At 34.6% G+C, this 72,089-nt stretch overlaps 2 protein-coding genes across 3 annotated transcripts in view; one reads left to right on the top strand and one right to left on the bottom strand.

Annotated features, from left to right (window-relative positions):
- The first annotated feature begins 40,457 nt into the window (after positions 1 to 40,457).
- Positions 40,458 to 47,556, top strand: LOC104103732 (ABC transporter B family member 1). The gene is made up of 10 exons (XM_009611664.4): positions 40,458 to 40,971; positions 41,075 to 41,129; positions 41,270 to 41,445; positions 41,535 to 41,735; positions 42,089 to 42,348; positions 42,443 to 42,759; positions 43,154 to 43,377; positions 44,769 to 45,142; positions 45,225 to 45,939; positions 46,115 to 47,556. Exons 1-10 carry the CDS (start codon positions 40,543 to 40,545, stop codon positions 47,390 to 47,392), a joined length of 4,029 nt encoding a protein of 1,342 aa, XP_009609959.1. The 5' UTR covers positions 40,458 to 40,542; the 3' UTR covers positions 47,393 to 47,556.
- A 22,491-nt stretch (positions 47,557 to 70,047) lies between these two features.
- The window catches only part of LOC104093606 (uncharacterized), a 13,050-nt gene continuing 11,008 nt past the window's right edge, over positions 70,048 to 72,089 (bottom strand). Inside the window, exon 5 of one of the 2 annotated variants that reach the window (XM_033655454.2) lies at positions 70,048 to 70,479. In XM_033655454.2, coding sequence (XP_033511345.1) covers positions 70,374 to 70,479 — 106 coding nt within the window. In that variant the 3' untranslated portion in view covers positions 70,048 to 70,373. Of the gene's footprint in view, positions 70,480 to 71,195; positions 71,679 to 72,089 lie in introns of those variants that run through there. The other variant, XM_033655455.2, reaches the window with a different exon arrangement.

Below are 72,089 nucleotides of genomic sequence, written 5' to 3'. Positions count from 1 at the left end.
GACTCCGGAGGGGCCAATCCAGCCCAAGCAGTATAATAATCCAAATCTTGGCATGAATCAATAAAACCTGCTACGGCATGCAGCCCGATCCTATAAATATCACTCACAATAGGCCCTCGGCCTCACTCAATCACCAATCTCTCCAGTCTCTCACGCTCACAACACTCCTGCTAAACAACCCTAATCAATGATACGAGATGTGACAAGATACGATAACAGAGACTTGGATATGATATGAAATGATAAATGCAACTAAGCACATAACTGCAATTAAGCAAATAGCTCAACAACAAAGAACGACCATTATGGGTCCTAATAGTACCAACATATAGCCTAAACATGATTTCTAGCATGAATTAGAGCTCAAGTGCTCTAACACATAGAGTACAGTAAAAACGTTCAGATAAAATAGCTACACAGTTCCATGGAATCGACTAAATCACAATTTATACGGTGCACGCCTACATGCCCATCACATAGCATGCAGGTCACCTCAACATCAATCATATAACACTTAATTCGGGGTTTCATACCCTCAGCAATAAGTTTAGAAGTGCTATTTACCTCGAACAAGACAAATCCAATACCGAGCAAGCCAAGCGATGCTCCAAAAATGTCATCACGCTCGTACCGACCTCCGAATGGCCCGAAACTAGCCAAAAGCAACTCAAGTACATCAATTAATGCCAAAGGAAACAAACCCAGTCGATAAAGGTCGAATCTTTAATCAAAAGTCCAAAATCAACCCAAAAGTCCAATTCGGGCCCGCGCCTCGGTACTCGACGAAACTTATAAAATCCGATAAATCATCTAATTACAAGTCCAACCATACTAGTTTCACCTAATTATGACTCCAAAACGATGTTCAAAACTCAAAAACTCACTCTATGAAGCTTTAGGCTAAAACCCACCAATTTCTCTTTAAAATTCATAATCCAAATGCCAAAAATGAGAATAGATTCATGAAATATAATCAAAAATGAGTAGAGAATACTTACCCCAATCCACATAGTGAAAATTACTTTAAGAATAGCCTCAATCTGAGTTCCATAGCTCTAAATATGAATAAAATAGTCAAACCCTCGATATATAGCTTCTGCCCAAGCATCTTCGCTTTTGCGAACAAACTAGCTGCTTCTGCGGCATCGCTTCTGCGAAAGAACCTCCGCTTCTACGGAACCAGTTGAGAACTCGAACCTCGCACCTGCGGACAAAATATCCGCTTCTGCGATATCGCAGGTGAGAGCCATCATCCGCACCTGCGCAAGACCTCGCTCCTACGCTCCATCTCTTCGCACCTGCACATCCGCACATGCGTCCCAAATCTCCGCTTCTGCGATCTTCCTCACCCAGCTCACACCTCGCTTCTGCGACTCCTTTGTCGCTTCTGCGACCATCGCACCTATGCAATACCAGCCGCAGGTGCGATCACACCAGATCTTGCCACCAGCAGCCTTAGCCAAAAAAGATCCAAACGATCTGAACCTCGTCTGAAACTCTTCCGAGCCACTCAGGACCCTGTCTGAATATACCAACTAGTTCAATAACATAACGCAAACCTATTAGAGACCTCAAATCACGCATAACAATATCGAAACGACGAATCACACCTCAAATCAAAAGTAATAAACTTAGAACTTTTAACCTCCAAAACTCGCGCCGAAACATATCAAATCAACTCGGAATGAACTCAAATTTTGCACACAAGTCCCAGATGACATAACAAAACTGCTTCAATTTTCGGAACCACAATCCGAGTTCAATATCCACAAAGTCAACTCTCGGTCAAACTTATAAACTTTTCAATCCTTCAAATTTCTAATTTTCGCCAATTAGTGTTGATTCCTTCTAGAAATATCTAAATAAAAATTTGGGCAAATGCCCGAGTCCAAAATCACCATCTGGACCTAACGGAACCATAAACACTCCGTTATGGGGTCAAATTCACAAAAGTCAAACTTAATCACCTCTTCCAACTTAAAACTTCAATCATGAAATTTATTCTTCCAAATAGATTCCGAGTAACCTGAAAACTAAAACCGACGATTCACACAAGTCGTAATACATCATACGGAGCTACTCATGCCCTCAAACTTCCAAGCAAAGTGCAAATGCTCAAAACGACCGGTCGGGTCATTACAACTGGCTATCAAATCAATAATTTTAAAAAATATGGTACAGGATAAAAAGTGGCACAAATATAGGGTACGGCTGTAAATTTTTCTTTCTGCATGGTATCTTAGCATAGAGTTGCTTACGAACGGGGCGAAGCTATATGTAGCCAAAGGTAGTCAACTGAACACCCTTCGCCGAAAATTTATGTTGTATATAGGGTAAGAATATTATTTACTATTGATAAAAAAAATAGACATTGAACACCCTTCATAACCCACTAACAAAGGGTGTTCAAAAGTACTGAATTTTCTGAATCGCCCGGCACCCGCACCCCGCCGTTACCATCCCTAATTGTTTGGCATCCGAAGTTACGGGTAGCTCTTATTTCCTTTATGAAATTCAAGAGAACCACTAGATTTTGACCATATGAATTAGGAGTTGATGGATCATAAACTATACAACAAGATATAGGCAATTATATAACCCACTATTACAAGTCTTTGATCAGTGCTGGCCCAAGGGCCAAGCAAATAAAGCAGTGGCTTTAGGCCCCAAATTTTTAAGGCCCCATTTTAAAATTAATAATATATTAATTATGTTGTAATTTTCTCTAAAACAAAATTAAACATTTATGATAAAAAAGTATAAGATCTTCATAGAATTTTTTTGTTTTTGATTATTTTGCCAATGGTAATCTATGGTGTGTGATCTATGGTGACTAATAGTTAATTTACATTCTAATATTAATATTCCTTTTTTCTCATAATATTTTTTGTATTTTATATTCTCTTTTCTTTCTCTAATTACTAAGTTGTCTATTCTCCAAAAAATCCAAGGGAGGAAAGATATTGAATAAATTAAAATTATTATTTTTTCATTCTTACTCATGTTCTTAAGCATTACAACAACTAAAGTAAGACAATAGAATTCTATTCTGATGTCAAGTTATAAACTTCTAAAATCAAGTTATATTGTTATAACTTTCTATATTTTTTCTTTAGATTTGAAATTTCTTATTTTCTTATATTTTTACCTCGTAGTAGTGCATTACAGAAAAAAAAATAATTATTAATTAGAATACACATATGTCAACTATAAAGCATGAAATATATTAATATAAAAAAAAATTAAAGTTTAATGTCTCCTAATAAAGTTTGGCTTTAGGCCTCTAAGGTTCTTGAGTCGCCCCTGTCCTTGATTTCCATATTTGATATTCAACTAAAATTTAGAATGGGTTGTTTCCATCACTTGACCAACAATACTTTCATGTGACGATTCACTGCAATGCAATGCTAATTAATAATAAGTTAAATGCTCTATCATATCAAACTCCACACTTCAAAATCTCAATCTCAAACATCTTTCTGAGCCTCATTTTTCTTAAGCAAAAAGTTCAATATATCAACAAGTGGCTCTCATTTTTAGTTGGAGAATGTCAATCAATCAACTAAGCTTCGTTCACAACTTGATTAAAAAAAAAAAACTATACCACAGTAATTACAACAATACAGTCTCCTATATCTCTTCTATTCTAAAAAAAAAAAAAAACAGAATATTCCACTCAAGCATACTTTTATGGTAGAAAAAGAAACTAACATAACTTATTTAATTAATGAGTTTAAGTTCTCTATGCATTGATGGTATAAAAGATATCTAATTATTTTTAACTTTGACCATAAATTAGATATAGATATTTTTAAGTTTTTAAAAATAAATTTTTAAAATTAAAAATAAATTTTTATAGTAAAAAACTACATAAAAATACTATAAGTCATAATAATAATTTATATTTTAAAATAATTATAACATATATATGAAAAATATAGTCAAAGACTACAACTAGTTGACTCTCAAAATAGTAACCATGACTAACAAATTGAGACGGAGGGAGTACTGTCTTTTAAGGTTTTGAGAAAGAAAAGTAGGTAATTATTCGATTAGGAGAAAATGCGGTCAAATAATTATAATAGAACTTGTCCATAAGGAGACGGCTAAAGGGCTGAGGCATAAAAGTAACCATTTGGAGATTTCGGCTTTGAAATTTATGTACAGATTTTAGTGTGAGCATATTTGCTTAATCGTTGACGAACACCATACCTTATACTTTTGCCTAAGTTGACAGAAAAATAATAATAAAATGGGAAAAAGTAAAACATAAAAAAGTCAAATAGACAAAAAAAAGTGAATAAACAAAGAAATAAGGAAAAGAAAGGGAAAATGGGATGTCCTCAAGTGGAGCTTGGGCATAGAAAGGGGGCATATAGGTAATAAAATCCTCAAAAGGAGCATATTGTGTAATTTTTCAAAAAAAAAAGAGCACTTTTGGTCATAAACTTTTTAAACTTAGTGTGTTCTTCCCTATTGTTAAGGCCAAGTAACCTCTCCGGTAAAAAGACAAAATTGAGAACTGCCTTGCATCAAAACCTTGAAGGTATAATCTATTTGATTAAAATTAAGTTTTTGAATTAACACTTCTATTTTATCAAATAGAAGTGAATTAATTCAAAAACTTAATTTTAATTTATCAAAGTTTTAGGAATAGATCATAACTTCAAGGTTTTAATTCAAAGCAGTTCTCAATTTTGTGTCTTTGAATGGAGGTGTCACTTCCCCTTAACAATAGGGGGGAAAAAGACAGAGAGATATTTTTGTTTGTCATATTTTTTGTTTACAATTATTCTTACACGACATTAAACTTTAAATTCACGTCAAACAACAACAACAGCAACAACCAAGTAAAATTTTACAAGTGGGGTTTGGAAAGAGTAGTGTGTACGCAAACCTTACCCCTACCCCGGAGGAATAGAGAGGCTATTTCCGATAAATAACTATAGTGTGTGGGAACTAGGGATCAAACTTGATCCCATAAAGAAAGTTTTAACCTCATTGACCACTGAGCTAAGCTTTAGGCTTGTAAAACATATGATAATATTATTATTATTTATATTTGGTAACGATTAATTTAATTTAATTAGATGTTAGCTATGTGTTTGCAATATATTACCTTGGATCTTGTTGTAAAAAAGTTTATTTACTAATATGAAAATTTGATTAGTTTAATTTAAAGTTTCAAAATATTTCTACTGTTAATAAGTAGGCAGTCTTTCTTCCTTTTTCATAAATATTTTGCACTTTTCTTTTATATAGACTTCAATATTGTATATGCCAAAATGTCATTTGCCTTCATTCATCAAGAAAGTTACTCAAGCTCAATTACCACAAAAAAAAAAAAAAAATTACTCAGGCTCTATGATTGATAAGTTTCTAAAGTTGGATCCTTCAGTGATCATGGTTTCAAGCCAGAGAAAGACCCCTAAAAATTCATTGAAGGAATCGAGCGCAAGATCTTTGATTAAAGATGGATTAATCTTATTACTAACATTTTTTTATGAGTTTCTCTATTGATTAAAACACAATAATCTCTTTTTGTTTTTTCTTTATTGTTTTAAATCATGATGATTCAGTAATCTAGATTCAAAGATTATATGCTCATTTACACACTTCTCTCAAATTGTAAGATCTTAAATTGAATGCAAAAAGGTGTTTAGAGTGAATAAATGCTCAATGGGTTGTCAAAGTTTTGGATCTTTAAATTTATTCTAGTTGGGCCCAATTGTTAATTGTTTGAAAGGCCCAAGATAAGAGTGGACAGAATTGACATGGCCCATGGACATAGACTTCATTTCATAATTTGGTTTGGACTGTCTTTTTTTTTGGACAACCTTTACTGAAAAGATCCCTTTCAAGTTTCATGTTTTTAAATTAAACAGTGACGTTATTATTCTTATTCTTTAGGGGAATATAACCAAAGGAATTTCACTTTATTCCTTTTCCAGAAAAAAAAAAAGTAAAAGAGGAAAAGGTTTTTATTTCCACATGAAAGTTCGGAGAACGTCTCTATCTGCCAAACCACAAAGAAAAAAGAAGAAAAAGCCCAAGCTAGAAAACCAACATGCCATGTTTTTTGATACTTTAAAATGCCTCACTTTTCAATTTTGCTGATTGAAAATATAAACCACTATTATTGATATTATTAAGGGTCAAATTTGCACATAAATATGTGCAACTTAAATTCCATTTTTTTTTAAAACAATCTTTTGGTTTGCTCTCAATAGCTAATAAGTTTCGAGAATATAATGAATATGTCACGAGCCTATCTTTTCAACTATCACAACTTAGGCCCCATGATTCTTTTTTCTTCTGATTTTACATCTTAACCAACTTAGCTTTCTTTTTCTTTTTATTTTTCAGTGCAATAATTGAAGTACATTTTGTGATGTAAAAAGTGGAAATACAAAAATTTCCTTCTTGTATTTTTATCTATAAATATTACTATAAGTTAGTGAACTAAACCAAAAGAGATCTATGAAAATGAAAAAACCAATGAAGAACATGAGATGAATTCCTTTTTTTTTTACTTGTCCTTTTCAAGCTGGAGAAAATTCGCGGGAAATGCCAATATATATCCTGAATGGAGTTAAATACTAGGCTCCAAGTTGTACTTCAAAAAGTTAGCAAATTGCTTTCTTGAGAGGAAGCTACTTCCTATATATTGATCCCAACTTATCACAACATTCAAGCAACATGTCAATGAAGCACATTTGTTTTTTACTTCTAAAAGGAGAAAGATTGTGAAAGTATAGTTTTTTCCGGATTCGGTATCTGAAATTTACTCATCATACTAAGTGTAAAATGGTTGAGGGAGTCTTGGAAATGATAAAGTTGTTTATGTGTGATCTATAAGTCATGGGTTTGAGCCGTGAAACTAACCAATAATGATTACATTAGCGAGGGGCGGTCAAAGAGTGAAGCCACTAAAGCGGTTGCTTTAAGCCCCAGAATTTTGGGGGCCCCAATTTTTATTTTTCAATTCTTATTTGATGTCCGATATTTAATTTGAGGCATTGATTAATTCGAATCCGTACTGTGTAAAGTCCATTAAAGTAGGAACTGTTCCTTAGAAGAGATTATTTTCATTCCAAATAATGAAACCGAATACTTCCGGTTAAAGAAGAAAAGATACTATCCATCCCACCATAACTCTTCTCGTGAGACCCCAAATCTTTTTAAGAAAATATTAAGTATTTCAAAGTAGAAAAGTAAAATATTATATATATATATATATATATATATATATATAAAAGGATTACATTAATCATTAGAAAATATGTAATACACTTTTAAACTCCATTTTTTTCCTTAGGTCTTCATCATTGCAACAAGTATATTGAAACATCAAAAAGTTATTTTAATATAAAAGTTATCAATTTCTTGAATCAGGTTCTATTACATAAGATCAATACTGTAACATGAGAGATTAAATGGCTTATGTGAATAAAATTAAGTAATTTTATTCTCAAAAAGCTAGAAAAATCTACTTCAACTAAAAATATATAGAATTATTTTTAAAAGGGCCTTACATTAAAGTTTGGCTTTAGGCAACCAAATTTATTGAGTCGCCCCTAACATTAGGGTAGGTTGTTTGCCTTACACCCCTTAGGGTGCGACCCTTTCCCAAACTCTGCATGAACGCGAGATGCTTTGTGCACCGAACTACTTTTTACTAAGTGAAAAAAGTTCTTCATTCTCGTGGCTCAAACTCGATAGTCAACTTATCCCTAATACACATTACTTGATCACGCCCAACTCTAGTCCTATAAAGGATAAGCGGTCGCTGCAAATATAATCTGGTCTAAGAGTCCGGAGTCGAATCCCACAGAGAACTAAGGTTTCGCTATAATTGTTCAATGTCACTAAGAAGACAAGCTCGATCAATTCCTAAGTTATAAATATTAGGATTCTTATATCTAACTAATTAACTAACAAACTAAAGCAGTAAATTAACAACTAAAGATACTAAGGGTTGGAGACTAAATAAAGGAGGTCTAGAATTAAGATTTTTTCAATTGTCGGAATCCTTCCTGCTATGTCTTCTATAATTTCGCCTAATTATACTATACTGATCATGAGCACTCAACTTATCGTAATTCTCTCTCGAGCAACTACAATAATTTGCTAGTCATATTCTCTCGACTTACGCTAGCTCGCACTTTTTCACCACTCACTATGATCACATCAAAATTTCGTTATCTCTAATACCGCCTTTAAACCCGCAGTATTGATCTCTCATATACCTTAGGAGTGACGTTGTTCAACAACCACCTAAATATGTATCCTTTCTCAAGCAACACATAATAAATAGGCACAATCAATCGATGGCCATTCAATCAACTGAAATAAGCATGTAGTTGAACAAGTAGATAAATTCAAAGGTTAAATTATATTAAAACATAACAAGAATTCATCCTCCAAAAGGTTCCAACAAAACTCTAGATAATAAATTAATTACTCATAATAGTATGTAAAACTACAATACTAAAAGTCATAACCAACAATGAAAAATAGGAAGAGGAAAGGAAAAACTTGTGGTTCAATCTTCCTCCTTGCTCCTCGCGTATTCTTGCCTCCTTGGGTGTTTTCTTACCCTAAAGTAGTGTCTCCCCCTTCAAAAGGACGTTTTATGATATATTTATATCAATTAGGGTTGATGTGGGGCGTCATTGATCTCTCCTAATTCGAAAAGGACACGCTGAGTCACGTGCTAGAGTTGGTGCAACGCGCGACTTCTAGCATGCTCCCAGTTATTTCTTTTTTTCTTCTTTGTTCTTTCGTGTGCCAGGTCCAGTGCCAACCTTCATATTGCACTGTTTTATGTTCATCTCCTAGGCCATTTTGTGCATACTTTCATGCAATGCACCAATTGTGGCACGCTCCCAGGTCTTGCATCTCTACTCTCTCTTTTTTTTCTTTTTCTTTTTTTTTTGCATCAAACCATCATATTTTCGCCAACTTCCATCCAAACTCATTCCTACACACAATAAACAGGTAATGAGCATATTTTATGTTTATAAACATGTAATACTCCACAACTCACATACAAAATGATATGAAGCTATATCCAAAATCATGCATTTTTCATTATTTATCATTACTCAACCTTAAAATGGGAAGAGAAATTAAATATAAAAAATAAAAAATAAAAAACAAATCAAAATATGATATAGCAGAAAGTTTGTTTTCACTCACCATCACATTATCTATAGTATTAATTAATGAGGATTTACTGTAAAAACCATCTTATTCTCGTATCAAACTCGTGTGACCGTTAACCAGTCGTGCTCATTGAAATGTATGGTTGTTTCCCATAGTCAATGAACCTTTATCTTGTCGGGCCATTTTCTTACTTTCGTACATAACCTTTTTTTCAAGGAGAAAAGTATAAGTTGGAATTAATTTCCTGTCACAGAATTTAATCAGAGAATAACTTGGTTGTTTGAATCAGACCTTCTGATTAAGATATTACACATCCATTTGCCAATCTAGAGTTTATAACAACATAACATATTCAGTATAATATTACAAATGGGATTTAGGAAGGACGGTGAATATGTAGCATTACTCCTACCTTGTGCAGGTAGAGACGTTATTTTCAATAATAACTCTCGACTCAAAGTAAGCAATGCAGAATCACAACAGTATAAAAAAAGAAATGCATTAGCAAAAAAAACCAAAGAAGCAGTAACAACAACAAAATAATAAAAAATTAAAACAAAAGCAACGCCAGATAATAATAAGAATCTAAGAATATGGAAATACGAAAATAACGCTACTGCTACTGGAATAAAAGAAAAGACAATTAACTAGCTACTAATCTACTACCTTAATTCTTAACCTTGACATCCTTCTATCAAAGGGTCACACCTCATCTCTTTTTTTTTTAAAAGAGAAAAGATTAAATAGAAACAAAGTTTAAAGTTATAAATTTTTCTTCCTTTATTTATGTAGCTATCAAGACATCACTTTCATGACAAAGATGTATTTTCACATTTTTGAACCTTCTTTATTCGTGGTACAACTTCACCCAATATTGGTGAAGAGTCGAGTCAGAAGTCACTAATAACGTCTATATCACATGCCAAGGGCCATGTCTTGTACCCTAATGGTAGCAATTTCTTCATCTTTGATTCAGGGGCGGATTTAGAATAGCGATGGCGGACTTTGAATCCAGTACTTTCGACATGAAATATAAATTTTTGTATAAAAATTTACTAAGATTATAACAAATGGTAGGTCTGAACTCATTAGTTTAAGAACACATTAGATTCAATATAAAAAAAATTAAAAAGTTGAACTCATAGAATTTAAATCTTGAATCCGCTTCTGCTTAGATTTACTCCTCTCTTTTTCCATTGTTAGTGAATTGTGATGTAACAAGTGCCTAGAAATCTTGAAATACTTTGGAGACGAAAGGATAGAAGATATTTTTTGAAAAAATGAGAAGAAGATATTCAAATTTTGCCTCGATATAGGGTGTGTTTGGTATGAAAATATTTTTTAATTTTCACATTTTGATTGGCTTAAATGTTTTGAAAAATATTTTCCTCATGAACTCATTTTGCTCCAATTGGAGAAAAATATTTTCCCTATCAAAAGAAAAGACGACATTTTTTAAAACTCTTTTTCAACCTTCCCGCCCTATTCCCCATCCCTCCAACCCCTACCAACCCACCCCACCCCACCCCACCGTCGACCCAAAAATGGAAAGAGTATGGGGAACAGCAGCTCATATAATAGGATATCCACTACAAAGTATTGAAAAGTATTTAAAAACATTTATAGTTAAGTACTTAAAATTTTAGAAAGGTTTCCATTGATTAATTTAATTAACTGACAGATATTATACTAAGAGCACGTTAATTTATCTGCTGCTTTGATACATACATCGAGATCGACTATGAAATTTTTGTACAATTTTAAATTTAAAATAAGAAGTTATAAATTCGAATTCTGAGGACTTTGCTATTATCGTTCGGCTGATGATGTAAATATATAAAAGGAATGCACTTATATATTTATTTTTAGAAAGAGGGCATTTATTAATCTTCCATTTTATTTTAGATGGCATGATTCTTTTACTAACCGGTCCCATTAACAAATTCTACCTTTCTAAATTTGAAATTTATTTCACATAAATTTTATCTTTTATCATTACTGATAATGTGTTAAAATATAATGATACGACTAAGACTACAAGTTCAAATAAAAGAGTAATATATAAAAAGTTTACCTCATTTCAACACTGGATATGGTGCCATATTCCAAATTATACAAGCCATGTAAATTTGGTCCACTTTCTACAACTCTTTGTAGAATGTCATAAATTTTCTATGTCTATTTTATAAACGGTATGTAACCTTTTTGTAATGACCAAACTTGTTGTTTTGAGAATTAGCATCTCGTTCAGCGGCTTAAGACCTCGAGCAGTTTCGTAATGCATATTATGACTTGCTTGTGTGGTCGAGTTTGGTTTTCGGACGTTTCGGGATCAAATTGGAAGAACAATTCTTATTTAAGAAATTTAAAAGAAAAGAGTTGACCGGAGAGTTGACTTTTGAGCAAACGACTCCGGAATAAAATTTTGATGGTTCCAATAGTTTCGTATGGTGATTTTGAACTAAGGAGTGTGTCCGGATATTTATTTAGAAGTCCGTAATTGATTATAGCTTGAAATGGCGAAAGTTAGAAATGGAAGATTTGGAAGTTTGACCGGAAGTTGACTTTGGTAATATCGGGGTCGGAATACGATTCCGAGAGTTGGATTAGCTCTGTTATGTCATTTGAAACTTGCATGCAAAATTTGACGTCATTCCGGATTAATTTGGTATGTTTTGGCACGAGTTATGGAAGTTGAAAGATTTGAAAATTCATGAGTTCGATTTGTGGTGTGATTCATAGTTTCGACGTTGTTTGATGTGATTTTAAGGCCTCGAGCAGGTCCGCGTTATGTTTGAGGACTTGTCGGTATGTTTGGTTGAGGTCCCGAGGGCCTCAGGTGTGTTTCGGGGTGAGTTTTGAACGAGTTTGGGCATTTTGGCACTCTAATGATGTTTTGGGAACAGTAGGAGTGCGGGGGCATATTTTGGAGTGCTGAAAGCCTCATGTGCGGACCACAGAATTCCTCTTGCGGTCGCAAAAAGGGGATTCTGCAGATTCGATGGCCTAACTTCGAAAACCTATATCTTTTAATCTACAAGGAATTTGGAGATGATCCAAAAACGAAAGTTGTAGCCTTTGAATCTAGTTTTCAGAAAGGCAAACCAATCATCATTTGGACATTTGTAGCGAAAGTTATGATCAATTTACTGAATTCTAGTAGTGCAGTGATTACTGAAGTGCGACCGCACAATTTGGATTGCGGCCGGGGAACTTGGAATGTGCAGACCGCACAAAAAAATATGCGGTCAGCACATTGGGAGATCAGATTGGTACCATATAAACGAGGGTTTCATCTCATTTTTTATTTTTGGACTTTGGGAGCTCGGTTTGTGGCGATATTTCGTGGAATTTTTAAGAAATTCATCGGGATAAGTGATTCTAACTCGGATTTGGTTAATATACATGAATATATCATTGTTTGCATCATTTAATTAGTATTTTGAAATGGAAATTTGGGAAAAATTGTAGAAATTTCACAAAATGAATTTTTGGGATTTGAAAGGCGATCCGATGTCGGAATTCGATAATTTTTATATGGTTGAACTCGTATCAGAACGGGTATTCGGATTCCGTAAATTTTTATTCGATTCCGAAAAGTGAGCCCCGCATTGACTTTCAGTTGACTTAATATTATTATCCGAAATTATTTTCTATGAATTGTAATTAATTTATAAAAATATTTTGATTAGATTGGAGCCATCCGAACGTCGTTTCGCGCAAGAAGGCTATTTTGGGATATCGGCCTAACTCCGTTAAGGTAAGTGTCTTGTCTAACTTTGTGTGGGAGAAATCACCCCTTAGGATTTGAAATGATTGTGTCATTCGTGTTATGTGAAGGTCGTGTACGCGAGGTGACGAGTGGGTACACGACCTATATGTGGTATTTGACCGATTTGGAGTGTTAGGATCCTTTCATATAACTAATTGTAACTATCGTTTCATGACTACATCTTTTGTATTAGAATTGTTTGTACGTGCTTTACTTGAAATTGTTAGCACATGGTCCATCTTTGTTGTCAAGATCACCTTATATGCCAATTATTGATTGTAATCACTCGTTTAATTCATGCTTTTATCTACTACATGCCTTAATTGTCAAATGATGCTCATTAATTGTGCCTTGGCTTATGGATTGTCACTTCCTTGCTATTTGATTTCGTGAGCTATCGTGTACCTTTTTCATTAGTTGCGACTTCTTTGTGTAGCCTCGTTATTCCTTTTGATTTTGTGGTATACCGTAGTTGGTTGTAAATTGGTTGCTTAATTTGTGTTGCTTGAGGATCGGGTTGCACGCCGCAATAGATATAATTTATTATTGTGAGGGATCGGGTTGCATGCCGCAACAGATATGATTTATTATTGTGAGGGATCGGGTTGCACCCCGCAAAAGATATGATTTATTATTGTGATGACCTAAAATATCATCTATAAATTTAATAAGTAATTCTGTGTTCTAAGACCTCGAAAAGTACCATTTATCATTCTTCGACTTGCGTATGCAGTCCGTACAATTTTTCGGAAAGTTTTTATGTGAAAAATGGATTAAAATGTGAAATAGAGCTTTAAAAACTCAACTGAGTTGACTTTAGTCAACATGTTGAGCAAACGGACCCGGATCAGTATTTTGACAATTTTGGTAGGTCCGTATCATGATTTGGGACTTGGGTGTATGCCCGAAATCGAATTCTGAGGTCCCTAGCTCGAGATATGGAATTTTGAAGAAAAATTAAATGCTTGAAAGCTTAATAATTTTTAAGAAATTACTGATATTGAATTTATTGACCTCGGGTCCGTTGTTTGGTTTTGGAGCCCGGTATAGGTCCACTATAATATTTATGACTTGTCTGCCAAATTTGGTGAGAATCAGAGTTGATTTGACGTGATTCGGATGTCCGATGTAAAAATATAAGTTTTAAAGTTTTCTTGAAAACTTCCTTTGATTAGGTGTCCGATTCATAGTTCTAGGTGTTATTTTGGTGATTTGATCGTGCGAGTAAGTTCGTATGATATTTTAGAACTTGTGTGCATGTTTGGTTTGGAGCCCCGAGGGCTCGGGTGAGTTTCTGATAGGCTACGGGATGATTTCGGACTTAGGAAATCTGGTTTTCTGCAGACTTTGGGCTTGTGGTATTTCCTTCATCGCGTTCACGAATGTACTCTCGCGAACGCGAAGAGCAAACTGAGCTGGCTGAATTTTCCTTCTTCGCGAACGTGAACACGAAGCTATGGGGACTTTACCCTTCGTGAACGCAACCAGCTCAATGTGAACGCGAAGCTTTAGAGGCCTGGGGGAGGGGTCAGTTGTCCTTATACGCGAACGCGAGCACTGGCACGTGAACGCAAAGGCCAAGTGGGAAAAAGCCTTTGCGAATGCGAAGGAGGACTCGCGAACGCGAAAGCCACGGGATGCTACTCATCGCGAACGCGACAGGCCCTTCACGAATGCGAAGAAGGCCTGACCCCTGTGACTTAAAACAGAACCAAAACGGGATTTTTCCCATATTTTTCACAAACCCTCAATTATAACTCGGCTTAGGGGCGATTTCAAAGGAGTTTTTCACGATTTCGAACTGGGTAAGTGTTCTTTAACCAAAAATGATTATATTTTACAAATCCATGTCTATATTCATCATTTATTTCGGATTTAGATGGAAGAAAATCAGATTTTTATAAAATCTTTCAAAAACGAAAAGCTAAGATTTGAAGGTCCATTTGATATCGGAATTGAACAATTTTTATATGGTTGAACTCGTATCGGAACGTGTATTCAGATTTTGTGATTTTTTCGGGATTTGAGATGTGGGTCCCACTACCGAATATTTTAATAAATTTCGGATTTTTATCCGAAAATTTTGTAAATTCATATGGAATTAATTCCTATTATTCATATTGAATATATCGAATTGTTTGTGAATAGATTTGAAGCTTTTGGAGATAAATATAAAAGGAAAAGTTGTGGTTGAGTAATTGATTGAAATTTGCAAAGCGAGGTAAGTGTCGTGGTTAACCTTGACTTGAGGGAATAGAATCCTTAAATTATTTGTTATGTGAATTTCATATGAACGACGTATAGGCGAGGTGACGAGTGTCTATACGCCGTCAAATTAATTGTTTGTCTGCTTACTTGAAAAGTCATAAATTATTTTAAATCATAAATTAATTATTATAATAATTATTTCTCTCCTATTCTTTGTCAAATATTAATTCTTGAATTCATGCATTAATTGTTATATGCTATTTGAATTATGTGTTTTAATTTTCATTTGACATTTAGCATATTAAATATTAAACTGCCTATTTTCTCCCTGATTTCCATAAAAAATTTGCTATTTGTCATTGTTTGTTTCATGATTAAATCATAATAATTGTATGCTTGTTGTCTTATAATTTTATATTAATTGTTACATTTATTGGAAAAATTTCTTCTATAAGAATTGGTAAATGAATATGTTGGAGGAGCGGGTTGCACGCCGCAACATGATTGATTATAATGAATATATTGGAAGATCGGGTTGCACGCCGCAACAGAATTAATTATAACGAATATATTGGAGGATCAGGTTGCACACCGCAACAGACTTATTAAAAGTCCATATTGGAGGAACTTATTAAAAGTCTATATTGGAGGATCGGGTTGCACGCCGCAACAGACTTATTTAAAAGTCGACACACACACACACACACACACACACACACACACACATATATATATATATATATATATATATATATATATACACACACACATTGGAAGATCGGTTTGCACGCCGCAACAGAACCGAATGTGAATATATTGTGAGAGCGGGTTGCACGCTGCAACATAATTGAATGTGAATATATTGTGAGAGCGGGTTGCACGTTGCAACAGAATTAATGGAAATGATAATTGGTTATGACTACTGAGTTGGCTTCAATTATTATAAATGAATTACCTGATTTATTTTTATTATTGTTGTTGTTACTAATTTTGCGTACAGGTTAATGTAAGTGACCCGCCTTAGCCTCGTCACTACTTCTTCGAGGTTAGGCTCAGCACTTATCAGTACATGGGGTCAGTTGTACTGATACTACACTCTGCACTTCTTGTGCAGATTTCGGAGTTGGTCCCAGTAGCGCCATAGACTTGCTCGGATTTCAGCTACCAGAGGAGACTTGAGGTATAACTGCATGGCGTCCGCAGTTCTGAAGTCCCAGTCTATTTTACTTTAGCTGTGTGTTTATTTCTAGACAGCTTTATTTTATTCAGACCTTTAATTATATTTATTCTAGAAGTTCGTGCACTTGTGACACCAATTCTGGGATGGTATTTAGACACCATTATGTTTATGGGTTATTTCACTATATATCAAACTTTGCTTCCGTATTTGTTTCTTTGATTATTAATAATTTAAATATTATCTAAAAATTGATTAATATTATTCTAACGTTGGCTTGCCTAACAAGTGAAATATTAGGCGTCATCACGGTCCGAAGGTGGGAATTTCGGGTCGTGATAATTATTGTGAGGGATCGGGTTGTACGCCGCAACAAATATGATTATTATTGTGTGGGATTGGGTTGCGGCGGGATCGGGTTGAACGCCGCAACAGATATGATTTATTATTGCGTGGGATCGGGTTGCACGCCGCAACAAATGTACAAATATAAAATTATTATGATATTAAGGTTAATTCCGATTGTGATTCTCATTATGTATTTCATGCTAGGACGGTTACTGTGATTTCTTAAATTACCTCATTGTATTTTGATTATAATTAATTAACCGTCAATATATTTAAAAAATAGAATAATATGGACTTCTTGTGTGAGTCATGCATCCTATGTGATATGTTAAGTTGCTAAGAATTTAGCAAAGATAAATGAAAGAATTTTCAAGTTGTTCCACTTGTGTGTCTTTCAAAAATAAAACTCATATCTTATTCGGAGATTTACTAAATTAAATGGTGATTATATTTTTACTCTAATTGATATCTCAACCTTCTCATTATCTTATTATCGTGTAATTTGTGTGAAAATTATTATTTCATTTTACTTTAATAAATCCCATTGTTATCTCGTTAAAACTTGATTGAATATCTTATTTTGTATAAATACAATATTTTATCGGATCTCATATACTTCTAAACTGAACTCAATTGATATTTTATTTGTACAACCTCTTTATTATTTTATCTTATTTAAATCCTAAATTGGCGTAGTGACTTATTTGATGATTCACTGTATTTAATTTAAAAATTATGTTTAAATTATTCATTGGTCGTCTTGGTCGATATTGATACAGAAATTTTACACATTAACACGAGGATTTTGCCGTGCAAAAGTGATTCGGAAGATGTGGGCACAAGATGCCACATGTGTAAGAATCATAAGTTGTGAATCATGAATGGAGATTTCGATGACTGATACCTCGGATAATTTATGTTGAAATACATGCATTATAAATAGTTTAATTGATTGATTTGTCATATGATTCCTTATTTGAACCCATTCATATGTCATTTGTACTTTGACTATGTTGTTGCTTAATTACTTGGTTATTTTCTCGTTGCCATCCGTGTTCTCATTGTTCTCATTGTTGATTTGAATTGGAAATTCTTCTGTTATTGGCCTTACATTGATATTCTTTCATTGTTAGCTTTATATAATATTTTGTACATGTTTATATGTCTGGTAGGTGTCTTGACCTGGCCTCGTCACTACTCTACCAAGGTTAGGCTTGATACTTATTGGGTACCGATGTGGTGTACTCAAGCTACTCTTTTGTATATTTTTGTGAAGATCCAGGTACCTCAGAGTTGTTGATATTCATGTTATATGATCGTGCATCTCTGTGGAGACTCAAGGTACACCTGTTGGTCACTTTTTGATATTTTCTTTGCACTATTTGATTCTATTCTGGAACAGTTGTACTTAGAAATTTTCTAATTAACTCTGTAGATCTTGTGACTTGTACTACCGGTTTTGGGATTGTAGAAAATTTTAATTTCATATTTATTTCAGATATTTGGTTGATTTATTATTATTTCGTGTCACGACCCAAATCTCCCTCCGTAAGATGTCGTGACGGCACCTAGTCTCTACGACTAGGTAAGCCTAACAATTGCGGAATAATTGAAATAAAAGCAGAATCAACCACTAAACTTCAAAAGATAACTATATAACTGAAAAATGCCGCTCGACATGTACAAGTAAACCAACACTAGAGTATAAACAATTCCCAAAGATCCGGTAGTCACAAGTCACAAGCTTCTAAGAAAAAGCTAGGTGTCTATATACATTAGAGTCTAAGGAAAATACATGAAAGAAAACAACATAGGAGGGAATAGAGGGGGACTCTGAGGTCTGCGGACGCTGGCAGATATACCTTGAAGTCTCCATAGCAGCAACAAGTAAACTCAGCTAATAGCAGGGCTGGTAGGAGGTACCTGGGTCTACACACAAAATATGTGTAGAAGAGTAGAATGAGTATACCACAACGGTATTCAGTAAGTGCCAAACCTAATCTCGGTAGAGTAGTGACGAGGTTAGGTCAGGGCCCTACTCGTATATAATAATTTAAGGTAGAAGATATAGCAATGTAATAAGAGACTAGAAATTTAACGAGGAGAAACTACATAAAGATAACAGCACAACTCATAGGGATAAACAACAAGTGTACTCCTAAGATACCGTCTCGTAGTCCCAAAAGTAAATGCTTAACGGGGGGATCTCCCAAGGTACCACCTCGTAATCCCAAAAGTAAATATGCAGGGGGATCTCCCGAGGTACCGTCTCGTAGTCCCAAAAGTAAATATGCGATAGGGGATCTCCGGAGGCACCCCTCGTATTCCCAAAAGTAAATATGCGTCAGGGGATCTTCCGAGGTACCGCCTCATAGTCCCAAAAGTAAACACATAACTCGAAATTGATGGAAAACAACAATTGAAGCAAGAAATCTTACAGTTTAAGACTAAATACAAGTCAAGGAAAAGCAGGAAATCAACTAAACATGCTGAACAGGTTTCAAATAAGCAAGACACGTATACATGCGATATTAGGCTAAACAGGATAACTACACATGCTGGTATAACTCAATTAAGACATAACATGTTACTGCTCAGTAAAAATTGAGTTTTATAATAATTATCCCGTGTACGCACTCGTTACCTTGCGTACACGGCACTCACATATCACAGAAATATCATAACAGTACCAAATCCTAAGGGAATTTTCCCCACACAAGGTTAGGCAAGTCATTTACCTCGAACCAAGCTAAATCAAACGGTAAGAATGCCTTTTTCACGATTTTTCGACTCCGAATGGCCCAAATCTAGCCAAAAGCAATTACATACCATAAATATAACTATAAAAACTAATCTAATTAATGAAATCAAGGCTTTAGCAAGAAATTAGAAAAATCACCCCAAAAGGTCGACCCAGGCCCATGTCTCAAAATCGGGTAAAAATCACAAAATACGAATACTCATTCAACCACGAGTTCACTCGTACCAAAATTACTCAAATCCGATATCAAAATCTCAATCAAAACCCAAAAATTCGGTTGAAGAACTTTTTTCCACTTTTTCCCCAAATTTTCTCAACTTAAATCTTAAATTAGAAGATGAATTTAATGATATATTAGTGGGATATAACCAAAAACAAGTTAAGAATCATTACCCAATAGTTTCCTCTGAAAATCTCTCAAATTATCGCCTCAATCCGAGCTCTCAAAGTCCCAAAGTAAAAATGAGATCAAACCCTCATAATTTTCCCTTTTCTGCCTAGTGATCTCGCACCTACTGACCCACAGTCGCACCTGCAACGCCGCACCTGCGAAATTTCCATCACAGGTGCGTACATGAATTAAAACACCTTGGTCCGCTTCTGCGATCAGAATGTCACATCTGCGAGTGCGCGCCTGCGAACATTATCCGCTTATGCAAACTCCCCCTTCCAACTCACTCTCCGCTTCTGCGGAACATCAAGCGCATCTGCGGGCTCGCAGATGCTGTATTTCCCTCGCACCTGCGATTCTTGGCCAGTTTCTCAAATCCCGTTTTTGCGCTCCTTAGCTCGCACCTGCGATGGGGACTTTGCAAGTGCGATTACACCAGATGATGCCCAGCTTCAGCAATCCTCATAAGTTCAATCCTAGTCCGTTAACCACCCGAAATCCACCCGAGGCCCCCTGGACCTCAACCAAATATACCAACAAGTCATACAACACCATACGAACTTAGTCGAGCCCTCATATCACATCAAATAACAAAAAAATACGAATCGCACTCCAAGTCAAACTTAATGAACTTTGAAACTTCAAACTCCTACAACGGATGCTGAAACCTACCAAATCACGTCCAATTGATCTCAAATTTTGCACACACGTCATATTTGATATTACGGACCTATTCCAACTTTCAGAATCGGAATCCGACCCAGATATCAAAAAGTTCACTCCTGATCAAACTTTCCAAAAATTCAACTTTCGCCATTTGAAGCCTAATTCAGCTACAGACTTTCAATTCACAATTCGGACATGCTCCTAAGTTCAAAATCACCCAACAGAGCTAACAGAACCGACGAAACTCTATTTCGGAGCCGTCTTCACATAGTTCCTACTACGGTCAAAATCCTAGAACTTAAGCTTCCGTTTTAGGGACTAAGTATCCCAAATCACTCTGAATCCAAAAATAAAACCTCCCGGCAAGTCACATAAGCATAAAATGATACGGGGAAAGCAGTAAATAGGAGATCGGGACCGGTCGGGTCGTTACATTTCGTCTAAACTGTTAAAAATGGCTCAAATTTATTCTAACGTTGGCTTGCCTAGCAATTAAAATATTAGGTGTCATCACTTTCCCGAAGGTGAAAATTTCGGGTCGTGACACTTTCTTGGTTAACTATCTGGTTTGTGTAATTCTTATTTGTCTTTTGTAAAATTTATTATTGTAATACCTTATGTTGCAAGTCTAGAATAACTTACATGTCCTAAGAATAGCGCGCGCACACACACACGCATATACAACAACAACAACATACTCAGTATAATCTCACATAGTGGGTCTGAGAACGGTAGTATGTACGCAAACCTTACCCCTACCTTGTGGAGATAGAGAGTTGTTTCTACACACACATACACACACACACACACACACGTGTGTGTGTATATATATATACACACACTTTCTTTTTCAACCAAAAAAAGAGTATTTTTTTTAAGTTATGGAGCACAAATTTCAAGATTATTTTTGCGTAAAAAAATAAAGCAGTACATTAGTTCCTTAAGGTTTGTGTGAATTTTTAGAAGAAGAATTAAATTCTTGAAAAAAAAGAGTCCTACAAACATTGGGTATTTGTGTGGGGAGGGAGGGGGGGGGGGGGGCAAGAAAACATGGGGACTTGGGAGAAGGGGCGTGAGGAGAGTAGCATAGAAAAAAAATATTTTTCTAAAAAAATATTTTCTACTCTCTAACCAAACACTAGAAAATATTTTCCGGAAAAAGTTTTTCACTCATCAACCAAACAAGGGAAAATAAGTGATAAAATCACTCATTTTCCATGCTAGGAAAATATTTTTCTTCGTACCAAACACACCCATAGTTTTGTTTTTCTTCAAAAATTGGGTAATATTTGATGCATTTTTTGAACCCAAAAAAGATTTTTTGTGAACTCACAAAGCTAATTTTAAAATTAAAATAATCCAGATATTTTGTCCCAATATTTGTTTCTCCATTTGTTTTTGTTTTGGAACATAAAAAGTCCTGATAGAACATGCAAAGCGGGCCTAAGTTAAAGATAAAAAGACTACAAACTCGTCCGTACACATTGAGTAGATTGTGATACTAGCTTTTGAGTCTTTGGTAAAACAGAAAAGGTAGCATTTTACAATTTTATTTTATTTTTGAAATAAAAGGGGTGTAACTTAAAACAACTAAATAGAAAAGTCCTTAAAAAAATACCAAATAATAATAATAATAAAAGGGGAACTTTATTAGGACAAATATTTTTAAAATGGACAATGAAAAGGACAAAAAGGGTATGGGCCAAACTCTTCATCTTAATCATAGAAGATGCAAAAAGGAAATAAAAGGCAGTTACAAATACACTTTTAAAATATACGTGCTAAAATTATCAAGTATTTTGGTGGGATGAACGCGATTCTTTTATTCTTAACTAGAGTTCTTAAATTCGAATTTTAAAAATAAAAAAATATCAAGTAAGAAGCATTTTCTCCTTTAATAAATCTTACATGACGTGAATCCGAATTATTCTACCCAAAGCAAATACCGAATAATGAATGAGAACAAAGAAGATAGCTATGAAGCTTAAAGAAACAAACATATGATCACTAACGTGCACACATGGATACCAACTCTTCCACTAAGGAGTGCAAAGAGAAAAGAAAAGCAAACGTAATAATTCATCACTCATCATTCATAATTACAACTCTATACACATGACAAAACCCTTTTTGGCATTTGCCTTAAAGGTCAACATTCATCAAACTAATATATATGGTCCATTAACCCCCCCCCCCCCCCCAAAAAAAAAAAATTATACCTACACTTGGATTGGAGTAAAGGGTTCCCACCCACAAACCCCTTTTGGTTAAGGTTGCCCTATTCTTGATTTCACATTATTTTGTCCCAACATTTTAACTTCACATTGTGTTGGATAAGTGGAAATTTCACTTAAGTATTTGCCTTTCTTTGTGTAATTAAGCATTGTTCTAAACATTTACTTCAGTAGGAATTTTATGGATCTTTACACAAATAGCCAATTTTATTTTTTTAAATCAGTGTACATAGATTATATACTGATTATATATATATATATATATATATATATATATATATATATATATATATATATATATATGTATGTGTGTGCTGGAAATTTTTAGTTTAAACAATTAGGTGGACGTATATTTAGATCATGTGGAAATGGCATGGGGTGGCCAGTTTTTAAGTTTTTAAGATGCTATTTAGTATTTGGCAAGGAATTTCAATGCTGAGCATATATAGCCACTACTGTGTTATAATTAGTATGAATAGATATTTTTACCCTTTCTTAATCTCTTTTCTTTTAAATCCTTTTTTATTATCAAAATCTCAAAACCCTCGCTTCTCTCTAGCACTTAAGCTCTCGTTTCTTCTCTAAAAATTTGGGTATTCAAAATCAATTGGGTGTTCAAAATATTTGTTCGAAAATACCTTTGTGAGTTGATTCTACAGATTTGGACCATTTATGATCTAATTTGCTAGGGTTTGTCGAAAATTTGCGAAGCCGATTTTGGAGAAGACGATCTCCCCGAGCTTTGTTGATTTCGTGAAAATTGAATCAAATTAGCTACTGGGATTTATTTGTACTGCTATTGAAACATGTATTCCTTACTTGAGTTTGTTTTGTAGGGATTAAACGAGAATCAAATTCAGGTTCTGAAGTGTCCTTAACTTCTGGACATTAAGCGAAACAAGTAAACTTTAGGACATAATTCTCTAAACGTCCTGAAATATTGAACTAGGAATCTAATATTGAGGACAAACGTTTCTGAAATGTCCTTAACTTCTGGACATTAAGCGAAATAAGTAAATGTTAAGATATAATTTTCTAAACGTCCTGAAATATTGAACTAGGAATCTAATATTGAGGACAAACGTTTCTGAAATGTCATTAACTTCTGGACATTAAGCGAACCATGTCCTTAATATTTACACAACACTCATGAAGTTAAGGACACGATATCCTTAACATTTACATTGCACACATGAAGTTAAGGACACCATGTCCTTAATATTTACACTGCACATATGAAGTTAGGGATATGATGTCCTAAAGTTTAACAACAGAAGATGCAAATACATGACACTTTATCATTAATATTTACACAATAATCATGAAATTAAGGACACTGTATCCTTAATATTTACACAACACTCATGAAGTTAAGGATACCATGTCCTTAACATTTACACTGCACATATGACGTTAAGGACATGTTGTCCTAAAGTTTAAAACAGAAGGTGCTAATTCACGATACTTTGTCCTTAATATTTACACAACACTCATGAAGTTAAGGACACCATGTCTAGCATAGGGGTATTTTTGTTCGGACGGGTAAAAGTTTATTAAAGCGCTGGCTAAAGAGTAAACACATTTTAAACAGTGACTAAAGAGTAAATATAGCTCTAATTAGTGGCTAAGTGTGCACTTCCCTAAAGGTTAACTTCAATTTTTATGTTCCTTAGTGGGTCCACTCAGTTGGAAGCAAGAATAATCGGAACAATGAATTTCGAATATCAAAAGATTAAACTAAGCTTAAAAGGGCTTTTCTTTTATGCATTTTAAAACATTTGATCTCTTGATTTTTACTCTTCATCTGAGGTGTTAATTTGATCATAGCTTTTACATTTTCATCCTAAAAATTATTGGGTGTCTTTCTTTACCCATCTTGTTCAGCTTTACAAAGTTGTAACCCCGCAAATGTAAAATAGGTCACTCATTATATGTCATTTTCTATTATTTCTATATGAAAATTTTACAGTATAGCCACTTCATAAATAATAGCCGATAAATATATTTTTTTTAATATTAATATGATATATATATTTAATACATAATCAATATATATTTCAATATATTTAGCTAAGGGTTGTAATTTTTTTATGAATCGGCCAAATGTATTAAAAGCCCTGTCCATTAGATTATGTTGGAAGAAAAAACAAGTGGTTAGAAAATCTTGCAAAACTCGTAGAGAAGGTTCCTAAGCATGTGCTCCAGTGATTAATTCACTTAAAAGGCTTTTAATTAAGAAAAGCATGCGCAAGATTTTCTGGAAACCACCAATTAGAGAGTACAAATGTCACTTATTTAAAGGGTTAATTAGTTTCATAATGCAGACTTAATTGCTACCGTTAAGGATACTAAAATTAAAAAATATTATGCATAACTCATACAATACATATTAAATTTTTGTAAGACCTTTTCTTTGATTCTTCTTAATTGGATTCCCACTTTAACAACTCAAGAATCAACTCTAAAATCCAATAAGCCAAACAACACTTTATTTAATACAATTTTTTTTTTTTTAATATTAAAAGTGGTGATGTGCATACTGTAATAGTTGAACTGGACTGTGGTTGCCAACTTGTTATAGTATCTGTTATTTTCCACTTTTGAGCTTGAGCTAAAAGATTGTGCTACTATAAAAAAGAAGTTTGATACTCTTATATTGAATATTGTGAATCAAAGCAAAAAAAAAAAAAAAGATTTGCTTTTCTGTGAAGTGAGTTGTTTGTAAAATAATTGTATTAAACTATTAGTTATGCATCCAATAGCTGCACATTTTCATTATTGACAATTAGCTGGGCCTTTTGGTAAAGCTTCCTTTTTTCCCCTCATACGGTGTCTCATTTCCAGTTGAGAACATGACCTTAATCGGAAGATGCGGAGGTCGAGTATTAGAATAGAAAGTTAATAGGTAGTTGAGTTTGGAATATCAGTATATTTGGGATGTCAATGGATATTTAAAAATCGACTAAATCGACCGAACCGTACCATACCGAACCGATTTTTAGGTTTCTTTTAATAAAATCGTAGGTTTTTATATAAATTTATAATCGTGCTGATAATTAGGGTAGGTTTTTATTTTGTGAAAATAAACCAAAACAACACCGAACTATACCAAATAAATTTATATGTAGAAAATGTATTTATATATTAAGTTTAAAAATAATAATGCATTAATTTTTTCGTGGGCCTTGAAATTATAAAAATGGTTACAATCCAACGAGTAATTAACTCAAAATCCTAATTCTCAAATATATTATGCTACTCCTATTGAAACTAAATTATTTCCAACATATTCATTAGCAAGACACAAGGTATTCTAGCGATTATGAGTCGCAAGCTGCAATATATTGAATATGTTTCCTTTTGTATGATTTAATTTTATCCGTTTGGGTATTTAATCTTTCACTTTATTATTGAGTTCCAACTTGGTTTATATTTTTTCATTCATGTGATTTATATTTTTTTTGTCTTTGCTTATAGCCCGTTTGGCCAAGTTGGAAAAAAACAGCTTATTTTGATAAGTGACTTTTTTTCAAAAGTACTTTTTTCAAAACTACTTTTGGTGGTAAACAGTTTATGTTTGGTTATTTAATTTAAAAAGTACTTCTAAGCAGCAATTAGTGTTTGGCCAAGCTTTTAAAAAGTGCTTCTAAGTGTATTTTTCTCAAAAATGCTTCTAAAAAAAGTGCTTCTTGGAAGAAGCTACTTTTTTCTGTTTCTCCAAAACTGTTTTTGCTTCTCCTCAAAAGCACTTTTTTTTCTCCTAAGCTAGCCAAACACTTCAAATATGGAAAAAAAATACTTTTTTTGAAAAAAAAGTGCTTTTGAATTTGGAGAAGCTTGGCCAAACAGGCTATTAGTTTCTTATACGATGTTGTAGAATAGTTGATGGATATATACTCTGGCCATCTTTCATGTTTTCTTAACTCATAACCCTTTAAACAGTAAAAATATCTAGAGAGTTTTGCGAAATCCTATAAAAATACGTATGTTAGTGCATTCTACTTCTATTAGTGTCTTTTACGTGACATTTAAAAAAATACCGAAAAGTAACCGAACTGTATCGATACCGAAGAGAAACCGATATGATTGGGACGGCTTTGGAAAGTTTAATTTTGGTTATACATAATAAAATAACCGAAAATTGGTATGGTATAAATTTTATAAAATAACCGGTCGAACCGAACCATTGACACTCATACCGTATATGTTCCGTATTTTCCATATCATGTGTATTATTAGCCTTCGATTTTTATTATTACATGATGTTTCTCTTGTATCGGTTTTCGTATTGCTCTATTATTTTGCCTTTCTTATTATTCTTGTCTTCATTATTGTCAACATGACTTATTCACTATTGTTTTTCTTTTTTCAAACCTACTAAGAATTACTTTTCTTGAGTAAAGGATATACGAGAAATAACATCTCTATCTGCACAAGATAGAGGTAAGGTTTACGTACATATTATTCTACTAGACCTCATAGTGTGAGAATACATTGGGTATGTTATTATTATTTCTCATATGGTGTCTAGTACTCATTTGACAATATCATCAACGTATCATGTGAAAAGTTGGTAAAAACAAAGGGAAAATGTTCGAAGAGAATTCCACTAGTCATTACTAGAAAACTGGCAAAAAATGTCCAGAAAAACCGACCGAAATCGGTCGAAATTAAAAAAAATTAACTGATTTCTGACCGTTTTCAATTTGTCGAAAAAATAATAGTCGCTAATGCGAGGCGGCCGCAGACGATCGATCTTTCCGACCAAAGTCGATCGGTAATTCTCAACGCACTTTGACCAAATAATCTGACACAAAATAAATTTACCGACCGAATTCAGTCGGTATTCTTGAAAATAATTTTTAATTATATTTAAATTAGCGACCGTCTTCAGTCGAAATTTTAATTATTCATTTTTTAAAATTGTTCATTTCCTACCGAACTCGGTTGGTCATATTAAAATATTTAAAATTTAAAATCAAAAATTCCGACCGATTTCAGTCGGTATTTTTAAAATTATATTAAAAATATTTTTTTTATTATCAAAAAAAACAATTGACAAAGGGCGAAAAAAAAATTAGAATTTCCGACCGACATCGGTCGGTATTCTATAATTTTTTTAATGAATCATTTTTTTGTAGATAGTATGCTAGTCTGACCAGGCTTTGGTAAAAGATTGATCATTTTCGATCGCAGTCGGTCGAAAATTTTAACTGTTTCAGATAAAGCAAACTTTCTTTTTTTGTGGGGTCACGTTTTCCGATCGATTGCGGACGGTATTTTTATTTAAAATTTGTTATTTGAATTTTTCGACCAATTCATTTTGTTTCCAACCGATTTCGGTCGGTATTTCTTTCCGATCAATTTCGGTCGGTATGCTCTGAACGGATTTTGACAGTTTTCTAGTAGCGAGGAATTTCAAGAAATTGTAATGATAGAATTGCACATTGCAACTTTCGAAGTGTTATAATTTGTTGTAACCTTTAAACTTTGAAAACCAAAAAGCGATAAAGAGGTTGGAGAAGAATAAATTTACAAAGATATTGGTTTGATTCTACATTTTTACCTAATCATAAAATAAATAAATAAATAAATAATGAAATACGATTATCCACCAATATCTACATCAAGCAACCTTTTGTTTCAATTGACTGTCACATTCTATATGGAGAGTGATAATAGCATATATTATATTCATCTAATTAGGCAAAATTTTCCTTGTGAAAAAATTATGGGTAATATCCTTGATTGTTCCCAGTAGTAGAAGAGTACAAGTAGAAACAGTTGTTATAACCATCTAGCGATTATGGAATGGTTGAGATTTCTTTGCACTTAATTTTAGAGTCTTGAAAATAAAGAATTTTGAGTTGGTCAATTCGACGTGAATACATATTAATTAGATAGTGAATTTCGAACATTAAATTGTTAAATAAAATGTTAGTTAGACACATTAAAAACTTTATGTTAACTTTTGCTCTTTTACCTTTTTCTTTATCTTATTCTTTTGTTTGGGACCATATGATGTTGCCTAACAATCAATAGGGAATCAATCTATTCATGTTATTTTCCGTTAGATTCAAATCTTTATAAAAGATTTGCCACTTTCAGGTGTTCCTGGCCTCAATTCATATCAATATGGTCACAATTCATATCAATATGGTCATTTGAACAATTTTTTCGAGCAATGGTAAAGTTGTCTACGTATGATATATAAGTCACGAATTTGAGCTGTTGAATCAGCTCGTTATATTTGTATTAGACTTGGCCGCCTACATCACACCTATTAGGGTTCGGCCCTTCACCCGACCCTACGTGAACGCGGGATATTTCGTGCATCGAATTAGTCTCTTTTTTTAAAATATCCTAAAAGAAACTTATTGTATACGAAAGTCAAGATAAAAGACACCTCTATAAAGATTTACTACCACCTATAGACAATACAAATCATATTAATGTGGAATATTGTCTAGTTTCTATAGATGCCTATTAGCTACAATATTAGGGCATATTATGTTTTTTGCACAAATTTGATAGGATTAGTGCTATGGGCAGACAAAGTAAATGACAAGATAAAGATATTTAATCAGTAAAAATGATAGAATAAAATAAGATAAATCAAGGGTTGCTCCCAATATGCCAACAATAGTTATGAAAATGAGTAGGTCATAGGGACAATAAAGTTAATTAAGTATTTAGAAGTAGTTGCCTCAGTTGCAAGTATGTACCTTAATTGCACAACAAAATATTATGCATCCATTTTGAAGGCCGTGAAACCTATAACATTTTTTAAATTAGTCTCTCTTTTTTTCAACTAATTAGGCACCCACAAAAAATTGAAATTTGCAACCATACAAAAAAAGGAAAAAAAGAAAAAAAAAACATGAAGTGAAGTAAATTTCCTAGTGAACCACTCATTGATGTTAATATCTTTCTCACATTTTAGTCACCTTTCAATAACTTCCTTAATTACGTACTAAAAATCGTACCCGAGAATATGTTCTCTAATTTTATCCGTTTTGGTATAACTTTATTTTTACGATGAAAAAAAAAATTTATCTTCAACGAAGGAAAATAAAATCTTGAAAAGATTAATCTAGTAAATTGATTTCATTTGGCTCGATAAGATGTGATAATTGACGGTTAGGGAAGTTTTTAATTTTTTTTAATATATCAATAAGGGGAAAATAGGCAAAAATTTTATTAATACAAAGTGTTCAGCTGCATTTCCATTTTCCAAAAGATAAACTAATGTTCGCATAAAACCAAAATAGCACAAATAGATTAAACCCATACTTAAAAAAAATAACATTAAATTATGATTGATTTAATTAATTTTGACATACTTGACTAGTTGTTTGACTGTCGTTTTAATTCGTCGACAATAATCGGTTCTAATCCTATAAATTTTAATTTTCTTTTATTTATCTAAATAGGTTAGATCAATAAACTGCTAACTACTTCTGTACCCGAACACTAAAAATCCCTTATTAAGAAATTATTTAAATAGAATATTAGAGGTCACATATCCACTGATTGATTGATTATCAAATTTCTTAATGAACTAGAATTCAATTCATTTATTATTACTTTTTTAATCATGAATTGAAATGCATAAAAGACGCAGATAGTTAGACGAAGATTGCTAAACATAGGTTTTTCAAATTAAGTGGACCCTAAAGTATGCTATGAAATAATTAAAAGATCAATCCCCAGATAACAACAATGCCTAGAATCATTAAAGCTTCTTTTTAATTTTAATTAAAACTTTAACCTTATTTAATCATATATTTTTTTGACTGGGTCTGAATTAAGCACACTTACCCACAAGCAAGACAATAGGGTGGCATAATAAGCATCACATGCATCACTTTTTCAACAAGTATTTGAGTGGGCATTTGAGTGCTTCTTGTTCATATCTTAAAATTAAATTAACTCATATTTTAATGCTTAATTAAGAATTAATCTATATACATTGATTGTGCAACAAAAAAAAATTACAATATGGAATTAATTTAATCATATATAACAAGTTGTTACTTAAATAAAGTTACCATTTCAGATTTGCTATGAAAAGTTATATATTTTATAGTAATTAAACGTAACTAGTAGATAATATAAAAATTCTATACACAGTCAGTATCAAAACGTTAATCGAACCTTTTGTGAATGCGAGATGCTTCGTGCACCTCATTGTTTTTTATTTTAAATCAATCCCTCTGCACCTTGGAAGTGAGGATGGATTATTCAAATAGGGGACATCCCTTTTAATAAGGCTAACTAATTATGAAGAAAGGGTGAGTGAATTAGGGTTTTGCCTTTTTGACTTCTTGAAGTCTTCTCTCTTTCTTCCCCAAATTAAGCTCTGATTAGTTTATAAAACACATGACCATTACAATTAGTAGTATTTCAATTGAACCTCTTAGTTTATGCCTTTGTTTTTTTTTTTTCTTGATTTGCAAATTTCAACTTCTTTATTGGAATTAGACCACCGACTCCCCCTTTGATTTACCCCAAAACTCAACTAACTTATTGGATTTTTCTGTTTTATCTCATTTTATAAAATAAAAAAATAGCATACGATAACGGCCATATCTCTATGATTGTTCCCCTATTCTTCCTACTAGTTTATCATTTTATTTTTCTTATTTGTTTTTGGAAAATTTTCAAGAAAATCCACAACCTCGACCTTTCGGATGCGCACTGAGTAATTTATTTATTGTGCAATAGCTCGCAATCCACGCAGTAAATGTAAATCGCACTAGGCAAGTCCGATGCGACGAGCTCTGGCTGAGAAAGTTGATGATGAGGCGAATCGATCTCAAGTCTCCCATATGAAAAACTACTCACCCAACCAACCTTTATTGTCATAACTTGCTCATTTTTTTCTAATTCCCTATCATTGTTTTTTATGTTCTTTTAGATATCTAATCTTGTTTTAGTCCAAAGTTTAGTCCTAAATTAAAGCATATTCCCAATAATATTTTTGTTTCTTGTGGTCGTTTGGCTCGAACTGTTAGCGTAGTTTATACATAAAGAGATAAGGAAAATAATATTATATCCTGAAGGATCTTTCACAAAAGCATAAATTTAGTTATTTGCCTATCTCTTCTCATTAAGAGTTATTTAAATAGCTTCGAATTCATAATAATATGTTATAATTAACCACATTAATTGGTTACGTGCATATTTTGATAGTGCATCAATTAGTACTAGCTAGTTGAAGTAATGAAAGAATTTCCCTATAGAGACACGAATGCAAAAAAAAAATACGATGCTCACAAGCATTCGCATCGCTCCTTTATCTACTTGTTAATTGGCACAACTTCCAAAACTACCTACTCGATTGGCATAATATTCAATCTTGCTTCTAAAAATTTAAAATATTAGAAACAAGAGCTAGAACCACTGTGACGGCTATTACATAGGGCGGGCCGATGTTGATCATAAGTTCATATGGAACGCGCGCTTTTAAAATTTGATGTAACATATATCGGAAGACAAATTCGCATAGGTTTAAGTTCAAAATGGACAATACATATCATACACTCGAGTCGTGACAACTACGGTTATTGAATTTATTTTCCAAATCTGGTAATCAAAGTATACTGGCCAGAAAAAATGAAGTAAGAAATCGTTGAGGACCTAAAAATAATTTAATTTCATTAATTGATCCGAGAGTAATAAATGTACAAGTACTTGTAAGACCCCAAAAAAGAGTGGAGTCGATCAATACTTCCTGCATAAATTAACTATGTTTCATTAACATCTGCACTCTGTACTTGTCACTGTATTCTGTGGGTTTCTTTTCCAATTTGACAATTAATACTCTCTATTTGAAAACAAAATTTGAAAAAAAGCACCCAAAGCTAAATTTATAGTCCGTTTGGCCAAGTTTTTTTATAGCCCAAGCTGCTTTTCCTATCAAAAATAATTTTTTTTCAAAGTTAAGGTGTTTGTCAAGCTTTTAGAAGGAAAACAAAATTTTATTAGTAGAAGCAAAAATAGTTTTTTTAGAAGCAGAAAAATATACATTTAAAAATTTGTCCAAATATTAATTATTGTTTAAAGATACTTTTTAAATTGATTAGCAAAACTGAATTAAGTTTTTATGAATCTTATGATCAATGTGAAATATGATCCTTCCTAATATTTTAAAAAAACGTGTGACAGTAGGACGACGTTAGAAAAATTCACATAGAATGGGACAAGGGCCCTCATAAGCATGATCCGTAAATTTATTTGACTGGTCAAGTTTAAAAAAAGAAATAAGACTTTTAAATTTGTACTGTAAAATGAGGCACATATATTTTGTGTGACTTTAAATAATTGTATAAAAATATTATTTTCAAATATGAAAACGATTAATCTTTTTGACACGGACTAAAAAAAAAATAAGTTCACATAAATTATAATGAAGGGGTATCAGTTATATCTTTTATCCTACCTCCCTCATTCCCCACCTTCATTTAATGAGACTCTAGCTTGAAATATTCTGCAAATGAAGCGATAACTCATGAATAAATATGTGCACAAGCAATCAAGAGAAACTAACTTTAACATAATACTTTCCGTTTCATTTTAGGTGATATTACTTGACTGAATATGAATTTTACACATAAATGAAAGCATTTTGGCATATACAAACAAGTACCATTAAATTTGTGATTTTAGGCGTGCCATAACATTTCTATAATTATAAAAGTATTTATTAATAATTTAGTAAAATTTTAAACTTTTTATGTTTTTTAATATGTCTTTTTCTTGGAACAAACTGAAATAGAAATACTGTCATGTAATATGAAACAAAAAAATACATTTATTTGCTCAGAAACTAAAGCCATTAATAATTAATAGGGTTTAGTCTTCAGCCTACTGAATCTATTATCTATAGAGTATTATTCTCTTCCTCGTGTTTTATACATAAGTTTATTTTTGATGACCAATGACTATTCCATCTTAGGATAATTTCTAGTTTTCTACGCATTCATATTTTTAAATTTAAAATATTAGAGCCATATGACAGGTTTGTGAGACTCATCGCCCTAGTTAAGCTTATGTTGGTCAATTTTAAATTTAAACTTTATAATTTCAATTAAGCTTATGTTGGTCAATTTTAAATTTAAACTTTATAATTTCAATCTTTAAAGTTTTTATATTGTACTTTTAAAATTATGATTTCATAATTTAATATTTAAAATTTTAGTTTTATATATATATATATATATATATATATATATATATATATATATATATATATATATATATATATATATATATATATTCATGTATTGTACAAAAATATTGGGTTCGGTTGAACTCAGTATATATAACTTCATCCGCCTCTCTGGCGAAGCCAGAATTTTTCCTAAGGGGAGTCAAAATATAAATAAGTAAGCATATGAAAAAATTAAGGGGAGTCAACACATATTTTATATATATATATATATATATATATATATATATATATATATATAAATAAAATATTTAATCTATCTACGCGGTATAATTTCCCGATGAAGGAGTGTCATTTGACTCCCCTATTTGACTCTCCTTGCTGATGAGTGGCTCCGCCACCGTCTCTAAGCTTATATATACATATAATATACACTCTGTAGTACGCACACACATACTTATCTATATTATATTAAAAGTACGAAGACCCTTAGTGAAATATCGTTCGCTTTTTTTTACCCTTTAAATATTAATTTTTGTACTAAACAAAATAGTCATTTAAATTATTTTCCTAATATTTAGGACTTGAAAGTTAATTACTCTATTTTATGTATTAAATCCTTCCTTATATAAACTAGACAGTCAATCCTAATATTTAGTACTTTAAAATCAATTAAACTTTTACCTTATATCAATCACTTAAAAAAAAAACTACCAATGTAACATACTTTTACCACGTTTTCTCCCATATCCTTTCATTAACAAGGGATACATTACTTATTATATATTTCATTAATTCTACAGTACTAATTAAATACTACTATCAATGGATTAATAATTTCCTAGAATAGAAGATTGTAAAACTAACGTTTTTTTCTCATTTATTAATAAACAAAATCTGCCGTCCTTGGAATATGTGTCAAGTACTATAAGAAATAATTTATTGAATAGTCAATTAATTATTTTTTAATATTTAACAGTTTAAATGAATTAAATTTTATGCATTAAAATCTTTCTTATTTGAATTATGTAGAAAGTCCTACAAAACCTTTAAAAATATTAAGAGTTTAATGCAGGTAAATCTTACACTTAAAAATCTATACTATATTAAAAATACAAAGTCCCTTGCAAAATGTGTTCGTTTCTTTTTACTTTTTTAAAATTAGAGCTCACACTGGACCAAAAAAATTATTTAATTATTTTCTCAAGATTTAGGACCTTTAAATTAACTGATATTTTTAACAATTTAAAATCAACAATTATACGTTGATTTAATTGTTCAACAAAAATACATCCAAGTACCATATTCTATTTATCAATGCCATATAACCATATTTTATTTACCAACGCCATATCATTTAAGACAAGATAATTGAATTATGTTGTCTTTTAATTTTGATACAAAGTTGGAAAGGTTCTGAGTCTATATGAACGAATATTATGTACCTTGGTTACAAAAAATAAATTTTATCACCATGTCAGAATTAGACATATAGATATTTAAAAAAAGACTCAACTCGATGAAATAAAATAGAACATATTTTAAAACTTTTAATCTCTTTGTTATATAAAAATTAGCTTTAATTTATTTACAACATAAAATATTTATTTTATAATTTTGAAAAATTAAATCAAATTTTATTTATTTTTCTTCATGGAAATGGAAAATTGATTATACTTGCTTATAATCTATAGTCATAATAAATATTGTTTACCAAATATTCCTCTAAATTAGAAAAATCATTCTCTTAATATATAATTCTTTACCATATACCACGTATTTTTTATGTTGAGCAAATTTATAAATTCATAATCTCTTTTGTTATAAAAAGTAACCTACCTTCATTTTTCTACATAAAATATTTGTGTTAGAATCTTGATGATGAATTAATTGTGAAAAGTTACCATTAATTTTAAAGCTTCATTATTTTTTGTATTCATTAGTTGATAATTAATAAAAAAAATATTATTATTTCCTTGTAGGGTGATCTTAGGAATGCACTCGATCTCCTTTTAAAAAATTTAAGTTCTTATTTAATTTTTTAAGCTTTTAACATTTTAAGAAAAATAATAACTATTTAATTAATATCATTTGATGAAGATCTAAGAAAATTTATTTAAAGAACAGCTTCCTGAAGTCTGGCCAAATTAGGTGACTGAAGTTTTATGAAAAATTACTTTATTTAGTCAATTAGAATTTCAAAATATATATTTGGGGATGTAGTGACGTATCTATCGGATAAACAATCAGATAAAATATTTATATCCAGTAGTTAATGTTTATAATATTTTGATAAAATAAATATTTTGACAAATTGTGAGCTAATATAATAGTGTCATTAGTCTAATTGGTAGTCGAAATTTGTATTACTTATATTTCAAAGAGATGTTAGACGAGATACAACAACATGATATATTTATATTATAATTACAAATATTATATAACCAATTCAACTAAATTCATCATCTTTGTATGTTAAGAAGATATTGTTTCAATGTATACAACAATTTATTTTTCTTATATATATTTTATACTGATTGACACAAAATACACGTGCAACGCACGTATACTAAAGCTAGTGCATATAAACAATGGTAGAGCTACATGTATTCAAGGGATATTAATTGATACCTTTTCGTCAAAAAAGTATATACACATTGTATATTAATTTCCCTTAACTCATGGGTTTACTTTTTTATATTTTATTTTTCTTAGTAAAAATTCTGGCTACATTACTGCATATAGTGTATTTGTTGAGCTTATTTCTTTGAGGAAAAGAAAATAGTGGAATAATAAAGCAAAGTTATAGAACAAAGGGGTGAAAATAGAATAAGAAGAAGCAAGAGGGACTTTATGGTAAAATATATATTGGTCAAAATGGGGCAAAGTTTTTCAAAAGGAAGTTAAACAGACAAATACGCGTGAGTGGTGGAAACAAAAGAAGCCTTTGTTGTGAAGGGACTTGCAAAAAGTAACAAAAGCCTGCAAATAATTCGTCAAATATACTTCATTAAATTCCTATTCCTTTTTTTTCTTTTTGCTTTTTCACATTTATTCTTTTTCTTTTAAATCTTTTAAATAAAACAACAAACTGACAGAAGCAAGCTACAAACCTGAAAGAATTTGCAGGACAAGGTCAGATCCACAGTTTACTTTACTCATTTTTATAGCTAAAAAAAGCTGAGTCACTGACTTTTCTTACTCTAAACATGAAAAAAAAATATTCCAAAAAAAACTAATTATTTTGCACTTTAAGAATCTAAAACACTTCCACATTAATATAATTTAAACCCCAGATCTCTATAATAACAACCCATTCAGCTCCTATTTTAGTTTTAAGTAATGATTTCAGTACAGTACTATTGGTTTTCAAGAATTCTTGAATCCAACAAATTTGCTGTCATTTTTTGGCTTTCCCTAAAGTATGAAAAAAATAGGAGGAATCTGCAGATTTTTTGGTGATTTTCTGACAAGTGTTAGTAAAATAGCTAGGTTGCCTAATGCTTATATTCATGGGTAGAGCCAGAATTTAAAATTAATGAATTTAGAATTTTAAATTTATTTATTTTATTGAGTTCTAAATTAATAATTTATACATATTTAATAAATTTTTAAAAATAAAAATAGAGTTCAAACCAAAATTATTGAATTCGACTGAACCCGTAAATCGTATCTCAGCATATTGCACTGAACCAATTAGAAGTCATTAACTTTTTTTAGAGAGGGTAGCAAATGATTTTGGTGGAAGTATGTGGTGTTAAACTGACAAAAAAAAAAAAAAAGAGATTAAAGATGAAAGGATTTGGACAAAATATAGTGGATATTTGTTTAGATCCAACCTGTTCTTTTCCTCTAACACAATCATTAGTTGTATTTAACCTAGGTGATTTTATTCACTAAGTATTTGATTGTACCTACTAGTAATACTTTTGAAGGTAAAAAAAATGTAATTTATCAATAGTTTTTAGGTCTAAAAGAAGACTTAACATCAAATCAATCAGCTTTTAGTTGATGACATATATCAATTGTTTTTTTTAATTAAAAAAATTGATTAATTACAACATGATCAAATTGAAAAGGATCCTTCTATTGTGTGACATTGATAGTCGAGAAATATATATTTTTAGCTGTTTCAGAAAATAATAAGCGATAAAATATATATATGTATTTTATATACATATTTTATATACTTTTTGGTTAGTAAATACAATTAGTTTCGGTCAACCATCTGACTTTATATTTTGTCCTTGATTGTTTGGCGTAAGTTTTTAAGGTGCAATTACATATTATACCTTATGCAAACTTGCGATCGATCAGTAAATTATTACTCAATTCTTTAAAAAAAAAAAAACAAACTACAACTTACTTCAAGATGTAATTTTTTTTTTTTGTTGAGAAAAGTGGGACTATAAAAATTATCAGAAGCTCAAAGTTATGCATGCATATGTGATTTAATTTTGAACCTTAAGTGGAATTATTAACATTCATATAACACATTCCATAATCCGAGTTTTTTTTTTCTTTTGGGGAAAAGCAGCCAAGTGGATTGACTCCAAATTCCAAATACACAGTCAAACAATCAAACAACTACAATATTAGTATACTCGTTAAGGGACAATACCCATGTATAGAAACAATAAAAATGGGCTAAAATGGCGCTCTCTATTAAATAGTACTAAAATGGAGGATAATTAAGAAGAGAAAAGAAGAAATTCCAAATAATAAAGGGGATAATTTAATTATATACACTGAATGTGTAAAGAATTATTACATTATTAATAAAATTAACTGATTATGATAAATTATTATTTTATTTTTCAAAAAATTATACCATATTTATTATTACAAATAATTACTTACCCGTATAAAATATATGTATTGTACGTGTACAGAATTTAAACTCTAATCAAAATTGAAAATTAAAGAGGACAAATGGGGTATGGTTTGAGCGAAGTGAATTTCTTGCAAAAGCCTTCTAAATTCTAACATGTGGGAGAAGCTTAATAGACAATACTTTTTCATTTTCAATTTAAGTGATATATTTTACCTATTGAGAGTTAATTTGATTAATTTTAAAGTTAAATTGGATTAATTCAACTCGGTATTTTAAAATTAAAATTTAAATATTTAAAAATTATAAGAGTATGAAAAGTAAGTTAAGTTGTGATTTTTCTCATGTTAATATGATAAAAAAGATTTAAAAATATTATTCAAACTTTATATAATTTGGCTTTCGATAAGCGAAATGTGTCATCTAAGGCCCCCGTTTACTCATATATATATATATATATATATATTTTCAAAAATATGTTTATCCATGAAATTTACAAATTTTTGAAAATTTTTCGAAAATGAGTTTTTCAAAAAAATACTTTTTCAAAAGTTTCAAAAAAACTTTTTTCTCCACTCACAAAGCTGCAACTTTTGTCCAAGTGAAATGCATAACTAAACATAATTTCAAATTTCATAAATTATTTTTCAAGTTAACTTCAAATACTACTTTAAAAAAAAATTATAGAGTAGCAATTTATACTCCTGTCCTAAACGAAAGAAATAAAGTAGTAATCAGAAAGTCAAAAATCAAACAGTCCCTCAAAGTCAAAAAAATAGTACTCTTATATTAACAACATTTGTACAGGCATCTGATGTGTGAAAATGATAGTAGTATTAATGTTGGAGAAAATACAAATTTCTTATTTAAATATTTTTTATTTTTATTTTTTACCACCGCCAGTTTCAGAATATGTTGTTCTGGTCAAAAAAACCAATCTCCAGTTTACACACAGTATTCTTTGTTGGCTGATAAAGTTCATGCCTTTCTCTCTCTCACACACACACTCTTTCTCTCTCTAGGTCTATAGGCTGCACTCATCATCTGTCAATTCTATGTTCTTTTTCTTGTGGGATAATTCTCTTGCTTTCCTCTACTATTTACCAGGAGTAACTGAAGAAGAAAAAACTAAGAAATTATCGGTAAAAACTTACTCGCATTAGATTAGTATTTTCTCTACTTTATTTTTTGTGATTTAGTCCGAAGTAAAAGAGTTAAGCTGACTAATTGCATGAGTTTGGACATAAAACTTTTAATATTTTCAAACTTAAATTTACATATTTAAAAACTACATCAATAGTACTAGAGACATAATAGTTAACAATTTAAATTATTTAAAATATACTCCTATTTGCAAAAAATGGTTAAAAAAAACTTTCTTTGACACTCCAAATAATAAATATATCACATACAGTGGAATGATGAGAGTAATAAATTAAGTTAATTAATTAATTAGGATTTAATGGTATCAGTGTATGAGAAGACATGTACAACATATATTCATTGAATTATTTAAACACCAAATATGGACAAATTTTTACTACTAACCCCAATCCACAGTTAAAATAAAGTACATACAGTAAATATAAAAAAAGAAAGTGAGATTTTTTCCCAATAAAAGTCAATGGTGAGGAAGAAAATATGACTAGGAATAGTAAAAAATGGAGTGACAAACAAGAAAAATAATTAAAAAGTTGGAGAGAGAGAGAGAGGAAGAGTGTAATATAATAATAAGAGAGATAAAAGGGAAGTGTGGAAAAAACAACTACAAGTGTGGTGTGTGTGTGTGTGTGTTTTGTAAGTTTGCAAAGCAATGTCACAAGATTCTGAGGAGATAAAGACCATTGGAGAACACTGGAAATGGTCTGAAATGCAAGGCCTAGAACTTGTTGTCTCTGAACACAATAATAACAACTCTATTAAAGCCAACCATCAAATTCAAGAAACCACAACACAACAACAACAACAACAAAAACAAGAAAGAGAAAAACAAGAAATGGAGGTTTCTGAAGGGAAAAAAGAAGGGAATGAAAAGCCAAGTACTCAACCACAAGCAGTTGGTTTTGGGGAGTTATTCAGATTTGCTGATGGTTTAGACTATGTACTAATGTCAATTGGTTCACTTGGTGCTTTTGTACATGGCTGTTCTTTACCTTTGTTCCTTAGATTCTTTGCTGATCTTGTTAATTCATTTGGCTCTTATGCTAATGATGTTGATAAGATGACTCAAGAAGTTTTAAAGGTAAACCAACCTCAAATTCACTTATAAAAAACAATTAAACAAAGCTAATTCCTTTTTTCTTCCCTTTCTTCTTGATAATGTTTTGGTTTTCTTTACTTTGCAGTATGCATTTTACTTTTTAGTTGTGGGTGCTGCTATATGGGCATCTTCTTGGGCAGGTAAAAAAAATTCATAAAAATTGAATCTTTATTATAAAGATTGAATCTTTATTATAAAGATTGAATTTTTATTGTAAAAATTGAATCTTTTTTGGTTCAAGAATTGGTTTTTAGGATTCTTGATTGTAATGGCTTTGCAGAGATATCATGTTGGATGTGGACTGGAGAGAGACAAACAACAAAGATGAGGATTAAATATTTGGAAGCTGCTTTGAACCAAGATATTCAATACTTTGATACTGAAGTTAGAACTTCTGATGTTGTCTTTGCAATTAACACTGATGCTGTTATGGTCCAAGATGCCATTAGTGAGAAGGTGAACATACTATAAAAATTGATTCTTATTCATTTTTTGGATAATGGGTATGGAGTTAGGATCTGATTTTTTTTTTTTTTTTTGTGCAGTTGGGTAATTTCATTCATTATATGGCTACATTTGTATCTGGATTTGTGGTAGGATTTACAGCAGTGTGGCAACTAGCTCTTGTTACTCTTGCTGTAGTTCCTCTAATTGCTGTAATTGGTGCTATTCACACTATTACATTAGCTAAGCTCTCTGGAAAGAGTCAAGAAGCACTTTCAAAGGCAGGGAACATTGTTGAACAGGTAAAAAGATAAATGGTAGTACAAATTATGTGAAATTAAGTTCGGTTAAGAATGGGAGCCTTGGCATAGCTGTTAAAGTTGCTGGCATGTGACCAGGAGTTCACGGGTTCGAGTCGAGGAAACGGTCTCTTGCAGAAATGCAGGATAAGACTGCCGGTCTCTTGCAGAAATGCAGCATAAGACTGCGTAGGTTAAGTCTACGTATAATAGACCTTTGTGGTCCGGCCTTTTCCGGACCTCGCGCATAGCAGGAACTTAGTGCACCGGACTGTTTTTTTTTTTTAAAAGCTCAGTTAAGAAAATATATCCTCTGCATTTTTCTATTGGTTTACTGAAGTGTAGCCAAATTGCAGACAGTAGTTCAAATTAGGACAGTACTGGCATTTGTTGGTGAGTCAAAAGCAATGCAAGCATACTCAGCAGCACTTAAAGTTTCTCAAAAGATTGGTTATAAGAGTGGATTCTCAAAAGGATTAGGACTTGGGGCTACATATTTCACTGTTTTCTGTTGCTATGCTCTTCTTCTATGGTACGGCGGCTATTTGGTTAGGCATCATTATACCAATGGTGGACTTGCCATTGCAACAATGTTTGCTGTTATGATAGGTGGACTGTAAGTACTTAGCATTGTACAATAACGTGTCGAATTCGTTTACTTTTTTTTTTAAAGAAGTTTAATTGCTTAAAGATTTCTACTTTATCGATAGGGCTTTGGGACAATCTGCTCCTAGTATGACTGCATTTGCAAAGGCCAGAGTTGCAGCATCCAAGATTTTCCGAATTATCGATCATAAACCGAGCGTCGACAGAAACGCCAGAACGGGCTTGGAATTGGACTCCGTTAGTGGGCAACTAGAGCTTAAAGATGTTGATTTCTCCTACCCTTCAAGGCCAGAAATCAAGATTCTCGACAATTTCAACCTCATTGTTCCGGCTGGAAAGACCATTGCTTTAGTTGGAAGCAGTGGTTCTGGAAAAAGCACTGTGGTCTCCCTTATTGAAAGATTTTATGATCCCACCTCAGGTTAGCTCAACTTTGCACAATTACCTCATTATTGAATTCAATATCAGCAATGTGCCTTTATAAATTGGATAATTACATTTTTGGGCCGCCCTAAAAAATAAAAGCCGGCAAATATATATTTGTTGTGTATTAAGTGTGTGTGTATATATATATATATATATATATATATACATAGTATATACATAATCAGTGTATATATGTGTTTGTATATTTTGGCGAGCGCCCGTAATTAATTTCGGCCGATGGGCCAAAAATGAAAAAGTGCCTTTATACATTCACACATCTTGTGATGGGCATCTTAATGAAATGTTTGGTAGTTGAAGTGAATTCCATGTGTTTATGTGGAGACATGTTTTGGAATGAGAATCTCAGCTAATAATTAGTTTGTATGCAGGACAACTTCTGCTTGATGGGAATGACATAAAGACACTGAAGTTGAAATGGCTGAGACAGCAAATTGGGCTTGTGAGCCAAGAACCAGCACTCTTTGCCACCAGCATCAAAGAAAACATATTATTAGGACGGCCGGATGCAACTCAAATTGAAATCGAAGAAGCTGCTAGAGTTGCCAATGCACATTCTTTCATAATCAAGCTTCCTGATGGTTTTGATACTCAGGTTAGTTAATTATTCCAAATCCTTAATTTTTTGGGAAATTTGCATTGTATAGCCGCCCTCCAAAATAATAGCCGGTAAATTTTATTGTTATTTTGTATATTAATATATAATGTACATATGTTATACATAATTAATGTATAATTTTGTATATTTGGCTAGCGGTTGTAATTATATTCGCCTGACCGGCCAAATGTGTTAAAATTCTTGAACCAAAAAGAAATTTAGCTACTTTAGACTCAACTAATTATGTTGCATTAAAGATCTAGCAGATATATCATTAAATGTTTTAAATTTTCTTCTACATTCCATATGCTATTAAATGTGTGTGACATTTAATATTACTCATGTTGGGTCCCACCAGTTTGTGGAAGATGGATTGGATATAAGTTTGATGGTAGAGAATGCCTCAGAGTGAGCTCTAAAATAAGGTTGATGTTTTTTTCTTTTTGCTGTATTTTCCCTTAGTCAATGGGCATAAAAAGAAATCGTTTTTTTTCTTCATATAAAGGATGACTTTAGCCTTAGGCAAAGGCAAATTCGGTGGCTTTGTTGAATGGTCAAAGTTTATGTCTTACAAGGTACATTTTGATTGTAAATCATTTCACAAAGATGCTTTCATTAGTCTCACTTGTATTGGTTTTTGTGTCTAAATTGTTTTTGTTTGGTCAACAAACAAACCTTATATTTTTTTAGTGAAGTCAATGTTTGTAGGGGGACTGGTCATTCATTTAAGAAATAGGTAACATGGGTTTCAGTCAACAATGCATGTGCAGGAACAAGTTTTTATTTTATCTATGCATGTGAAAAACAAAAGACTTGTTGTAACCCTTTAGTAGTTGGAGAGATGACAAAAAACAAATTAGAAAAAACATGTAGGGTTATCGGTTGGATTATAAATTTATAATAAGCCTGATATCCAAAAAACAAATAAATATTTTTCTTGGAATTTATGGTTTTCACAGGATATAAGGGACACTTCTTTGGATAGGTAAAAAAAGTAAAAAAAAAATAAAAAGTTGAATGGGAAGTTAGCAAAGGGACAAGTTGATAAAAGCTAGAGATAATTACCTATGTTGTGCGGACTCTCAAAAATACTGCCGCATCCGTAAGATACACTACTTTTGGAGGATCTGACACGTACTCACTAACATTTTTGGAGAGTCCGAGCAACATAGATAATTGCTGGACTGTTATAACAGTTCTATTTTATGAATAAATTTCATAATAGAATTTGGCCTTGATCTTTTTATAAGATGTTAATAATCAAGATCAAACTTTTATTTGTTAATTTGAGCGAAAAATGACACTTAGTTCTGCATTGCATATAGTATTGATTATTTTGGTGTTTCAAGTTAGACCAACAGAAACTCATGTGTAGCTGGACATTGCAGGTAGGGGAGAGAGGAGTACAATTATCAGGTGGACAGAAGCAGAGGATTGCAATAGCAAGGGCCATGCTTAAGAATCCAGCAATCCTTCTCTTAGATGAGGCGACTAGTGCTTTAGATTCTGAATCAGAAAAACTAGTGCAAGAGGCTCTAGACAGGTTCATGATTGGACGAACGACTCTCGTAATTGCTCATCGCCTGTCTACCATCCGAAAGGCTGATCTAGTGGCCGTACTACAACAAGGCAGTGTTTCTGAAATTGGATCGCATGATGAGCTTATGAGTAAAGGAGAGAATGGTATGTACGCTAAGCTCATCAAAATGCAAGAAACAGCTCATGAAACAGCTCTTAATAATGCCAGAAAGAGCAGTGCGAGGTATCTAATACACCTTATATCGCGGTCTTGACCTTTGTTGTCAACAAGAATTTAATGTTCTTCAACATTTTCTTTTTTGCAGGCCCTCGAGCGCAAGGAACTCCGTAAGCTCACCAATCATCACTAGAAACTCTTCCTACGGTCGATCACCATACTCCCGCCGGTTGTCTGACTTTTCTACATCGGACTTCAGCCTCTCCCTCGATGCTGCATATTCTAGTTACCGACATGAAAAGCTTGCATTCAAGGACCAAGCTAGTTCGTTCGGCCGGCTTGCAAAGATGAACTCTCCTGAGTGGACTTACGCTTTAGTTGGTTCCATCGGTTCTGTCATTTGTGGTTCACTTAGTGCTTTCTTTGCATATGTCCTGAGTGCTGTTCTTAGCGTGTATTACAATCCTGACCATGCTTACATGAGCAAACAAATTGCAAAATACTGTTACCTTTTGATTGGAGTTTCATCGGCTGCGCTCATTTTCAATACTCTACAGCATTTCTTCTGGGATGTAGTGGGGGAGAATTTGACAAAACGGGTGCGAGAGAAAATGCTGGACGCCGTGCTTAAAATGGAAATGGCATGGTTTGATCAGGAAGAGAATGACAGTTCAAGAATTGCAGCAAGGCTAGCTCTCGACGCCAACAATGTTAGGTCAGCCATTGGAGATAGAATCTCCGTCATTATGCAGAACTCGGCTCTCATGCTAGTTGCATGCACTGCAGGATTTGTACTGCAGTGGCGTCTCGCCCTTGTCCTCATTGCTGTCTTCCCTGTGGTTGTTGCGGCAACTGTTTTACAGGTGAGTTCACAGAAATTCAACTCAATTTGCATAGCATGTTAATTAATCAGTTAGCAAATTCTTCAGATAAAGACCAACAGTCTCCACTGTAGAACATGTATTTAGGTTATTATGGTTTACATTAGTTTTAGATTATATTTTCGTAGTGTGCTGAATAGTCTGTATTCTCCACCAGAAAATGTTCATGACGGGATTCTCGGGAGACCTAGAAGCTGCTCATGCCAAAGCAACACAACTTGCAGGGGAAGCTGTAGCTAACGTAAGAACAGTCGCTGCCTTCAATTCTGAAACAAAAATCGTCAACCTTTTCAACTCCAGCCTCCAAACTCCACTAAGGCGCTGCTTCTGGAAAGGACAGATTGCAGGAAGCGGTTATGGGATAGCTCAATTCTTGCTTTATGCTTCCTATGCCCTTGGCCTTTGGTATGCCTCGTGGCTTGTCAAGCACGGGATATCTGACTTCTCGAAGACTATCCGTGTTTTCATGGTCCTCATGGTTTCTGCTAACGGTGCAGCTGAAACGTTAACCTTAGCCCCCGACTTCATCAAAGGTGGCCGAGCAATGCGCTCAGTGTTCGACCTCCTTGACCGTAAAACAGAAGTTGAGCCTGATGATCCAGATGCCACCGCTGCCCCTGATCGTCTTCGCGGTGAAGTGGAATTTAAGCATGTAGACTTTTCATATCCCACTAGGCCCGATGTGTCAATATTCCGTGATTTAAATCTCCGTGCTCGAGCTGGAAAGACTCTTGCTCTCGTTGGACCAAGTGGGTGTGGAAAGAGCTCGGTCATTGCACTAATCGAGCGGTTTTATGAGCCATCATCCGGACGTGTCATGATTGATGGCAAAGATATTCGAAAGTACAACCTTAAGTCTTTGAGAAAACACATTGCCGTGGTGCCACAAGAACCTTGCCTCTTTGCTACCACCATCTACGAGAACATTGCTTATGGACATGAATCAGCAACTGAAGCTGAGATAATCGAAGCAGCAACCTTGGCAAACGCCCACAAGTTTGTATCTGCATTGCCTGATGGCTACAAAACATTTGTCGGAGAAAGGGGAGTTCAGTTGTCCGGTGGACAAAAGCAAAGAATTGCCATCGCTCGTGCTTTCCTAAGGAAAGCAGAGCTAATGTTGCTAGACGAAGCAACAAGTGCTCTCGATGCAGAGTCTGAAAAATGTGTACAAGAAGCACTGGATCGCGCCTGTGCAGGAAAGACGACCATTGTGGTTGCACATAGGCTATCCACAATCAGAAATGCACATGTAATCGCGGTGATAGATGACGGGAAAGTAGCAGAACAAGGTTCTCATTCTCATCTGTTGAAAAACTACGCGGACGGAATTTATGCACGTATGATACAACTACAAAGATTTACACATGGTGAAGCTGTGAATATGGCAACAGGCTCCACTTCTTCTGCACGTCCCAAGGAAGATCAAGATTGAGAAACTTGAAATTATGGCTAAAAGAAAATACCACTAGAAAAGGAGTATACCTCGTGTAACACCCTTATTATTTTTTGGATGCTAATTTCTTGTTCACTATTTCTAGTATAGTATAGTATAATATGTGCATTAATCTAAAATTTAAAATTTTCCTTCAACCTTCACTCATGGTCTCCCCTCATAATAGTTAGCTTCATTTCTTTTTATTAGTACAAATAAATTCATCTGATAGGTCACTGGTCGGGTTTGAGTTGTGGAATTAGACACTGAAACTTGCATTATGGTAGGTTGCCTACATCATACACTCTTGGGGTATGGTTTTTTCCTGAACCCTACATAAACACGGAATGCTTCGTTCATCGGCTACCCTCTAGATAAATTTAACTGATAGGTTATGCGTTCGAGCTGTGGAATCAGCCACCGAAACTTGCATTATGGTAGGTTGCATACATCATACTCTGTTGGGGTGCAGTACTTTCCTAAACCATGCGTAAACACGGGATGCTTCGTCCATCGAGCTGCCTTGTAGATAAATTCAACTGATAGGTCACGGGTTCGAGTCATGGAATCAGCCACCGAAACTTGTATTAGGATAGGTTGCCTAGATCATACTCGATTGATTTTGGCATTAGTACAATGTAGGGGAAAAAAAGTTTTTTTCTGGGGGGAGGTGACATTTTACTATCTTTGTGGGGACCTAGTGCCTAATGTTCATTATTTACTCCATAAAAGGGTCAAAAGATTGACACAATATAGGATTGATTTTAATGTCCTTTGGTTAGAAAGTTCTTGTACATCTATTTATATATGTCATTTGTTACGAGACAAATTCTTCATAATGTAGAAACAAGATCCATTGTTAGCGGTAACTTTGAAAAAACAAAGGACATATTTATGTCCCACTCCTATCAATTCGACTACCAAATCAACCTAATTGGACCCTACTTAGTACACTAATTAACCGTGAAATGCGTCGAATACAAACGTTAATTATGATAGCCTAGGGTACCATTTTGATGACAACCTTAATCAAGATTGTTAGATTTGTGTCACTTTTCAGACAATTGTGTGGATTGATAAGCCTTTGAGACTGTACAAAATGGGACCAAAAATGTTGGAATTTCCGACAAGATTATAAGTCTTAATACAAGCAAGATATGATTTGCAAATTTGGACCGTTTGATGTTGATGGTGTTCGGGACGGAGGCAGAAGCCGAACTACGTGTTCGGTCGAATACAATAGCTTTCGCTCAAGAAAATTCATTAAATATGTATAAATATTAAATTTAGAACTCATTCGTTAGCACTTAAAGTTATCGTTCTAAAATCCAGAACCCATAAAGTTAAAATCTTGATTTCGCCGTTCTAATGTCTCCGGAGGGAGGGTCTATCAATACCTAAAAATGACAGTGATTTGTGAAGTGGAAGAAGGGGAAGGAAACGACATTATTGAATTAGGGAGGTTCACGTGGTTGAGTGGTTCCACATGAGAAAGAGAAAGCAACTAATTGATGAAGTTTATATATATAGCAAAAGAAACAAAACAAAATAATAATGGTACATGATATATATATTTGTCAAAACGTTGTTTGTGAGTATACATAATGGGGTTTCTGGTGGTGGGAAGTGCACGAGTGAAAAGTAGCAAAAATTGGGCATTAAAAGTTGACAAAGATAGTATATATAATGCTTTTCTTCATCATGATCGTAACGGCATTATTTTTTCTACATGGATAAGGGCAGTGGCAAAAACACGTTGTAGTAACGGGCATCATCTGCACTAGCGTGTTCGAACCGAACCGATAACCCGCATCAAACCGATTAAAAAAATCGATTAGTTTTTATTTGATTTGGTTTAGTATTGAGTAAAAAAATTCAAACCAAATTGACATATAAATATATAATCTTTATATATACTTTTAAGATTTTATATAGAATTTTTTTGAAAAATATCTAGAAATATTTGGCATCCTCTCATGGGATGTAACATTTAAAAGAACTATGAAGTGCATTCATTTTTATTTATTTTAATTAATTGGTTGTATCACTTTCTTATCAAGTGTTATTGAAATACGTCAATCAACTCTTTGTTCTTTTATATTCATATGTCAAGATTTCTTATATCTTTTTCGAATTTGAAGTGGTATTTCGATAATTTAAAATTAAATAGAACATATCATTATTTAGGTATCATATTAACTTTTATGTTTAATAATTAAATTCAATTAACCTTGAAAGCGTACATCAACGAAAAATTATTGTTAGACGACTAAGAAAATAACTATCATTTGGTACTAAAACAAATTCTCCCATAAGAATATTTTAATAGATTATATATTTATTAATTTTTTTTAATTTTTAGTAAACATATATTCACTTATCAAAATTTTATCTATAATTTTAATAAAGTAAGATTACAATAATATTCATGTAACAAAAAAAACCGAAAAATCTGAAAACCCAACAAAACCGAACCAATAGTTTGATATAGCTGATTTGGTTTGATTTTGTCACGACCCGAAATTTTTCACCGACGGGACCGTGATGGCGCCTAACATTTCACTTACCAGGCAAGCCAACGTAAGAGAATCATTAAACCAATTCCTTATTTTCATTCATTAAGTAACAATAATTAACTAAAATAAAATATAATAAGTGCGAAATATCATAAAAATTATATTAATTACTACCACCCGGATCTGGAGTCACAATTCACGAGCATTCTAGAATTTACTACAAGTAATAGTTTGAAAGAAATACAACTGTCTGAATAAAAGAAACAGTAGAACAGAAATGATAGACGGGAACTTCAAGGTCTGTGGACGCCGACAGATCTACCTTGAGTCTCCGGACAGCGGATCAATAGCAAAATCTTGATCAACCAGAGTCGGTATCAAAATCTGCACAGAAAGTGCAGAGTGCAGCATCAGTACAATCGACCCCATGTACTGGTAAGTGTCGAGCCTAACCTCGACGAAGTAGTGACGAGGCTAAGGCAAGGCACCTACAATCAACCTGTACAATTTAACAGTGTATACGCAAATAACATGAATGAAGAACTAAACAGGAAATGTCGGGAGGGAAAAACATACTGAGGGAAATACAAGATAAAGAACTACAACAAAATGATCACCGGAGCAATCAATATACCATGAATCAACAGGAATATTGAATACAGTAAGGAAAAATGCACGACATCACCCTTCGTGCTTTTACTCTCAATCTCACCATAAAATTAATAGAAACGGCACGGCATTACCCTTCGTGCTTTTACTCTCATATCATGGCACGACATCACACTTCGTGCATTAACACTCACAATATGGCACGGCATTACCCTTCGTGCATTAACACTCACAATATGGCACGGCATCACCCTTCGTGCATTAATACTCTCCCTTACCATAATGCAATGCATAAATAACAACAGGGAGATAGAATAACAAGTACAAACCGTACTTCAACATTTGGTTCCATAATATCAATCTCAACTTGAAATAAAAACTCAATTATCACCAGAAAATCCGTAAACATAATAAGAACGATAATTTGGATAACACTAGTATATAACGTAGCAATTTGGTATAGGAATGAGACAATGTTAGAAAAACAGAGAAACATGAAAAAACAGGTAAATTGACGGTGCATAGGTACTCGTCACCTCACATATACGCCGCTCACAAGAATTTCACTTAGCAATTAATCTAAGGTTCCTAATTCCCTCAAGTCAGGGTTAGACACAACACTTATTTCGCTCCGAAAGCCACTTAATCCTCAATCACAGCCTTTTCTTTAGAATTTACCTCCAAACCACTCGTATCTATTCAAAAATGACTCAATAATATCAAAAGGTACTCTCGCGAACACGAAGAGTAATCCGGTGAGGCTGAGAATCCTTCTTCGCGAACGCGAAGGCCTGGTCGCAAACACGAAGTGATGGGGGATTTACCCTTCACGAACGTGACCTGCTCATCGCAAACGCGAAGCACTTGGGGACCTGGGGGAGGGTTGGTCATTCTTTCATCGCGAACGCGAGCAACGTCTCACGAACGCGAAGGCCAGGGGAGCGTAACCATCGCGAACGCTAGCAACGTCTCACGAACGCGAAGTCTTGGCATCCAGTACCCTTCGCGAACGTGACAGTGGCCTCGCGAACGCGATGCACACTGTCGCCCAGCGCATAAAACAGAATCAAACACGGGTTTAAGCCATTTCTTCAACATTTTTCAAGAACGAAACGGGTAGAGGCAGTTTTCAAGAGTCATTTTCTTCCCCAAAGTGTTGGTAAGTGATTCTAAACCATTTTCTTTCAATTACCCATTACATTCCTTGAATTATCAACCAAAAATCTAGAGTTTTTATGGTAGAATTAGGGGTTAGGGTATAAAATAGGAATTTCAGGAATTTGGGGATTTAGACCTCAATTTGAGGTCGGATTCCAAAACTAATTACATATTCGGGCTCGGGGGTGAATAGGTAAAAGAATTTTGGTCCGAACCTTGGGTTTTGACCAAGCGGGACCGGGGTCGATTTTTTTACTTTTTGGAGGGAAATTTGGGAAATTTAATTTATGCAATATAATTGATTCCTTTAGCACGAAGAAGGACATGCCAGAACACAGATTCTGCAGAAAAACCAGATTTCCAAAGTCCAAAACATCTCGTGGCCTATCCGAAACTCACCCGAGCCCTCGGGGCTTCAAACCAAACATGCACACAAGTCTAAAAATATCATACGAATTTGCTCGCGCGATCAAATCGCCAAAATAACACCTAGAACTCTAAATTTAGCACCAATTCAAATGAAATTCTCAAGAACACTTTAAAATCCACAACTTCTCAACTGGAGGTCCGAATCACGTCAAACCAACTCCGTTTCTTAGGGGTGGGCGTTCGGTCGGTTCAGTTCGGTTTGAAGAAATTCGGTTCGATTATTTGATTTTCGGTTTTGTAAGAGTATTAATCGAAACCGAACTGAAATAAGTTCGGTTTAGTTCGATTTTCTAATTTCGGTTCGGTTTTCGGTTTGAACATTATCATATTGGGCTTCTTCTACGTATTAATTGGACTGACTAATTTGTTATTTTTTCCAAATTTCGTACTTCTTGTGTTGCTTGAATGTGATAAATCATAAATCTGTTCTTTTATTTATATAAATCTGATTTGTGTTGCTGAGGAGTATTCTTGATTAAAAAATCTGATTTGTAGAGAAAATATACTATAATCTTAGTAACACAAATATAGCGATAAGGACTATTATCTCCCAAAAACCTTTTGGTCTACCAAGAATCAAATAAAAGCATGTACATTTTTTAAAATATACCAATATGTCATTTCTTCTAGAGCGAACAACAGACCACCAATAGGAGCTCGAAAAGCAGCAGCCATCTGGTTTATTTATAAAAACCACATGCCAATGTGATAATTTGCACATAATCAAGAAACAGAATACCCATATCAAATTCAATATGCAATAACATATGTCCAATATTCAGCCATGAGAGAACAAAAAATTCAGAATCTATGCTGCTTTGCTGCCAAAAACCTAGAAATATGCCAATGTGATAATTTGCACATGAACTTCATTCATTATATCCAAAAGTTAGCTTGAGCAGCTAGTAGGAAATCACTATTTAGTACAAGCAATATTACATAACCAAAAGAGTAATCCAGAAGTTAGAAAGTTTTCATGCTACTGAAGTCTCAAAACCAGCAAAATAACTACATTAAGTACTACTGCAGCATCAGCTTGTCTACCAAAAGAGCTTACTAGTAAGTTATTATTGCAACATCACTTGTCTATTTACTACTTGTCTATTTACTTGTTGATCTAAGCATTTATGAAGATGATGCATAATCTGTAAGTTCCATTTAGGCGCCATGATCAAACCTTTGCAAAAAAGACATAATTATAAGTCAAAAACACAATTAATTTATAATAAAGTATATCAATGTTATATCATCAAATATACAGAAGGTTATCAACTTACCACACATGCCATAAGTTGCAACTATATGTCAATAATAGTTGAATCTTTTGCACAATTTGCCAAATCTAAGGAAAATATTGAAGAAAACTTTGTCATGCATCAGTGTTAAGTAAACTATTTGTAATATAATAAATGCAAAACACAAAATAATTACCAAGTTCCAGTCATTCTAGATACTCCAAGTCTTCCTCAACTTTAATAGGAATATGTTTACTTCTAAGCCAATCTTGAAGACAAATAAGAGATTGCACCAGTTTAGGCGTCAACGAACTCCTAAACGAGTCAAGAATGCGACCTCCAGTACTGAATGCACATTATGATGCAACACTTGAAATAGGAATGGCTAACACATCACGAGTCATCTTCGCAAGAATGAAAAATCTAGGCTCATTGATTTTCCACCACTTTAAGATTTTAAACTCATCCGTTTCGGGCTCAATATCTTCAGCAAGATATCTATCTAACTCTGATTTAGCACCTAAGCCTCCTGTCACTTCCTTATGTTTTTCAAATTTCAATTTCGTTCTCATTGTTCCTCTTTTCAAAAAGCTACCATAACCACTCACGGTAGCTGTTGTGTTTCCAGATGAAGCAGATGTAGATCCTTTTGAATTTTTCTTTATATAATAATCAAACAAAGAATCCATATAATTTTTCACTTCTAAAATTAATTTCTTCCCTTCTTTTTCTCCAAACATCCTCACAATTGCAAAAGGAACATAGTCAAGCTTGTTACGGGGATTCAAAATTGATATAATAAAGATCATATTGTTCATTTTTTCAGGTTCACCCCAATACTTGACAAATTTTTCTTTCATTTTTTTTGCCATTTCTTTCAAACTAGCATCTTCATGTTCCATCCACTCTTTCAAAATAAGATCAAGCTCACAAATTTCAACAAAATGTACATTGGAAGTGACATAAATAGAACCAGAGACCCTCAAAGTAAGCAAATAAAAAGCTTCAAGAAATTTTACCATTATTCTCACATTATCCCAGTCAGCACTTGTGAGATCACCTGCACTAGTTCCATCTTCACATACATAGGTACGAAGATGATACAATAATCCAGTATCAAAGAAACTATATTTGTCAAAGGCAAGCTCAAATTATTGTGTTGTGTCTAACATCATGTATGTAGAGTTCCATCGAATAGAAACATCTAAGCATAATGTTCTCTTGGAAGTTAACTTTTGAGATTCACAACATTCTTTAAACTTTCTAATCCTAGCGGGAGATAGTCTAATGTATCTCACAGCTTGTCTAACTCTCTTGATAGAAACACCAATTTCTTTTAACCCATCTTATACAATGAGATTAAGTATGTGAGCCATACATCTAACATGCAGATGTTTACCATTCATTATATTAGTTCCCCAAGTAGTCAATTGTTTAGACACTTCTATTACTGTGACATCATTGGAACTAGCATTATCTACCGTTATAGTAAATACATTTTCCAAACCCCCAATCAAGCAAGCAATTAGTAATAACCGCCGCCATATCATCACCATTATGACTAGAGATAGGACAAAAGTTTATTATCCTTTTATGCAATTTTCAATCGCTGTCAATAAAGTGAGCAGTAAGACACATATAGTTTATTCTTTGTATAGAAGTCCAAGTATCTGTTGTAAGACAAATTTTTGGACGTGCTTCATTGAAGGACTTCTTCAAACTTTGTCTTTGTTCACAATAAAGTTCATAACAATCTCTTGTCAATGTTCTACGAGAAGGAATTTGAAGTTGAGGTATTGTGACTCCTATAAACTTCTCAAATCCTTCCTTTTCAACAAAACTAAATGGCAGTTCATCCAAAATTATCATTTGAGCTAAAGCTCTCCTACCAAGTGCTTGATCAAATTTCCAAGTGGTAAGCACCCCTTCATTTACCCCATTTGAAGCTAGTAGAAAACTTAGTTGTGTTTGACTATTTTCTATTTTACGGCGCATTTTGGGACACTTAGTGAGATGATTGTTCATTGATGTAGTACCATTACCTTTCGTAGCAGCTGCATAAGTTTTTTCACAATACTTATATTTTGCTCTTTTAGCTCCACTAGGATCATCATACATCTCAAAATGGTTCCAAACATCAGATCTAGGTTGCATGACTTTCCTTTTCTTTGGAGCTTCATCAAGACTGAGACATCCAGTTTTAGGTATGCTATCATTTGAACCCCTACCTTCGTAGGCTTCACTTACCCTACTTCCATTTTCTTCCATCTACGAAAACGAATACAAGCAGAACAATAAAACACTGAGCTATAATAATACGAAAAAGGAAGTTAGAGGATGAGATAGAAACAAGCACAAAATTAAATTAGGAAACAAAAACAATAACCGAGCAAGGAGACAGAAAATGAACATCAAATTCAAGAGTCAAGACTTCTTTCAACAATATACATGCGCCTTTAAGTCTTTAACTACTAATTTTTAGCAAAAAAAAAAAGAAAAAATTTACTAAAACGAGAGAAAGAAGAGAAGATCGGCGAGGACAGAGAACAAAAAAGAAGAAATGAGAGAAATATAACAAAAATTAAGCTTACCGGCACAAGCGCACCAGTGTATCAATGGTGATAGAGACTAGAGAGAGAAGTTTGAAGAAAAAGAACCCTAGCGTATTTGAAAAAAGCTTAAGAATGGGAAAAGCAAAATCTAATGACCTTAAAGCTTAAAAGTTTTTAAGTGTGGGCCTAGTATTTATTAAGAGTGGGCCGTCTTTGATGGACCTTAAAATTGGGTCTAGTATTTGATATATTGGGCTTAGCCTATATATAGTTTAAAGAATCCATTTGCTAATAATTCGATTTTTCGGTTAACCGAACAAAATAAATCAATAACCGACGACCGAACCGAAAAACTGAATTTTAAAATTTTAAAATTGAAACCGACCGAAAAGACCGAATAACCGAAATAAAAATATTTTCGGTTCGGTCAGTTTTTTCGGTTCTAACCGATATATGCCCACCCCTACCGTTTCTCACCAAATTTCACAGACATGTCTTAAATATCGTAATGTACCTGTACCAGGCTCCGGGACCAAAATACGGACCCGATACTAACAATGCCAAATGTCAATCAATTCTTAAAAATAAATAATTTTTAAACTTTTAATTTTTATCAAAAATTCATAACTCAAGCTATGGACCTCCAAATTCGATTCCGGGCATATGCCCAGGTCCCATAATTCGATACGGACCCACAGAGACCGTCAAAGTACGGATCCAGGCCCGTTTATCAAAAATATTGACCGAAGCCAACTAAAATTAACTTTTAAGGTAAAATTCTTATTTTCATTAGTTTTCAACATAAAAGCTTTTCGGAAACCTGCCCGGACTGCGCACACGAATCGAGGAGGGTAAAAATGAGATTTCTAAGGCTTAAGAGCGCCGATTCAAGTTCTAAAACATAAGATGACCTTTTGGGTCATCACATTCTCCACCTCTAAAACAACCGTTCGTCCTCGAACGAACATAGAAAAATACCCGGGCTGGTGAAAAGGTGGGGATATCTACTCCGCATATCGGACTCGGACTCCCAAGTAGCTTCCTCAATAGGCTGACCTCTCAACTGCACTCGAACTGAAGGGTAACCCTTTGACCTCAACTGACGAACCTGCCGGTCTAGAATGGCCACCGGTTCCTCCTCGTAAGTCAAATCCCTGTCCAACTGGATAGAGCTGAAATCTAACACGTGGGATGGGTCACCATGATATTTACGGAGCATAGACACATGGAATACCTGATGAACTGAGGATAACCCTGGAGGCAACGCAAGTCGATAAACTACCTCCCCCACTCTCTCAAGGATCTCAAATGGCCCGATATACCTAGGGCTCAACTTGCACTTCTTCCCAAATCTCATAACACCCTTCATGGGCGATACCCGAAGCAATATTCTTTCTCCAACCATGAATGCAATATCACAAACTTTACGGTCAGCATAACTCTTTTGCCTGGACTGAGCTATACGAAGTCGATCCTGTATAATCTTGACCTTGTCCAATGCCTCCTGAACTAAATCTGTACCCAATAACCGAGCCTCCCTCGGCTCGAACCACCTAACTGGCGACCTATACCGTCTACCATATAATGCCTCATAGGGAGCCATCTGAATGCTCGACTGGTAGCTGTTATTGTAGGCAAACTCCGCTAACGGTAAAAACTGATCCCAAGAACCTCCAAAGTCAATAACACAGGCGTATAGCATATCCTCCAAGATCTGAATAGTACGCTCGGACTGCCCGTCTGTCTGAGGATGAAATGTTGTGCTCAACTCAACCCGCGTACCCAACTCACGCTGAACTGCCCTCCAAAAGTGCGAGGTAAACTGCGTACCCCGATCAGAAATGATAAACATGGGCACACCGTGAAGACGGACGATCTCACGAATATAAATCTCTGCCAACCGCTCCGAGGAATAGGTAACTGCCACATGAATGAAATGAGTTGACTTAGTCAGCCTGTCCACAATGACCCAAACTATATCGAACCTTCTCTGAGTCCATGGGAGTCCAACAACAAAGTCCATAGTGATACGCTCCCACTTCCACTCGGGAATATCTAACCTCTGAAGTAAACCACCAGGTCTCTGATACTCACACTTCACCTGCTGGCAATTTAGGCACCGAGCTATATAGGCAACTATGTCCTTCTTCATTCGCCTCCACCAATAATGCTGCCTCAAGTCTTGATACATCTTGGCGGCGCCCGGATGAATAGAATACCGGAAACTGTGGGACTCCTCAAGGATTAACTCACGAAGTCCATCCACATTAGGCAGACAAATACAACCATGCATCCTCAAAACTCTGTCATCTCCAACAGTAACCTTCTTGGCATCACCGTGCCGCACTGCGTCTCTAAGGACAAGTAAATGAGGATCGTCATCTTACCGATCTCTGATGCGCTCAAATAAAGAAGACCGAGCAACTATACAAGCTAGAACACGGTTAGGCTCAGAAACATCTAACCTCACGAACTGGTTGGCCAAGGCCTGAACATACAATGCAAGCAGTCTCTCACCAACTAGAATATATGCAAGGCTACCCATACTGACTAACTTTCTACTTAAAGCATCAGCCACCACATTGGCCTTCCTAGGATGATACAATATAGTGATATCATAGTCTTTCAATAGCTACAGCCACCTCCTCTGCCTCAAATTGAGTTCCTTCTGCTTGAACAAATACTGCAAGCTCCGATGATCAGTGAATACCTCACATGGCACGCCGTAAAGATAGTGCGTCCAAATCTTCAATGCGTGAATAATGGCTGCCAGCTCTAGATCATGAACATGGTAATTCTTCTCGTGAACCTTCAGTTGCCGTGACGCATATACAATAACCTTGCCACCCTGCATCAATACCGCACCCAGACCAATATGAGATGCATCACAATATACTGTATAAGATCCTGAACCTGTGGGTAACACCAATACCGGTGACGTGGTCAAAGCTGTCTTGAGCTTCTGAAAGCTCGCTTCACACTCGTCTGACCACCTGAACGGGGTACCCTTCTGGGTCAATCTGGTCAACGGGGCTGCTATAGATGAAAACCCCTCCATAAATCGACGGTAATAGCTGCCAAACCCAGGAAACTACGGATCTCTGTAGCTGATGTGGGTCTAGGCCAGTTCTGGACGGCCTCAATCTTCTTAGGATCCACCTGAATACCCTCTGCTGACACAACGTGACCCAAGAAAGCAATTGGTCTCAACCAAAACTCGCATTTTGAGAACTTAACATATAACTGGCTGTCTTTCAGAGTCTGAAGAACGACCCGAAGATGCTGCGCATGCTCTTCTCGACTGTGGGAGTAGATCAAGATATCATCAATAAACACAACCATAAAGGAATCCAAGTAGGGTTTGAACACCCGGTTCATCAAATCCATGAAGGCTTCTGGGGCATTTGTCAGCCCAAATGACATCACTAAAAACTCATAATGCCCATACCGAGTTCGAAAAGTTATCTTAAGAACATCGGATGCCCTAATCCTCAACTGATGGTAGCCACATCTCAAATCAATCTTTGAAAATACCTTGGCACCCTGAAGCTGATCAAATAAATCATCAATCCTCGGCAATGGATATTTATTCTTGATGGTGACTTTGTTCAACTGCCGATAATCTATACACATCCTCATCGATCCATCTTTATTCTTCACAAATAACATAGGTGCACCCCAGGGTGAGACACTAGGTCTAATGAAGCCCTTATCAAGCAAATCTTGCAACTGCTCCTTCAATTCTTTCAACTTTGGCGGGGCCGTGCGATATGGCGGAATGAAAATAGGCTGAGTGCCCGGAACCAAATCAATGCAGAAATCAATATCCCTGTCGGGTGGCATCCCCGGCACGTCTGCAGGAAACACCTCTGGAAACTCACGAACAACCGGAAACGAATCTATGGAAGGAACCTCCGCACTAGAATTGCGGACATAAGCCAAATAAGCTAGACACCCTTTCTCGACCATATGCCGAGCCTTTACGTAAGAGATAACCCTGCTGGTAGAATGGCCAAGATTCCCTCTCCACTCTAATCGAGGCAACCCCTGCAAGGCTAAGGTCACCGTCTTGGCGTGACAATCTAATATAGCATGATAAGGTGACAGCCAATCCATACCCAGTATGACATCAAAATCAACCATGTCGAGAAGTAGAAGATCTACACGAGTCTCAAGACTCCTAATGGTAACCACACACGAACGATAAACATAATCTACAACAATAGCATCTCCCACTGGCGTGGACACATATACAGGAGCACTCAAGGAATCACAGGGCACAACCAAATAGGAAGCAAAATAGGATGACACATAGGAGTAAGTAGATCTCGGATCAAATAGAACTGAAGCATCTCTACTGCAAACTGAAATAGTACTTGTGATAACAATGTCAGATGACTCAGCCTCAGGCCTGGCTGGGAAAGCATAACACCGGGGCTAGGCCCCACCACTCTGAACTACTTCCCTAGGACGGCCTCTAGCTGGCTGATCTTCACCTCTAACGGCCTGACCTCCACCTCTAACTGTCTGGCCCCTACCTCTGGCTGCCTGACCCCTGCCTCCGGCTGGTTGAGCAGGTGGTGCAGCAACTGGTGCCGAAACCATGGCACGAGAACTCTGATGCTGTGAGCTGCCCGTTGCCCGTTGCCCGAGGGCAAAATCTGGCAATATGCCTCGGATCACCACAAGTATAACATAACCTCGACTGCTGTGACTGTTGACCCTGAAACTGACCCTGTCGACCTGAATAACCACCCTGATAACTCTGGAGTGGAGGTGTACAAATAGGAGTTGGTGGTGCACTATAGGCTAGCTGGTCGGAATAATGCATCTGAGGGCCACGACCACTTGAGGCACCGTGGGATGCCCAGAGCGCTGAATGAAATAGCCTGGGAGGATGGCCTCTACCAAAAGTACTCCTGCCTCTAGATGAGGCACCGCTGAACTCACCGAAATGACGAGGCCTCTTGTCAGACCCCTGACCTCCCTGAGTAAGAACCATCTCGACTCGTCTGGCGACATTAGCAGCCGCCTGAAAAGAAATCTCACTCCCAGTCTCCTTAGCCATCAGCAATCTGATAGGCTGAGCAAGTCCATCAATAAACCTCCTCACCCCCTCTCTCTCGGTGAAAAGCGTAAGAATGGCATGACGAGACAAATCCACAAACGGGTCTCATACTGTGTAACCATCATACCGCCCTGTTGGAGATGCTCAAACTGACGGCGACGCTCCTCCCTCAATGTGATAGGCAGAAGCTTCTCTATGAAGAGCTGAGAGAACTGGTCCCAAGTAAGAGCAGGCGACCCTGCTGGTCTGGTCAACAAGTAATCTCTCCACCATTTCTTGGCGGAACCAGTCATTTGAAATGTAGCAAAATCGACCCCATTGGTCTCCACTATACCTATGTTCCGTAGAACCTCGTGAAAGCTGTCAAGATACTCCTAGGGTCCTCTGAAGGGGCACCGTTGAAGTAAACATGAAAGAGCTTGGTAAACCGGTCCAATCTCCATAAAGCCTCAAAAGACATAGCTGGCCCATCTCCGACCTGTGCCGCAATAACCGGCTGAACTAATCCGACTGGCCGAGCTGCTGGAGCCTGATACTGGGGAGCCATCTGCTCCGGAGCGGGAGTGGTAGGATTCTGGGCTCCTCCTCCAGCCTGAGAGACTGCTGGTGCCATGGGAAATGCGTCAGTCTGGGCCACACTCTCCATAAGGCCTATCAAACGGACCAAAGCGTCCTGAAGTACTGGGGTAGCAATGAACCCCTCCAGAACCTGAGCTGGTCCGATAGGAACAGTCTGGGCTGGAACATCCTCGCCAATCTCTATTTGAGGCTCCACTGCTGGGACTGCTGCTCGGGCCCTAGGCTGAGCCCTGCCATGCCTCAGCCTCTGGCACGACCTCGGCCTCGACCTCTGCCCCGCGTAGGAGCTATCACTGGAGGCTCTGGCTGCTGCTCAGTTGAGGAAGCGGTACGCGTTCTCGCCATCTACGAGAGAATATGAGTAGAAGAGTTCAATCAGTATTGCGAAAGCAAAAATCGCACGACAAGGAAGAATAGAAGTGAAACTTGTTCCTAAACTCCACAGCCTCTGGAAGATAAGCACAGACGTCTCCGAACTGATCCTCCAGACTCTAATAAGCTTGCTCGTGAATCGTGAGAACTAGGCAACCTAGTGCTCTGATACCAACTGTCACGACCCGAAATTTCCCACCGACGGGACCGTGATGACGCCTAACATTTCACTTGCCAGGCGCCAACGTTAGAGAATCATTAAACCAATTCCTTATTTTCATTCATTAAGTAACAATAATTAACTAAAATAAAATATAATAAGTGCGAAATATCATAAAAACTATATTAATTACTACCACCCGGATCTGGAGTCACAATTCACGAGCATTCTAGAATTTACTATAAGTAATAGTCTGAAAGAAATACAAATGTCTAAATAAAAGAAACAGTAGAACAAAAATGATAGACGGGGACTTCAAGGTCTATGAACGCCGACAGATCTACCTTGAGTCTCCGGACAACGGACCAATAGCAAAATCTCGATCAACCAGAGCCGGTATCAAAATCTGTACAGAAAGTGCAGAGTGCAGCATCAGTACAACCGACCCCATGTACTGGTAAGTGTCGAGCCTAACCTCGACGAAGTAGTGACGAGGCTAAGGCAAGGCACCTACAATTAACCTGTACAATTTAACAGTGCATACGCAAATAACAGGAATGAAGAACTAAACAGAAAATGTCGGGAGGGAAAAACATACTGAGGGGAATACAAGATAAAGAACTACAACAGAATGATCACCGGAGCAATCAATATACCATGAATCAACAGGAATAGTGAATATAGTAAGGAAAAATGCACGGCATCACCCTTCATGCTTTTACTCTCAATCTCACCATAAAATTAATAGAAACGGCACGGCATCACCCTTCGTGCTTTTACTCTCATATCATGGCACGGCATCACCCTTCGTGCATTAACACTCACAATATGGCACGACATCACCATTCGTGCATTAACACTAACAATATGGCACTGCATCACTCTTCGTGCATTAACACTCTCCCTTACCATAATGCAATGCATAAATAACAACAGGGAGATAGAATAAAACGTACAAACTGTACTTCAACATTTGGTTCCATAATATCAATCTCAACTTGAAATAAAAACTCAATTATCACCAGAAAATCCGTAAACATAATAAGAACAATAATTTGGATAACACTAGTATAACACGTAACAATTTGGCATAGGAATGAGACAATGTAAGAAAAACAGAGAAACATGAAAAAAAAAAAAAATAGGTAAATTGGCGGCGCATAGGTACTCGTCACCTCACATATACGCCGCTCACAAGAATTTCACTTAGCAATTAATCTAAGGTTCCTAATTCCCTCACGTCAGGGTTAGACACAACACTTACTTCGCTCTGAAGGCCACTTAATCCTCAATCACAGCCTTTCCTTTGGAATTCACCTCCAAACCACTCGTGTCTATTCAAAAATGACTCAATAATATCAAATATTGCTAAAGAAATCAATTATATTGCATAAATTAAATTTCCCAAATTTTCCTCCAAAAAATAGAAATATCGACCCCGGGCCCGCTTGGTCAAAACCCGAGGTTCGGACTAAAATTCTTTTACCCATTCACCCCCGAGCCCGAATATATAATTAGTTTTGGAATCCGACCTCAAATTGAGGTCTAAATCCCCAAATTTCCGAAATTCCTATTTTCTACCCTAACCCTTAATTCTACCATAAAAACTCTAGATTTTTGGTTGATAATTCAAGGAATGTAATGGGTAATTGAAAGAAAATAGTTTAGAATCACTTACCAACACTTTGGGGAAGAAAATGACTCTTGAAAATTGCCTCTACCCGTTTGGTTCTTGAAAAATGTTGAAGAAATGGCTTAAACCCGTGTTTGATTCTGTTTTATGCACTGGGTGACAGTGTGCATCGCGTTCGCGAGGCCACTGTCGCGTTCGCGAAGGGTACTGGCTGCCAAGCCTTCGCGTTCGCGAGATGTTGCTAGCATTTGCGATGGTTACGCTCCCCTGGCCTTCGCGTTCGCGAGACGTTGCTCGCGTTCGCGATGAAAGAACGACCAACCCTCCCCAGGTCCCCAAGTGCTTCGCGTTCGCGATGAGCAGGTCGCGTTCGCGAAGGGTAAATCCCCCATCACTTCGCGTTCACGACCAAGCCTTCGCGTTCGCGAAGAAGGATTCTCAGCCTCACCGGATTACTCTTCGCGAACGCGAAGAAGGACATGCCAGAACACAGATTCTGCAGAAAAACCAGATTTTCAAAGTCCAAAACATCCCGTGGCCTATCCGAAACTCACCCGAGCCCTCGGGGCTCCAAACCAAACATGCACACAAGTCTAAAAATATCATACGGATTTGCTCGCGCGATCAAATCGCCAAAATAACACCTAGAACTCTAAATTTAGCACCAATTCAAATGAAATTCTCAAGAACACTTTAAAATCCATAACTTTTCAACTGGACGTCCGAATCACGTCAAATCAACTCCGTTTCTCACCAAATTTCTCAGACATGTCTTAAATATCGTAATGAACCTGTACCGAGATCCGGGACCAAAATACGGACCCGATACTAACAATGCCAAATATCAATCAATTCTTAAAAATAAATAATTTTCAAACTTTTAATTTTCATCAAAAATTCATAACTCAAGCTAGGGCCCTCCAAATTCGATTCTGAGCATACGCCCATGTCCCATAATTCGATACGGACCCACCGAGACCGTCAAAGCACAAATCCGAGCCCGTTTACCAAAAATATTGACCGAAATCAACTAAAATTAACTTTTAAGGCAAAAATTCTTATTTTCATTAGTTTTCAACATAAAAGCTTTTCGAAAACCTGCCCGGACTGCCCACGCAAATCGAGGAGGGTTAAAATGAGATTTTTAAGGCTTAAGAGCGCCGATTCGAGTTCTAAAACATAAGAAGACATTTTGGGTCATCACAAATTTTGATAAAACCCGAACTAACTCGGTGCATGTACACCCCTAATATGCACTATTACATATCTAAATTATAGTTTCATTAGTATCATTTAGACAAAAAATATTATGATTCTTGCATCAGACACACACTAATCATACAATACTGGAAAGTAATGTAACACGAACATTAATTTGGACTGGGAAGTAAAGACTTTGAAACTTCACGGACCCGGATCCAATGTTATGGTATCGTATTTGTCTGAACTCAATATTTCTGGCGCGGAACATAATTAATAAAACTATCAACGGAAGGAGGGGAGGATCCACACCTGCAAATCAGGGGCGGATTCAATGTTACGGTACGGTACTCTCAATGCGGCAATAATCATATAATTGTAAGAAATAGTAGATACGACCCTATAATTTTTAAAATATATATTAAAAATATTAAAGGCTGAACTCATGGGGTTTAAGTCTTATATGTAAATAAGTGAAATTTTGATAATATACTGACAGTAGTTTGAGCAAAATTGCGTGGTCGTAAAAGATATGAAATTACCTCTTAGCTTAACAAATTTTGAGTATCCAATTTCATATAACTTGTATAGCTCTAGTTTATTACTCCATATGTTGGGGAAAACTCCATTCGAATTCATTTATTTTTCACCGACAAACCTATGCATAAAAATTAAAAATAATTTGCGCATGATTCTTAGTGGTCTAAATGTAACTTGTCTTTAAAATGAATTATTTTTCTTGATAACATTAACTGGAAATTGTACATTTGGAACTGGCATTTTATTATATCCTATATCCTACTTTTTAAATGTACGTCATAGGATTAAGATACACTGACTGGTTGGATTTTCTTGATTGGTAGGGGTCTTCTAACTCAAAAAACTACTTCTTCCGTCCAAGTTTACTACTATTGACTTCTCACACCTATAATAAATAATATGATAATTTTTCTATATCACTCCTATTTATTATATATTGAAAATAAAAAATACTTAATAAGAAGGGTAAAATAGGTATAAAATAATAAATTATCCATTGATTTTTTAAACTGGACAAGTAAAAATAGAAATCTATTTTTAATATAGTGAATAAATAAATTTGGACGGAAGGAGTAAGTTGTAATTAAATTGAGTCACAAGTCAGCTGAGAGACACACACTCATATTACTAGCTAATTAAATAAAGATAAGGAGACTAAGGCCTCATTTTTTTTAAAAAAGATTAAGACGTCTTAATCTTAATACACATCTTGATATGTATTAAGATCTGAATATTAAATAATTAAGACCGTTTGATTTTTAACATCTGAATGTATGTAATTTATCTTTATTTGAAAATTAATAAAGATAAAATTCAATTAAAATACTAATCAATCTAATATTCTATGGTAGTTGTTGATGGTGATGGCTAACGGTGGTGCTTGTGAATCCCGACTAGAGGCGGCGATTGGTGGTAATTTTGGTTGATGGTGGTGGCTCAGGGTAGTAGCTAGTGGTAATTGGTAGTGGTGGCTATTATGATTGAGGATGGTGGTGATAGTTAGTAATGGCAGGTGGTGGTGGTAGATGTGATTGAGGAAGGTGGTGGTGGATGGTGGTAGTTTATAATGAATAGGCAGTGCCGGCTGATGGTGATGGGATGGTTAGTTGTGGTGGTTGAGGTGAATGAGTGTTGGTTGTGGTTGAAAATGATAGTTGTGGGAGTGGTGGGTGATGGTAGTCGATAATGGTGGCTATGATTGAAGATGATGGTGGTGGTGGTGGTGGTGGGTGGCATGGTGGTAGTTGATAATGGTTGGCGGTGGCGGCAGTTAATAATGAATGTGGATGATAACAGCTTAATGAAATTAAGTATCTGTTATATATATAGACATATTCAGACTCATTAAGTGGTTGTGGAGTAAATAAAAGCAAACACACTTAATGATTAAGATCTGAATAATTAAGATTCTGATTTTAAAAATAAACGCACTTAATGTCTGAGATCTGATTAATTAAACAGATCTCCGTTGAATGCAAACAAATAAGGCCTAACAATTGTTTAGCCACAACGCCACAAAAAGTAGGAGGGAATAAATGGGGATCGGGGGGAGCTAAGTGTACAAAATGCTAAAGTCAAAAAATGACTGACAAGAGTTTGAAGTAAAATTATTCAGAAGTCAACTGGCAGTGAAATTAAATGATTATAGTTCAGAAGTCAACTGGTACCAAGTATTCAGAGGTTTTACAATGAGAAATTCAAATGCCCACTGCCAGAAAACTCAGTAGTATTAATTAGTTACATTTGGCAGGGCCTAGGCATGTTTTGACTTATTCAAATGGATCATTAAATCCCAAAAGAGAAAAGAACTACGAAATACAAACAAATTTGCTTAAGAAAAGTGTTAGAAAAAGCATGGACACTTTATTTTTTCCGAGAAGTAGGGGTGTGCATAGGTCGGGTTGGTTCGAATTTTTCAATTATCAAACCAAATTAATGGTGTCGGGTTTTTAAATTTATAAACCAAACCAAACCAACAATGTCGGATTTTTCAATCTCGTTTTTCTCGGATTTTCGGGGTTTTTTCGGTAAAGTGTTCAGAGCATAAAATATATAACTTGTGCTCCAAATATTTCTTAAGTCCTAGTAAAATACAACTATATAATGTGTTTTTCAAGAAACTAACACAACAATATGAGATAAGTCATAGCATTATACTAAAATATTCAATAACAAAGATAAAATAATAAAATTACATAAAAATAAATATTGCTAATTAATAAGCCATAATGAAAATTAACATAATCTAAAAATACTATATAGGTCATGCTAAAATTAGTATAGCTAATAGGTATTAATATTAATTACATAACTAAGCACTAAAGAAAAAGATAAACTAAGTTATGCATTTTCAATATAAACCAATGTAAAACTAAAATAATTATCCAACACTGTCGTCATTCCTAGTATTGAATTTAATTTCTTTTGTTAGCATTAATATTGATTTGAACTTTGTTTGAGTTACTACATTTACGGGCTATAAAATTTATTTATCATTCAAGAATGTTAAGTTTAAACTTGAAATAATACGTTAAAAGATAAAACTATGAAAAAGTTTAAGAAATATTTATAAATTACATTACAATAAATACTTATATGTATAAAATATTTTTAAAAATTATATAAATGTACTATCGGGTTGGTTTGATTTCGCTTTGACTTTTTTTAGTTAAAACCAAACCAAATCAATTATGGTCGGGTTTTATTTTCCAATACCAAACCACATCCGATTTTTTTTTCCGGTTTGACTCAGATTATCGGTTTGATGCGATTTATCGATTTTCTTTGTACACCCCTACATAGAAGTCTCTTGTGGTTTCTGGCCCGACTCCAATTGACGTGCACGTTTGGAACTCGAACGTGCTCCATTATCCTTCTTTCTACTTTAAAAATACTCTGCTTACTGTTGTTAGGATCGATATAATTAGATATCATAGGGAAGCTAATAAAATATACATTTATATATGATCCATTATATAAAAGAGAGTTCAAAATATCGAAAAAACAACCTCATAAAAATACAAACACAAACACAACAGATAACACTTGTCTTAAAGCTTTTTCCTCCAATAAAATAAAAAGACTAACTAAATATGAGAAACTTAAAATTTCCATTTAGGAACAAGAAAACCCCAATTATAGTAAAGATATTGTCCTTCCTTCAAAACATAGAAAATAAAAAAATCAGGCAAATACCTAATAGGTTTTGTTTGCAATAGGTGCGCCCCCATCGTGCATTGTATCTTTACTCTTAAATCCAAACACTGAGATGGAAATCGTTCTACACCTAAATCTACTCCAAATGATCTCATATTTAAAACATAACCTCCAAATATCATAAAGAACAAATCCTAAATCATCAATTTGTCAAAATAACAATAAATCTAACAAATCGTTACAATTAATAATAATAAGAAGAAAAAACCTTAAACAATAGCAAGGGAATGAGCGTCACAACAGCTCAGAATAAATCATCTTAAAACATGCTCACAAACATAATGAAAATTCACGGTCACCTTTATTTTCATAGCGACTAAAAAGGAGGAGGTCTAGGAGTAGGAAGAGAAAAAAGCCCGAAGTTGTTAATTTTTTTTTAAAAAAGTGGATACAAGTTAAATGAGGACGACCAAATAGGATGCCCGTTAAATTTTGGCTACATTTTCTTTACAAGTAGAAGAAAGCGAGGACTTCTAGCCCACATTAGACTAACATATCCAGCAGACACAATAAACTCAAACAAGATAGTTGTATAAAGTAGACTGTCTTAAAGCACCAAAATTGGTCCAACTTAAATAATGATAATCCAACTTCCACCTATACGACAAACTATATATAAGAACCTCATGTGCCGCGAATCTAGATTAACTAAAGGCTCCAATAAGAATACCGGACATCGAGCAAAAAAGAAAAAACTATTTAAGAGATTGTTCCATTGGGACGGTTGCAATGAATTGCTTCCATTTTCTAAAATACAGAACACACAGAAAGCAATCCAATAGTATCACTCACTGATAAATTACCCAATACTCCTCATTCGTCAAGAACAATGAAAACTTAAGGAAATGGAGAATGACGAATCTCAACTATTGCAACGATTTAGCAGTAGTTTTCCTCCAGGTTGTGTCCCTCCCTAAGATAGTTTACCTTTTTATCGTCTATTACAATTTAGCTGAGTGGATTAAGTTGCCAATAAAACGAACCCGATTGCATAATCCTGTCAGCTAATTAACGAACTTGTCTCAATTATGAGAAATTTGTCATACATTGATTAGATTTGAATTCTAAGGTTCTCTATATGCAGTATGCACAAACATTTAGCTTATTGGAAGAGTTTAACAAAGCTCAGTTCTCATGGTTGTAAAGAGTCTAGAACTTCGTAGAACATAACAAATCTATATAAAATGCTATTTGAGTGAGGTTCTATTTCATGTTTGAGAAGTCAACATGGACCATACAAGGAAAAGACTACGAGAGAAAATATATTTTCATCGAATCTGATTTAAAATCGACGTACCATACATCGCAAGATTCTCACCAACAGATTCAACAAATGTTGATTGGATGTGTTTCACTGGGTAGAAATAACACTTTAGTAACCAACATAATTTACCACGAAATTTAGATAAGATATCTTGTAAGATGGATTAAACGTTCTGCAGTTTAACAAAGATTTTGGAAAATTACTTGTATTTCAGCATTTAGCTGTCAAATCCAAATAGGCCATTTGGTATAGAAACATAAAGATAATGTTTCTTGCTGAATCTTGGCCAAACATAACCACCAACTAAAATCACTCACTCAGAATCATTTAAACTTGCTATACTGAGAGAGAGATGGTAGACTAACAAAAACCTATGTTCCTCAGACAAATTCTCAAAGTCCAAAAGAACTCTACCAGTAATGTAGGAGTTATAAACAGGACGAAAGAAGCTCAACTCATCGACATTAGCTTTGGACCATTATCTGGCATGCCAATTCCAGCAGCTAAATCAGCATCAAGTTGGGTGTGTGGTGCAGGGCCCATCATTATTTTCACACTGCATCAACAAAACTAATCAGGTAAAAATATACAAATTTTTTTTTCCAGACTACCAATCATTTTTTTTCTGATAACCCACAGACTACCAATCATAATCACTAAAAACATGGGTTCACACTTCATTAGTCATATTTGTATGGTTAAGCTGTTCAAGTTGAGCATATATATAAGCTCCAAACTGGATGCTCCTAGCAGAAAATAGAAAATTCTAATTTCTTTACAACCTCCTCAAAAGAATTGCGCTCAAAGTAGCATCTCAGTTTATAACATATAATGTAAGTGTCGCATTTACCATTTATTACACGTATATTTGTGTCATGTTTATGACTTTGAGATGTTTATGTGAAACAACTTCCCCTACATTACCACGTCACATGTGCTAAATTATCGAAGATATCCGATCCCTACTTGGCCAACCCAAAGGAAATAGAGAAGTTGAAAGAAGTAGAAAACAAGATTGTCCAAATGGACCCTAAAATGAAATAACAGATGCAGTTGCAAAGACAAACTGCAGCTCAGTAAGTTAAGTTAAAATATTTAAGAAGGTATTCTAGATTCTGCACGTATCTACCACCAGTATCTCTTTTCACCATCCACTGGCCAAAAGTTAATCTACTTCGTCACCCTATACCGCAAGCGTGTAAGATTGCACACACTCTACAATGGATATCCTCTATTATCATTGGTAGCCTCCATGCAGCAAACCAACCGACAAGAATAAAAAGGTCTCTTACAAAGAATACAAAGCAAATACTGCTCCGATTTAGTACAAAAGATTCTACTATTTGCATTAGTTACATACAGAGACTTCCCCAGACAAACCAGCTGCTACAATTTTTTGGCAAAAGATATTATGGTTTAACAGCAACTTATCAGGTATGCAATATTGCGTCAATACTAGCAGATGACATAGTCTTCACTATAACCCCAAAGCACGGCTCCTATGGTCCTAGGCTCCCAAAACATCATTGTCCTTACAATTTAACCCACAGAGTCTATGTCAGTCCAGAAGATCTAACTGTGCCAAATGCTGGGATCATGATGGTCCGGATCATATGCTTTAAGCTTGTTTAGTTGTTCGACCATGAATTCAGGCACCATTTCTGTCATAAGCAGCTGACCCACATAGATCACTTCAAAGAGGGTTCTTAAGATGCAATTTCATTAAATATATTGTTCAACTGAGAAAAGTAGCTCCTGCAAGTGTATTAATTTCTATTCATTAGAGCATCCACAGTTGGCTTTCTCAGTTCTTTACACACTGTAATGTTCTTTTTTTGGATGTACACCTCTCCAGCACTTTTACATAAAGAACATTCTCACATTACCTATCAAGAAAAGGAAAGGGAAAAAAAAAAGGGCTCTTGGAAATGCTAGGCAGCAAGATGCTACCCCTTTTTGACAATACTAAGGTTTAACGGCAAATTATCAAGGCATGTAGTATTGTGCAATACAAGCAGATGGAATAAAAAATACACTCGGATGCATTGACCCACTGTTACTAAACTGAACCTGATTTCTTTCTGCCTCAAAAATCAAATTTTTTAATCCACAATTCCAATCTTAAGACGCACAAATCAACCCCAAGATTGTACATTGCCAAAAATA

This window comes from Nicotiana tomentosiformis, chromosome 7 (genome assembly GCF_000390325.3).
Source record: "Nicotiana tomentosiformis chromosome 7, ASM39032v3, whole genome shotgun sequence".
NCBI lineage: Eukaryota > Viridiplantae > Streptophyta > Magnoliopsida > Solanales > Solanaceae > Nicotiana > Nicotiana tomentosiformis.
This window is presented reverse-complemented; position numbering and strand designations above follow the sequence as displayed.

Coding starts and splice junctions, on each gene's coding strand:
- LOC104103732 (XM_009611664.4), top strand. CDS start 40,543: ATGTCACAAGATTCTGAGGAGATAAAGACCATTGGAGAACACTGGAAA. Junction 41,736..42,088: donor CAGGGAACATTGTTGAACAG/GTAAAAAGATAA, acceptor GCCAAATTGCAG/ACAGTAGTTCAAATTAGGAC. Junction 42,760..43,153: donor ATTTTATGATCCCACCTCAG/GTTAGCTCAACT, acceptor GTTTGTATGCAG/GACAACTTCTGCTTGATGGG.